The sequence below is a fragment of the Nothobranchius furzeri genome, chromosome 11 (genome assembly GCF_043380555.1).
Source record: "Nothobranchius furzeri strain GRZ-AD chromosome 11, NfurGRZ-RIMD1, whole genome shotgun sequence".
Taxonomy (NCBI): domain Eukaryota; kingdom Metazoa; phylum Chordata; class Actinopteri; order Cyprinodontiformes; family Nothobranchiidae; genus Nothobranchius; species Nothobranchius furzeri.
Genome location: NC_091751.1, coordinates 25,818,159 through 25,889,902, shown reverse-complemented (window position 1 = coordinate 25,889,902; position 71,744 = coordinate 25,818,159). Strand labels below are relative to the sequence as shown.

At 45.3% G+C, this 71,744-nt stretch overlaps 3 protein-coding genes across 5 annotated transcripts in view; all 3 read left to right on the top strand.

The window, feature by feature from the left end:
- The window catches only part of vars2 (valyl-tRNA synthetase 2, mitochondrial), a 25,682-nt gene extending 20,923 nt beyond the window's left edge, over positions 1-4,759 (top strand). For all 3 annotated transcript variants that reach the window (XM_070556043.1, XM_054745314.2, XM_054745308.2), the window contains 8 exons: positions 1-14; positions 1,220-1,350; positions 1,996-2,148; positions 2,229-2,468; positions 2,918-3,029; positions 3,106-3,305; positions 3,922-4,071; positions 4,500-4,759. The exon at positions 1-14 is cut by the window's left edge and continues 65 nt beyond it. In XM_070556043.1, the coding sequence (XP_070412144.1) occupies positions 1-14; positions 1,220-1,350; positions 1,996-2,148; positions 2,229-2,468; positions 2,918-3,029; positions 3,106-3,305; positions 3,922-4,071; positions 4,500-4,565 (1,066 nt within the window). In that variant the 3' untranslated portion in view covers positions 4,566-4,759. The remainder of the gene's footprint in view (positions 15-1,219; positions 1,351-1,995; positions 2,149-2,228; positions 2,469-2,917; positions 3,030-3,105; positions 3,306-3,921; positions 4,072-4,499) is intronic.
- A 13,289-nt stretch (positions 4,760-18,048) lies between these two features.
- mgat1b (alpha-1,3-mannosyl-glycoprotein 2-beta-N-acetylglucosaminyltransferase b) lies at positions 18,049-27,134 on the top strand. Its single transcript, XM_054745359.2, has 2 exons — positions 18,049-19,068; positions 25,746-27,134. The coding sequence occupies exons 1-2, from the start codon at positions 18,223-18,225 to the stop codon at positions 26,445-26,447; spliced, it is 1,548 nt and encodes a 515-aa protein (XP_054601334.1). The 5' UTR covers positions 18,049-18,222; the 3' UTR covers positions 26,448-27,134.
- Positions 27,135-43,559: 16,425 nt separating this feature from the next.
- On the top strand, positions 43,560-48,269 carry tmem200b (transmembrane protein 200B). The gene is made up of 2 exons (XM_015955794.3): positions 43,560-43,787; positions 46,866-48,269. The coding sequence occupies exon 2, from the start codon at positions 46,915-46,917 to the stop codon at positions 48,121-48,123; it is 1,209 nt and encodes a 402-aa protein (XP_015811280.1). The 5' UTR covers positions 43,560-43,787; positions 46,866-46,914; the 3' UTR covers positions 48,124-48,269.
- Positions 48,270-71,744: the final 23,475 nt, after the last annotated feature.

Below are 71,744 nucleotides of genomic sequence, written 5' to 3'. Positions count from 1 at the left end.
TCACAAGATCCAAGGTAAGGGTGATACCTACACTGAGGTCCCACAGGTATCAGTCTCACTTTGGCAGCAGGTTCCATGTCTGACGTTACTCTTTTTTTAGTTTTACAGCCTTTGTGAATTTTTATTAATGTTCTTAGTTGTTTATCCTAATCTCCAACGATTTATTTTACTTCCTTTTGAAACAGGATCGGTCGCTTGAGTTTCAGATGAAAATAGTCTTCTACCCCTATTTCCCGCATTAGCTTCTGATAGAAAATAGATGGGGAAACGCTGGGATTAGAGTGTACACGTCACACTGAAAAGTAGCATTCATGGACTCACCCCTCTTGGCTCAGTAAGCAGAAGGCTGCTGTTGGTTTAGCCTCCAGGAAACCGCAGAGAACGTCTCGGCGAGTAGAAGCTAGCCACTAGTATTAGCAACTCCACCACACAGCAGAACTCTTCCAGGCTCATGATATTTGTGGAGATAAAACATCAACATTCCAGAGCAAACAGAGTCAATGGTGAAATTGCGCTGCGGTTAGCCAATCAGAGGTAAGATTTTCGTCTATCAAGAAAGTAAAACTCCAAATTCTGCTGTTTTCTGCTCCGGCTCACTTCCGCTTCCTGGAACAGGAGCACCAGAGCTTTTATCCACAGAGATCTATTCACAACAAGGCATACATTCATCTAATTCATACTAGAGACTACCACAAATGTGTTGAATAAAAGAGAGAACTTGGTTTTTAACAAGTCTGACTTTAGGTGGTGCGGCAGCTCATCTGTGATACAACAGTTGTCTTATTTAATTTGTAAGATGAGTCTTGTTGTGTTTGCTAAAAGAGAACAGTCTGATACTGGGATCACTAAGCCATTCTTATCTGTACCGGGTCGGCCCGGGCCGGGTAGCCCCAGTCGGCCCCAGCCTGGCCCGGTTGTTTCCACACATCCTTGCCTTAAGCCCATGTGGGCTGATTCTACCCACCAATCAGAGGCTTGCTCTAATGGAAGGTGTGAATTTGCTGTCAGCAGTGGGTGTGTTGGCCCTGGTCGGCCTGAAGCAGACCCCCTCGAGAAGAGGGCTGAGAATGAGCCTTGGTTGGCCCGGAACAATACCAGGCCACCCAGATATGTAAACAACCTACGCTACCCGGCCCGGGCCGACCCGGTACAGATGGGAATGGCCCATAAAGTACATCTGGTTTAATGGTTTACTGCTTTTGTCCTGTTTGCTTCCCAGGTGAAGACATCAGCCTGTCAGTCTCTGAAGTCCTGAACTGCAGACACTTCTGTAATAAAATGTGGCAGACTCTAAGGTTTACCCTGGGGGTTCTGGAAAATAGTCCAGCTCCGATGGGAACTCCTGAAGAGGTACAGGTGTTACAGGAACACACTGATAAGTGGGTTTGTGTTCAGGTTTTAATCTAGAATTAAATCGTACACCTAAACTGTACCGACTGTGTGCTCTCATGCCATGGTGTCCAGCTGACTGGCTTTTATTGACTAAAGTCCTGAAAATCATTTCAGAAAAACCTTTTCCTGTTTTATTTTCTGTGGATAAATGATGGCTGATAATTGAATATAAATGTTAAAATGAAAGCACAGACGTGCGTGCGTGTGCTCACATACTCTTGCCGTCAGTGTGACACCGCTGTGAGAGCCAGTCTAAGAGGATTGTGGACAAACTCAGTAAAACATTTGTTATTAAATGTAATCGCAGCCTTCAAAAATCCCAGGAGGTCCGGTTGTGCTTTTAGGCTAACAGCAACGAACTCCGACAAAAGTCAGTTGTTCTGTATCCAAACACTCGGACATTCTCCTTGTTGTTTGTGTTTACCACCTTAGAGAACGTTCTCTTCACGCTGAAGTGTTTCTGTGTAAAAGTTATAAATCTTACCCTGAATGGCCTCTACTCAAAGGTTTCACCCCGCATGACTCGTAACTGCGAATCCAAGCTAATGCTCACCCAGTCATCCCAGTGTGAAGTGGGGATCTGATGTCTGCGTGTGCTTTCAGATGGTCACTGAAGGGAGCATGGAGAGATGGATCTGCTCCAGACTTTACAGCACCATCCTCCAGTGTGAACAGGCTCTGGAGGTCTATGAGGTCCACGCTGCCACCTTCGCGATGTACTCCTTCTGGGTCCACAGCCTGTGTGACGTTTACATAGTGAGAAACAGAACTTAAGACACAGGAGACGCCTTCACAGATCCAGACCAGTAACCCGTGTGTTTTTTCCCCCCCTGAAGGAATATGCAAAGCCAGTTCTGCTGAAGCAGGACAAGGGGACAGTAGTCCAGACGGACCCAGCTCACAGTGACATCACCAAGACTGTCCTCTTTCACTGCGTGTCTCTGTCTCTGGCCCTGCTGTCCCCGTTCATGCCCTTCATCACGGAAGAGTTGTGGCAGCGACTCCAGCCCTTCAGATCTGATCCTGGGACCCAGACCAGCCTGTGTCTGCAGCCGTACCCACGGTCCAGTCAACTGGTAGGAACAGAGACGGAAACCTCTCTGGATTTAGGTCCCAGTTTAAATATATTAAAACATTTTATTTTAGGGCGCCTTTCTAAAAACTCAAGGCCACCAAATGAAAACATGGAGGCTGGATGAACTCAAACAAGGATACAAGCAGGAACTCTTAATGATGCACTCAAGGAAATACAGAAAGTGAATTTGCTAAAGATAGAAAATAGTTCTATTTTCAATAGTTTGATTGCAGCTGAAGTATTGAATTTACAATTTTCTAAAGAAAAAAAATGCATCTGTATTCGTTCCTCTGTAGTTTTGTGTTCCCCAGCCAAGGCCGAACAGGGAGCCAGATTCAGATAACATTTATTGTTTTAGAGCGGGCAAGATATGATGTTTTTCTTACATGATCTTTTTACCTGCCTGTGGTTTATTCTGGGTCTTGGTGTGGCGTGTCCTTGTTTTGGCAGGTTCACTGGCATTTCCCTGAAGTGGAAAAAAATTTCCTGTTTGTCCAAGAAGTGGTCCGAGTGACCCGCTCCCTGAGAGCCCAGTGTGGTCTCACAAAGGAAAAACCCGACCGTAAGTTAGCATCATTTCTAAGCAAACCTCACAAAGATCTAGTGTCACACACAAAGCTGCTTACTTGTTGTTTCAGTGTGGGTCGAGTGTTCACCCAGTCAGGCTCGGATTCTGACTGACTTTGGGTCGGCGGTCTTGACTTTAGGCAGAATCTCCAACTTCCACATCTCCTGTCCTGATGGAGCAGATCTCCCATCCACACAGTCCATACCTCCACCTAAAGGAAGCCTCATTGGTGTGGTGGACCACACCTGTCGGCTTCACCTGCCTCCTCAGGTGAGTTTCAGCTTTTCAAGTAAACAGGATGGAGGGGGTGGAGCTTAAAATGTTTAACCTCACATATCTGTGGAAACTTAAAAAGCAAGTCACGCCCTATGAGAGTAACTCCACTCCCATTTCCTGTTTGAAAAATGTGCCACAAGGAGACACTGTCTGGCAGACCGAGAGAGCGGAGCTGCTAACAAATACACAGGCTCACAGTGGCATGGTGAGATCATAAGGTACCAGCTAACATCATAGGGTACCACTTAGCTAATAGCGATGGCAGATTTAAATAAAAATGTAGTGCAGAGTTTTTACCTGAAGAGGGCACTTCACTGGCATTTTTAGGCAGAATATATTAATTTTAACTAAGATGTACTAAAGTGCCAAATTATTGACTACACGTGTGTATATTAGACACTCGTTTATATAGTTTATCAGCAAAGAAAAGTTGATTTGGTGGTGACTTGCTCTTTAACTTAGTGGCGTTCTTTCTGTTGTTCAGAATAAAACTCGAAACCTAAATGATGGAGAAACGCTCCCAGTTTTACCATGTTGACTCAGATCAGGACACACCGGACCAGACTGGTCGGGACATAGGTCACGTCTAACTGAATGCTTCCTCTTTCAGAGCGGCGTGATCTTGGATCAACAACTCTTGCAGCTTTCCCAGCGGAGAAGCAAACTAACTCCAAAACTGGAACAACTCCTCGACAGACTTCGGTCCTCTGACTACCAAACAAAAGTTCCTGATCACATCCAGCAGCAGACAGCGAAAAAGGTTTGCTCTTCACAGGAAGTAATCATTTCCAGCTGCTCCTCACCCCCCTCAGGGTGAGACCAGTTACTCCCTCACCCATCCCTGTGTGTGAGGTCTGCCATTTCATCTGCTTTTATTCCTGATCTGCTTCATTCAGTCGCAGCTGATGGGTAGAGGTGAGGTTTGGGGTGTAGACTCAACAGATTCAGATCCTCTGTTTACCTGAGAGTATGAGAGATATGTAAAGCAACGCTGATTAGAGAATAGCTCTTAGCCTCGTTCACTTGCATGATTTTTTTTAAATGAATGTTCTGGTGACCCATGAGCTGACCGCAAGGGGAGGAAATTTTGACTCTATGTGGCCAAAAAGCTTCTCCTCTACTAATAACCACGTGCAAATAGCATTCATAAAGTGACTGTTAATGCTAGTGTTTTGTTTCTGTGGTCAGGTCTTGGCCTTGCAGCAGGAACTAAAAACCATTGAGGACCAGATGAAGGTCTTGGAGAAGATCTGATCAACAGGACTACAGCCTCCCGGGCAGAAATGGTTTACATCTAAAAACCAGAGATGAAGATCTCTACCCAGCTTAAAGCTAGACTGTAAAGACATGAACATGGAGACTCACCATCGTTACCTGGTTTGACCTGATCTGAACTGTGATTTATTTATTCTCCAGAACAATAAAAAAAAACTATTTTTCACTCTGAATGTGTGGGAGCAGGTTGTTGGAGTGTCAGCCACATAATGTTGTGTACAGGAATAATGTTATGTGAACATTTTAAACATTAAACAAAAAAATGATAATAGAACATTTTTATTACACAGACACTTATTTACAGTAAATAAACAAATGTTCATCAAATAGTTGGTACCGTTCTGTTAAAGACACAAAAACACACACTGGTCACTGAAATATCTCGAAACAGACAAAAGTAATACTTACTGAAATTCAGCTAATGAAAATCAGACATTGCTTTTGAATCGAATCTAGTCCATGCATGTATTACTTCCAGACTGCGTGATAGTAATTCCACCCCACTCACCATGTGAGAGTCCTTACCGCTTGGCAAGGAGTTTGGAGCTGGAAGTAGGCAGCTGGGCCCGCCATCATATAGCCGTGGGGTCTTGGGGAACCCATCGGACTGCAAACAGCAATCAATACTTTATTAATCCCAGAGGGAAATTAGAGCAGCAGGTCCAGCCACTTATCCCAATGATACGCTTTGTCACGCTGTGGCAACGGACTGTTCAAGTCCGTGCTGATGTGCTTTCTTAAGACGTTTAGCTTCTCATCTGAGGAGCAAAGCTAAATGTCTTCAAGAAACCAAAGAAGTCCAGTTGCCTTTATTCGAACCTCTTTCGACATCTAACATGTTTTTCTTTTGAAGGAGGTTGTGGTCAAAGAAAGAAGTCCACGTCCTCAATCTTCCAGTGGTTACACATCAAACATATTAGAAGCCTCTGGAAATCGAAAGAATACCATCTTTGTTGTTCCCTTACAAGAAAAGACAGAAACCAATTCAGTTCAGTGGTGGCTCTTGCGTAAAAGCTGTGGCATGTGTTTTTGTTGCCGTGTATCATTTGCCAGATGGAAGAAGTTTGAAGGGGAGGGTTAGCAGGGTGGGTTGAGCTGCGCCTCTCAGCACCTCATGAGCAAACTGCTCCAGTTGTCTCAGGTATAAAGGGCACCTTTTCCAGATGGCATGTTTCAGCTGCACCCAAAGATGCTCAATAGGACAGGTCAGGGCTCATAGAAGGCCACTTTAGAATAGTCCAATGTTTTCCTCTTCTCAGGTGTACTAGCTGTGTTTTAAGTCATTGTCCTGTTGTAAGACCCATGACCTGTGACTGAGACCAAGCTTTCCGACACTGGCCAGCACATTTCTCTCCAGGATACCTTGATAGTCTTGAGATTTCGTCGTACCCTGCACAGATTCAAGACACCCTGCAGATGCAGCAAAGCTGCCCAGAACACAACAAAGCCTCCTCCATGTTTCACAGTATTTCAGCAATGGTGTCCTCCTTGGTCATCTCCATCGACATAGGTCATCTCCCATGTAGTCTACTTTGGTTCAAACAGCAACAGATGATTCGATCTGATACTGATGTTCCTTGAGCTTCAAGTTCACCTTGGATCTCTTTAGAAATTTTCAGGGTTCTTTTGCTACCATTCAGATTATCCATCTCTTTGATTTGACATCAGTTTCCCTCATGCGCCCCATCCACGGAGGTTGCAGACCCATGGATCTGAAATTTCTGAATAATATGTGCAACTGTAGTCACAGAAACATCTAGCTGCTTGGAGAAGATATTATTGCCTTTACCTAGTGATGTTACGATGAGGTCCGAAGCTTCAAAGCGTGTGTCGAGGCTCGCTTCATCTGGGGGAGGAGCCAAAAATGATGACGCCCACTGCATGGCTGTACCACATGACTGCTTCAGGAAGCTGTTCAGATTTTTTGCGGGAGGTTTGACAGCTTTATAAACCGCTCAGGCTCCTATCCAAAATGTGGGTTTGTGTAGGCGAGCTGCGGCCAGTTTGGAGTTTGGATAGGAGAGTTTGGTTAGCATTTACATAGTTTAGAGATAGTTTGTTTAGGACTTTAGATTTAGTTTAGAGATGGTGAAAAAAAATTAAATTACATTGAAAAAGTTTAGAGATAGTTTTGAGAGTATAGAGATAGATAGTTTGAAGGTTTAGGACAGTGGTGTGATATAATGACTTATTCAGTTTTCTCCTTTAAAGGAAAAACTTGCACAAGTGCAGCATTGTCTGGGAATGAGCAACTTAAAGCTAATACAACAAGTGGAGACCAGATGGAACAGCACTCATTTGATGCTACAACATTTGGTGGAGCTAAGGGAGCCTGTAGGAGCAGCATTAGCTGGCTAACAAACATGACACTCCATTTTTAACATCAAATGAGTTCACTATTGTTGTAGGGTGCATGTCTTTGTTGTCTCTATTTTATGATGCGAGAGGAAAATGTGTCTATCTCTAAAGTGATCCCCCTAATGAAAATACTGGAGCAAGCACTTCAGGAGGAAGTAACAAAGCCAGCGCCTCCAGTCGCACTGGAAATGGGAGAGTGGCTCATCAGGCAACTCAGAGAGAAGCTTCACAATCTGCAGTCAATAAGCATCGTGTCACCTGCACCGCCGGTTTAAGGTGATAGGATTTTTCAGCCAAACAAAAGCATCTGAAGCAGTACAGCGAGTGATGTCTGAGTGTTCAACTAGCATCCGTTCAACGCAAAGCAGAGAGGAAATCCCACGTGCTTCCACTTCTAATGATGTGACAGGCGGTACTATACCATTTTGAAATCAATTATTCATATTAAAGCACTGAGTAACATCAAATGTGTTTTCCTTTTTAGGAAGCAAACTGTGGTATCGTTTAGACACCAGTGTCCAGGAGGCCAACAAGGTCAAATATGTGACAGCAAATGCCACTGTGGAGGTCCAGCGCTACCTGTCAGAGCCAAACATCAGCCGGCTGAAATACATTGAATTAACATGACCCTTTGGTCACATTATTTTCAGTCTTTTTTTAGGGTACCATCATTTTTGTCCAGACCTGTTCCAAGAGTTTATTTTTTAATATAATTACGTTGAAGCATGGTTGAAAAGCAATGTTTGAGTTTCATTTGTTACATTTTATATAAATTGTATTTATTACTTGTGTTTAAAAAAAAATAAATAAAATATTATATATATATATTTTTTTTTATTATATATATATATATATATATATATATATATATATATATATATATATATATATATATATATATATATATATATTGTATTTATTACTTGTGTTTAAAATATATATATATAAAATATTATATATATATATATACACACACACACACACACATATATATATATATATATATATATATATATATATATATATATATATATATATATATATATATATAATTATGATTTTTTTTAAACAGTCCTTATTGATGACTGAATTTATGCGGGTGCATTTATGGATTCGGCAGAGCTCGTGTGGATTCGGGTCATGATCGTGAACCCGGAAATGTGTCAGAAGTGTTAGAAGAAGAAGCCGTCACGTTAGTAGATCCGCCTGCAGTGAAGTTGCAACGCAGACTTATTAGCCGGAAGGCTATGGTACTCCGGGTGAGACGCTGCTAATTAAACAACTGTTTCCGTTGAGCGACCTGGTATGTGTCATACAGCTTCTAGCTAACAAAGCTGGACCTAGAGCGCAGAGGGGCTGGAGGTGACGGTACCAGACACCGGAGATGTGCTTCAGCAGGAGGCTCCGCTGTGAGAGCTAGCTACAAGCTAGCTGCTCGGTGTTGAATGAGTCTCGGTTCGTTTGGGTTTCGAGCAGCAGACCCGGCTGCAAACAACGGGATGTCAGGCTAGTCCGTCGGTTTCTACTGCTGCAACTTCTCGAGGACTGTTCTTACAGAGAAATCCTTCCGTGTTCGTTGTTAGCTATATGCTAACAGCTGTTGTCAAATGGTTATGGAATAGGTAACACACTGAAGCGTGTCAGGTGTAAACCAGCTCATAGATGGGTCAGCTGGATTACACGTGCGAGGAAAGATAATCTGGCTTCTTATTTACCACCGAGGGGTTGTTGGTTCTAATCTTACAGCGCAGCAGTCTGTACTGGATCTGATTAGCTGAGGGGCCAGAACTGGGTCCACATTGGAGCAGGTGGACAGGAACAACAGCTGATCCAGTTTTTGTTCAGAGCTCCACAACTCACAGCTTGATCAGCATCTTCTCCAGCTCATCGGTTCTGAACAGGATACCTGTTGGGGTCTCCAGGTCAGGTAGTTCGACTGGTTCCGTTGGACTTTGGCCCAGAAACGAACTGCAATGTCCTGACTTAGTTTTATTCTGAATAATCGGGTTATGTGTGTTTGAGGAAGAGGTTTGGATCGGTTCAACAGGTTATTATGACATCTGTTTAAATTAATGTACTTGTTCTAAACCACAGCTTGTGATTTAACACTAATAAAAATAATCATGTTAGTGGGTTTTCCACAGATGTTTGACATCTGAACCTCTGGATCAATATGTTTAATAACCCCTGAGGTTATCTGATAGAAACTGCACCAATTTGGGTTTGAAGACTTTTCACATGGATGCCTTGTGTATGTGTTGTTTACCTTCAGCCAACAGGTAAGAGTAGATCTGTCTGACTGCAGCCGGTGTTAATCTAGTCGTGTTTTTATATGTATCGGCTCTAATTGGTTTAAGTGTCTGAAGCTCCTGGAGAACTCAATTGGACCTTAATCCTTTCTTCATCTCCCATCGATGTTCTCACACACCTGTGAATTGGTTTACCTATCCTTGATCCCTGAGGTGGAGCTTCAGGTTTAAACTAAACCAAACTGAGGGTTGGTTTGACTCATTCATAGCAAAGTGTCTTCTACTCAGACCTTGTGTTTTTGGTGTGTGGGGAGCTGTTAACCTCTGGTTAAAGATTTTATCAGAACATTTACTACTTCAAATTAGGAAACAGAACAAAACTTCATTAAAACTCTTATTGTTCTGACAGAGCTGAAAGGTTTACCATAAGTAGTTTTATGAACTTTACAAAAACCAGATCTGTGGCTCTTGCCAGCTGCTCTAAACATTAAAACTGTTGGACTCAGCCTGAAGAGCTACAAACATCCAGATGTCTGTGTTCCTAAAACATTTCAAATGAGTTTAAAGTTGTCGTCGTCGTCTTCCTCTGCTTATCCGGGTCCGGGTCGCGGGGGCAGCATCCCAACTAGGGAGCTCCAGACCGTCCTCTCCCCGGCCACCTCCACCAGCTCCTCTGGCAGGACCCCAAGGCGTTCCCGGACCAGACTAGAGATGTAACCTCTCCAACGTGTCCTGGGTCGACCCAGGGGCCTCCTGCCAGCAGGACATGCCCGAAACACCTCCCCAGGGAGGCGTCCAGGAGGCATCCTTACCAGATGCCCAAACCACCTCAACTGGCTCCTTTCGATCCGGAGGAGCAGCGGTTCTACTCAGAGTCCCTCCCGAATGTCCGAGCTCCTCACCCTATCTCTAAGGCTGAGCCCGGCCACCCTACGGAGGAAACTCATTTCGACTGCTTGTATCCGTGATCTCGTTCTTTCGGTCATTACCCAAAGCTCATGACCATAGGTGAGGATTGGGACGTAGATCGACGGGTAAATCAAGAGCCTGGCTTTCTGGCTCAGCTCCCTCTTCACCGCGACAGATCGGCTCAGCGTCCGCATCACTGCGGACGGTGAACCAATCCGCCTGTCGATCTCCCGATCCCTCCTATCCTCACTTGTGAAAAAGGCCCCGAGATACTTAAACTCCTCCACTTGAGGTAGGACCTCTCCCCCGACCCGGAGTTGGCAAGCTACCTTTTCCGGTCGAGAACCATGGTCTCAGATTTGGAGGTGCTGATCCTCATCCCAGCCGCTTCACACTCGGCCACGCACCTACCCAGCAAGAGCTGAAGGTCAGAGCTGGATGAAGCTAGGAGGACCACATCATCCGCAAAAAGCAGAGATGAGATTCTCCTGCCACCAAACTCGACACACTCCACACCACGGCTGCACCTAGAAATTCTGTCCATAAAGGTAATGAACAGAACCGGTGACAAAGGGCAGCCCTGGCGGAGTCCAACCCTCACTGGGAAAAGGTCCGACTTACTACCAGCTATGCGGACCAAACTCACGCTCCTCCGGTAAAGGGACTGAATGGCCCTTAACAGAAAGCCACCCACCCCATACTCCTGGAGCGTCCCCCACAGAGTGCCCCTGGGGACACGGTCATAAGCCTTCTCCAAATCCACAAAACGCATGTGGATTGGTTGGGCAAACTCCCATGCCCCCTCCATCACCCTTGCAAGGGTATAGAGTAGGGCTGCTCAATTAATCGAATTTTAATCACGATTACGATCTGAGTTTTGAACGATTATAAAAAACAAAACAAGCCGATTATTTGCTCCTCCCGCTTGCGTTGCCCTGAGTTACAAATGAAGCGCTCCTCCCACAGTGTTGACAACTTAGTGACTGTGACGCTATTTCTAGCAGCTTTTCAGACCCCCTTCTTGAATTTTTAACTTAAAAGTACCTAGCGAACACCTCAGAAACATCTCTGGTAACCCTTAGCTACTTTCTGGATAACTGTCGTCGACGTTTCCTGCAGGTTAGCTAAACACTCCGCCTGCGCTCCGGACCGTTCTTCAGGACATTAGGAAAGGGAATGATGTAGTGATGTGTCAGTCGCTAAAGAAACAGCTCTCGGAGCCGGCTCCTTGTTGGATTAACCAGAGTGAGTGACACACACACACCGCACCTGCGGACTCCTGAGCCGCTAAAAATGGCTAAATGTGCGCGTGCGGCGTGCAGCTTGCCCCGATTGCTGTGAGACCGGTTTGGGGGGTGGGGGGTGCAGCTGTGGTTGGGACAATTATTACATTAACTGATGGACTTGTAAATAAATAGTTTATAAATAAGGTAGAAATAAGTTCCTCACGCTGATAAATAATAACTAATCTCTCTGAGGACACGGTGTTAGTGCACTCCTACAGCACCTTGACACGACTAAATACGTATTATGCAACATTTTGTGAACATCAATTAATTTGCATTTATTTGTTATAAATGCCACTGTATAATTCTTGCTGACAGTATTTGCAAGATATTGCTATTTGGGTCTGTACTAGTTAGACTTAAATGAGTTAAACCAAACCCTTGGGTCATAAACTATGAGCTATAAGTATATTGGTCTTTTTATACTGGGAATCAGGAGTTCTTTTAGTGATCATCTTGTTTCTTATTTTTGTCCTGATTGTGCCCTGAGCAATTTATGACTGAATAAAAACAAATAAAATCAACATAAATTGAAAAATCGTCCTAAATAATCGTGATCTCAATTTCAGTCACCATAATCGTGATTATTATTTTTGCCATAATCGAGCAGCCCTAGTATAGAGCTGGTCCACAGTTCCACGGCCAGGACGAAAACCACATTGCTCCTCCTCAATCTGAGATTCAACTATCGATCAGATCCTCCTCTCCAGTACCTTGGAGTAGACCTTTCCAGGGAGGCTGAGGAGTGTGATCCCCCTATAGTTGAAACACACCCTCAGGTCACCCTTCTTAAAGATGGGGACCACCACCCCAGTCTGCCACTCCCTAGGAACTGCCCCCGATGACCACGCAATGTTGCAGAGACGTGTCAACCACGACAGCCCTACAACATCCATAGCCTTGAGATACCCAGGACAAACCTCATCTGCCTCCGGTGCTCCGCCGGTGTGTAGTTGTTTGACTACCTCAGCAACTTCTGCCCCCGAGATTGGACAGTCCATCCCCAGGTCTCCCGGCTCTGGTTCCTCCTCGGAATGCGCATAGGTGGGATTGAGGAGCTCCTCAAAGTATTCCTTCCACCGTCCGACTATAGCCCCAGTTGACGTCAGCAGCTCCCCATCCCCACTGTAAACAGTGTGAGCGAGTTGCTGCCTTCCTCTCCTGAGGCGCCGGACAGTTTGCCAGAACCTCTTTGGAGCCGATCGATAGTCTTTCTCCATGGCCTCACCAAACTCCTCCCACGCTCGAGATTTTGCCTCGGCAACTGCCACTGTTGCACCCAGCTTGGCTATCCAGTACCTGTCTGCTGCCTCCGGAGACCCACAGACCAGCCACGCCCTGTAGGCCTCCTTCTTCAGCCTGACGGCTCCCCGAACCTCTGGTGTCCACCAGCGGGTACGGGGGTTGCCACCACGACTGGCACCGGCCACCTTGCGACCACAGCTAGCAACAGCCGCCTCAACAATCGCAGAGTGGAACAAGGCCCACTCGGAGTCAATGTCCCCCACTGCTCTCGGGACGCGGTCAATGCTCTGCCGGAGGTGGGAGTTGAAGACCTTCTTAACAGGTTCTTCTGCCAGGCGTTCGCAGCAGACCCTCACTATGCGTTTGGGTTTGCCAGGTCTACGCAGCATCTTCCCCTGCCATCTGATCCAACTCACCACCAGGTGGTGATCAGTTGACAGCTCCGCTCCTCTCTTCACTCGGGTGTCCAAAACATACGGCCGCAGGTCAGATGATACAACTACAAAGTCTATCATCGACCTGCGACCTAGGCTGCCCTGGTACCAAGTGTACCGATGGGCATCCTTGTGTTCGAACATGGTGTTCGTTATGGCTAAACTGCGGCTTGCACAGAAGTCTAATAACGAAACACTCGAGTTCAGATCAGGTGGGCCGTTCCTCCCAATCACACCCCTTCAGGTCATGCTGTCATTGCCCACGTGAGCATTGAAGTCCCCAGCAGGACAATGGAGTCCACTGATGGAGCACTATCTAGCACTCGTCCCAGCGACTCCAAAAAGGGTGGGTACTCTGAACTGATATTTGGCCCATAAGCACAAACAACAGTCATGTCCCATTCCCCGACCCGAAGGCGCAGGGAAGCTTCCCTCTCGTCCCCCGGGGTAAACCCCAACACACAGGCAGACTCTTGGGGCTAACAAAAAGCCCACGGGCCCCAACCCCAGGCCTGGCTCCAGGGTGGGACCCCGGTAACCCTCCGGGTCGGGTACTCCAACTCTTTGACTTTACTTCCATGAAAGATCCTATGAACCGTTCTTTGTCTCACCCTTCACCTAAGACCAATTTGTCATAGGAGACCCTACCAGGGGCACGAAGTGCCCCAAACAACATAGCTCCTAGGATCATTAGGGCACTCAAACTCCTCCACCACAAAAAGGTGACGGTTCAAGGAGGAGGAGTTTAAAGTTACTCTGAGAAATTAGTTCATTCAGGTTCAGCTAGATCGAGAGCTAATTTCCAGGAACAAGGAGCAGAACACTATCTCTTCCTGCCAGAAATCTCCGTTGATTCAAAGTGTGTTCAAAGATGTCTGGAGGCTTTGTTTGTGGATCACACCAGAAAAAGGCAGGAGGGAGCCGACTAGCCAACACCAAAGATGTCAGAGTTCAAAGGTCCCATTCAGTATTTTTTTTACAGATCTGCTGTTAAAAATCAGTTTTCTGTGGCTAAAAGCTCTTTTGCTCCTGTTTCAGGGGGTAGAAGTTAGTTGGAAACTGAAAATATAGTAAAACCATTTAGAAGAGTGAACTTTAATGTGAAATTAACTTTTTTAGTTGTTAGTTTGAAAACTAATATAATTAACCTCCTGAGACCCAAATTTGTATTTGGTGTGATTTAAAAGTACGGTAAACAATTCTAGCTATTATAGATTAATCGACTCTCAGCAATGTGATCAAAATGTTACATAGATTAAAAAAAATTAGATAAAAATGTTGACAAATTTCTTAATAAAGAAAATGAAAAAAATTTACTTTAGCCCTCAGGCTCAAATTAAGTTTTGATAAAATGACAAACCGCTACGTCCTTCAGGGGTACTTCTGAGTAAAAAAATGCTCATGAAATACGTATGTGGAGTAACCAGGTAGGTAGGTTTTAACATTGCTAATCTGCAGCGCCTGCCTCCAGAGGGTTAAGGCAAGGCAAGGCAGCTTTATTTATAGAGCACATTTCAAACACTGAGGCTGAAATTATGACAAGTCTCTAAATAAAGTAAAATTTTCCAGTGCAGATTGGAGACAACACATAGAAGCACTGATTTGATCTCATTTCAGAGAAAAATAGAACAGGTCAGATGCACCTAATAAATAAAATTACTAACAAACTCAAGAATCTTTCTTTGCTTCACTGTTCTGGTGCTGAGAATATCACTAATGCGGAACAAAGGAGATACACAGATGAATGCACCTCTTATTTATTATTTGGAGACTACATTTACTGCAGCTGGCAGAGGCAGAGATTTTTTCTATTGATACATGGAATTTACAGAATCATTTTAAATTTTAATAGGGGAAGACTGCAGGAGGGAGCGGTAAAATACAGGGGGTCCCCAGCAAAAACAAGAAATTCACGAGTCTGATGAAACCATCGACATATATACAGGATGAAACCCGCTGGTTTTCCATCAGGCGGTCACCGGGCAGCTCCAACGACCCAGTGGCTGTGCTGGGTCAATGTTATCGAGCTCAGTCCGGCTCGGCCGTGAACGAGCCGAGGCGACGTCGTGCTCTGCTTAAGAAGAAGTGTTATTTTCCCGCTTCAGAAGAAGCGTCCAACGTGATTTTTCTTGTATCTTGTTTAAAAAATTATATATTTTAAAAATATCTATATATCGTCCAGCCTTAGACGCTTTATTAATTGGGGACATTTGTGAAACACGCCTTTTGCACGGATCTCTGCTGCCTCTATAAACCCTCCAAACCTGGATAAAATCCATCTGTTTTCTGTTAGTGTTTGCTTTCAGAAATTGCCTAAAACAAGCCATTTTAAAATTCCCGTTTGACGTCACAATCAACCATCTCTCAACTTGCAATGTCGGAGGAGCAGTGGGTCTGCTCTAGCGCAGAGGGCATAGCACTTTTTAGGGATACCCTGCCATTGATGCAGTCACTTTGCTAATGTGTTTGTATAATTTATGTATTTTAGAGACTTAACATGGACAAATTTGTCCACTTCTCCATGCAGTTACCACATATAAACTGTTATATCCCATAATATCCTGACACAGTTTGCTGTGTATCTTTTGTACTCACTAGGTTTTATACCCTCTGACTTTTAAGCTTGCTGCACACGAGAGCAAACTGCTGAGCAAACTTCCTCGAATGACCATTTGTTGAGCAGATACCTTGCTGTGTGCGCCCAATTTTTACTGAGTTTTCTGCCTCACAAGAAGCTGAGGTGAAAATCAAACCAGTTTGATATTTTTTGTCTCACGGGGGTAGAAACTCACCGTGAGCTTCCAGCTGAGCTGAAATATTCTAGTGGCCAATCAAAGCGCATTCTCCGCTCACATGATTCCCTCTCGAAGGATTCAGGATCCATGCAGTTTTACTGTCGGAAGCATTCTGGGTCTTCAAGGTGCATCTCATGGGGTAGATTGGCATAAACTCCTTGCCTGGCCCTTCTTTGCAGCTACCGTACCCATACTTTCCTAACCTCTTAATGACGGTGGCAGCGATGCTTCATCAACAACAAAAAAAGTTGAAGCATTTCCTCAGTTTCCAGCTCTGCCTCCATTGTTTATTTTCTAACATGCTGACTGGGGGCTGCCATTTTGGAGTCATGTGAGTGGAGAACACGCTTTGTTTGGCCACTAGAATATTTCAGCTCAGCCAGCAGCTCATGTAGTGCACACACGGTGAGTTTTTTCCCCCCGGGAGGTGTAAAATATGGAACTGGTTTGATTTTCACCTCAGTGTCTTGTGAAAAATAGGAGCACACAGTGAGGTGTCGGTTATTCAAGACTGTTTGCTCTTGTGTGCGGCAGGCTTTACTTTGAAGCGTTTTTAATCTGCTCCACATCTGTTGCTAGAGATCTACGGCTCTTGCTTTATTTGTCTTCAGAGGGAATTGTGGTGCTTTTGACCAAGTTAAAGGAAGCGTGTCCTGACCAATCGCAGGCTTGCTATCTCCGTTGCTATTGACAGATCGTGAGAAAAGTGGATTCTACTGCGTCCATCCTTGTAAGCCTGTTGAACAACATGAACGATAATGACGTTGTATGTCTCCGCACCAATGCAGACAGGGTGTTTCTTCACTGTCAAGGCGCCTGGCCTTGCAAGGCCAGGTGCCTTGCTTACGAGGACACTGTTCTTCCTTGGTCAAAGAAAATGGTAAAATGGAACAGACTTGCATCACGTGACCGTGGCTTCCACGGCGGTCACATAACGTCATGTGACACTGGAGATGACGTTATATTTTATTTGTATACGTTTCAGTACAAATATACAACAAGCCTTTTATTTTTAAATTGTGTATGTATATGTTAAATATGTAAGCAAGTTACTACCAACTAGCCATCAAAGCTGCAAGTAACCAACCATAAATAACTTCTTTGGATCTAAAAAAAAAAAAAAAAGAAACCATTTTAAATGAGCTGACTTACTTTTGAACTTGAAATTTGACCCCGAAGTAGCTGCCGGCTTCTGATCCGCCATCCTTTTGAAAGTATTGCGGTGTATTCTGGGTAATTTTTGACCAAGGCTAGGCTACAAGACACCACCCGTGTATCCTTGCACAGCTAGCTAAACGGCTAACAGACGGAGAACACACACCTTGGTCGAACATGAACATTGGAACATGTCTTGGCGGCTCCTGATGACGTATCTCCTAGGCAACTGGGGCGGAGCCAAGACATCTAGGCGAGGTTCCTTGGCATTGAGAAACACCCACAGAAGTATAAACTAGCCTTTAGGGTCCCGTGTAGGGGGTGGGTGGGCGTGGCCCCCACTTGGGAGGTGAGTGGGAGTGGTCAGCAGCAGCTTGTTTTTTTAAGTGACAGAAACGACTCATTCTGGAAGGTACTGAAGCTGTCAAGGAAAAAACTGCTGAGATTGCTTTATGTGAGAAGGATTCATTGCAAAGAATTTCATGAACATGTTTTGTATAAATTAAAGAAATACGATTTTAAAAAGTCATGTCCTCTGTAAAACAAGCTTTGTGAGTTTATATTATAATGCCTGTTTTGTTCATTTGACATTAACAGAAAAACTTGTTCATTTTTGTTCTGTTCTGTAATGCTTGAAGATTTCATTTAAAAATAAACCTAAGATATTTATCTTAAACGATTATGTAATGTTTGACATATTCAGCTTTTGAAACATTAATCTTTAAATGGCCTGTTTTTGTATAGCGCCTTCTAGGATAATACAACCTCATTCAATCATTACTGATTGACAGAAATATTATTTCTTATATTGTAACGTACATGAATATCAACTGATAGGAAAATGTTATCTAAATAGTAAATTTGATTTAGATTGATCTTCCTTTTTGATTTCAGGATGATGGCTGACAGATGACCTCCATGGAGTCCGTGTCCTCGACCCCACCCTCCCTAGTTGTCTCCGAGCTATGAGGCCTGGAACTGAACCTCCAGCAGTATTTCATGGAATTCATGTATCATAGTGGATTGTTGGAAACTGGCTCTCTGTCACCCTCTTGATACACCTCTACCCCCTCCCTGCAACCAAACAGTAGGATGAAATCACAACCATGTGACTGGACCTGAACTCCATTACCATCGAAGACCATTGTCGTGGTGTCCTGTCACCGGTTCCCTACAAAACATCCATCCTGTATTGTCTTTAGGCCATGGTTCTCAAGAAAAGTTCTGTAATCCTATGCAGTGCTTTTCTTTTTGTAGCCTGGAATGCATTACTTTTGCTGTACCTTTGGGGCCGACCTCCCATCGGCCGCCTCGGAGAGGGCGGAGGAGCCGAACCAGGAGGGCAGGAGGAGTGGGGCCTCAGCAGGGACAGAGCAGGTCACAGCAATCTTGCCGAGGAGATGATCCGGCTGGCAGATGAAGTGGAAATCCAGCTTGATACCCAGAAGAAGCTCCTAAAGCAGATTGAAAGTCACCGGGCAGTTTGGGCTCAGCAGAAGTGGGCTGGGAAAAAGGAGGATTTTTTAAAAGAACTGAAGGAGGTGGTGATCCAGCAGCCATCTCCCAGAACCCCTGGTCCTAATCTGAACAGCGTGAATGTCCACACTGATGATGGAAACACACAGAAAATGGTTAGAACATCAGCTCCAAACTCATACTCCGAGGACTCCCCAGAGAAGGTTCTGAACCCTCAAGGGACAACACCGGTCCTCAGTCCAGAACCCACCATTCCCATTCTGGTCATCGCCTGTGACAGAGTCACAGTGAAGCGCAGCCTTGATAAGCTGATTCAGTATCGGCCCTCAGCAGAACTTTTTCCAATTATTGTTAGTCAGGACTGCGGCCACTCTGAGACAGCTCGCGTAATTGGCTCGTATGGCAATCAGGTGACTCACATCAGACAGCCAGACCTATCCGACATCCGAGTCCGACCAGAGCACAGAAAGTTCCAGGGTTACTACAAAATCTCCAGACATTATCGATGGGCACTGAACCAAGTGTTCAATACGTTCTCTCAGTCCACCGTGGTTATAGTGGAGGACGATCTGGAGGTTAGTGCATGCATGCACAGTTTTGTATTTTTAGTCATTAGAGGCTAGAATGTCCACCACCATAACTAACATTCACCAAGGCTCCTATAATACTGATAACACCAGAACCATGACATAGAAGAACCTAAAACTAGGAGCCGCATTTATAAAACTTTCTATAGAATCATTACTAAATATCCACGTAAACTCAGCAAAAGAACCACTTTGTTAATTGTTTTCATAGCTTTTTTAATCTCCACGATATATTTACAGCTATGCTATGTAAAAGCGTTGAGGCATGAAAAATAAATGTTTTAAGCTAATTTATTTTCCAAATTTGCAGTACCAGTTTTAATGCACCAATAAGTAATTTAAATATATACAGGTCCTTCTCAAATAATTAACATATTGTGATAAAGTTCATTATTGTCTGTAATGTACTGATAAACATTAGACTTTCATATATATTGGATTCATTACACGCAACTGAAGTAGATCAAGCCTTTTACTGTTTCTAATATTGATGATTGTGGCGTACAGCTCATGGAAACCCAAAATTCCCATCTCAAAAAATTTGCTTATTTAATCTGACCAAAAAAAGAAAAGTGTTTTTAATGCAAAGAAAGTCAACCTTCCAATAATTACATTCAGTTATGCACTCAATACTTGGTCGGGAATCCTTTTGCAGAAATGACTGCTTCAATGCGGCATGGCATGGAGGCAATCAGCCTGTGGCACTGCTGAGGTGTTATGGAGGCGCAGGATGCTTCGATAGAGGCCTTAAGCTCATCCAGAGTGTTCGGTCTTGCGTCTCTCAACTTTCTCTTGACAATATCCCACAGATTCTCTACGGGGTTCAGGTCAGGAGAGTTGGCAGGCCAACTGAGCACAGTAATACCATGGTCAGTAAAGCATTTAGCAGTGGTTTTGGCGCTGTGAGCAGGTGCCAGGTCGTGCTGAAAAATGAAATCTTCATCTCCATAAAACTTTTCAGTAGATGAAAGCATGAAGTGCTCCAAAATCTCCTGATAGCTAGCTGCATTGACCCTGCCCTTGATAAAACACAGTGGACCAACACCAGCAGCTGACATGGCACCCCAGACCATCACTGACTGTGGGTACTTGACACTGGACTTCAGGCATTTTGGTATTTCCCTCTGCCCAGTCTTCCCCCAGACTCTGGCACCTTGATTTCTGAATGACATGCAAAATTAGCTTTCATCTGAAAAAAGTACTTTGGACCACTGAGCAACGGTCCAGTGCTGCTTCTCTGTAGCCCAGGTCAGGCACTTCTGCCGCTGTTTCTGGTTCAAAAGTGGCTTGACCTGGGGAATGCGGCACCTGTAGCCCATTTCCTGCACACACCTGTACACGGTGGCTCTGGATGTTTCTACTCCAGACTCGGTCCACTACTTCTGCAGGTCCCCCAAGGTCTGGAATCTGTCCTTCTCCACAATCTTCGTCAGGGTCTGGTCACCGCTTCTCTTTGTGCAGCGTTTTCTGCCACACTTTTTCCTTCCCACAGACTTCCCACTGAGGTGCCTTGATACAGCACTCTGGGAACAGGCTATTTGTTCAGAAATTTCTTTCTGTGTCTTACCCTCTTGCTTGAGGGTGTCAATGATGGCCTTCTGGACAGTAGTCAGGTCGGCAGTCTTTCCCATGATGGCGGTTTTGAGTAATGAACCAGGCTGGGAGTTTTTAAAAGCCTCAGGAATCTTTTGCAGGTGTTTAGAGTTAATTAGTTGATTCAGATGATTAGGTTAATAGCTTGTTTAGAGAACCTTTTCATGATATGCTAATTTTTTGAGATAGGAATTTGGGGTTTTCATGAGCTGTATGCTAACATCATCAGTATTAGAAACAATAAAATACTTGAACTACTTCAGTTGTGTGTAATGAATCTAATATATATGAAAGTCTAATGTTTATCAGTACATTACAGAAAATAATGAACTTTATCGCAACTAAGCAAATTTTTTAGAAGGACCTGCAATATATTTTAAAAAGAATTCAATCACAGATGAGATTTTTATTCTCAGTTCAGAGAGGAGAGGAGGGGAGGGGCTGATTGTTGGTTTGTGTTGGTGAGCGTTTAAAAGTTTGTAAATGTGTCCTAAATTCACCGGCTGACCTGTCAGCTTTTCACTCTGTTTGCTCAAATTAACATTTTTCAATCAAGATGTTCTTTCTAAATTCCCGGAAATTCTCTTACAGTTTTCAGACCCTGTTTTGTGCGTAAGCAAGCATTATAAATGAGGCCCCCGCACCTGGACTTGGACGAACCTTATCATTCAATTGAATTAGTTTTATTGAGATGGTTACAATTCACAGCACAAGTCTTCACAAGGCACTCTGCAAAGCAAACATTCCAGCTGAACCTAAAACTGCGAGCAACTTTTTCACTCGTTGCATTCAGCTGAACCTAAAACTGCATCACGGGAGTTTGCCCAACCAAAAACCAGCCGTGGTGTTGAGGGTGTGGAGTTTAATGGCAGGAGAATCTCGTCTCATCTCTGCTTTAAGTGAATGATGTGGTCCTCCTAGCTTCGTCAGGCTTTAACCTACAGCTCTTGCTGGGGAGGTTTGCAGGCGAGTGTGAAGCGACTGGGATGAGGATCAGCACCTCCAAGTCTGAGACCATGGTTCTCGACTGGAGAAGGGTGACTTGTCAACTCCGGGTGGGGAGAGAGGTCCTGCCTCAAGTGGAGGAGTTCAAGTATCTTGGGATCTTGTTCACGAGTGAGGTAATGAGGAAGCGGGAGATCAACAGGTGGATTGGGGCAGCTTCTGCAGTGATGCGGATGCTGAACTGGTCTGTTGTGGTGAAGAAGGAGCTGAGCCAGAAAGCAAGGCTCTCGATTTACCAGTTACCGCCCAGTCCTCACCTATGGTCATGAACTTTGGGTAATAACTGAAAGAACAAGATTGCGGATACAAGCGGCCGAAATGAGTGGGTCTGCCTTAAGCCCCCCTCAGACAGGCCATGAAAAACGGAAATGTTCGGGACTCTGTCCTTATGACCTTTGTGTCTGAATACAAACATCCGGATAACCTTTTCCGTAATTAAACCGGACGAAGCCCCTAGTAACAGGACCGGACTTGTCACGGACAGGGTGGCTTCTTCAGACTGGTGAGTCAGAGTTCCGGACGGGGACAAGGGGGAGGAGGAGGGGACCGGTGGACGCTGTGCGCCCCTAGATAGCTCGCTCCTATAGCATACGGCGAATCATGGCAGCTCGCCTCCTATGGTACCATCTCCTAGATGTGCGACGGAGCGCTTCACACCGCTTCGGTGATTCTTTTATTAACCATTGAGCTTCGTCATCCAGGTCTCTTATTCGTCTTCGTGTGTGCAGAATTATGCTTAACATAAGTCCGATCAGTGAGAGGAATTCTATCTCTTCGTCGGCCATGTTTGACTGAATAGCTTTGTTTGGGTAAATGACGCATGTACGCCCGCCACACTATGTTTACGCAATATCCGGGTATAGCCTTCCCACCTCCTCCCCCTCAGACATCTGAAACTTTTCCCTGCTGTGTGAAGGCAGCAAAAAGGACAAGTTCAGGTACAAAACTGGTGTGTCTGAAAACACAGTTCTGGTTAAAAACCGGACTGAATTGTCCACACATATTCCAGAATGTCAATCTGGAAAGGGCTTTAGAGATAGGGTGAGGAGCGTAGATATTCGGAAGACACTCGGAGAGAGCCGCTGCTCCTTCATACCGAGAGGAGTCAATTGAGGTGGTTTGGGCATCTTATTGGGATGCCTCCTGGACGCCTCCCCAGGGAGGTGTTTTAGGCTTCTCCTGCTGGCAGGAGGCCCACTGGTCGACCCAGGACACGTTGGAGAAAGTACATCTCTGAACTGGACCGGGAGTGCCTTGGGGTCCTACTAGAGGAGCTGGTGGAGGTGGCCAGGGAGAGGACAGTCTGGAACTCCCTAGTTGGGATGCTGCCCCTGTGACCCTGACCTGGATAGGCGGAAGATGATGAGATTATTGTAAAAATTCCCAGAATCAAACTGAATGAATTCATAAGTCCAAAAATGTATTTAATTGTTAAACATAGTTTGCCCTTAATGGGAAGGAAAAGTCCCGGTGACCATTTTAAGGTTTACCCGAAAGGGTTAATAGTTTCCCCCCAGTGAACTAACCCAGTGTTGCGTCATTGAATTATGGGCAAATAATTAAGGCAACAGCTCAAACATGTATTTTTAATATCAATGGTCCATATTTATATCAAATTAAATCTGATTGTGATAATTGAGTGAAACCCTTGAGATTCGTAATCAAATTGATTCTTAAAGTTTGAATCGGTAGCAACACGTTGGACCTAAAATATGCTAAAATTACTTTTTACAGAACACATCAGACCTTTGAATTTAGAAACCCCAAAGAAAGGACTGTTATGCTGTATTGATGTATTTTGTCCTTGAGGCTTGCTGCAGTTTTAGGACACACTGGATCATGGTGGTTGGCGGTAGGAAAAGAATGAATGGCAGGCTGGAAGTAAACCAGGGTTTGGTGATTCATTTTTATTTTATATAAACAGGCAAACATGCTTTCTTGACAATGCTTGTCACCGTGTGCGGAGAAAAGTGTAAAAATAAAACGGGACAAATGTGTGGGCATTGAAATGGTTAGGCAGACATGCATGAGCGGCTCAGGTACATTTGGGTCGTAGCGCTGCTCAAACCGTGAGATGCCCTCACAAGGGTCAAGCAGAGTTTCAAACATGTTGGATTTTTTTTTTAAACATCTTTGGTATGTTCTCTGTCTTGCATTTCTAACTGCGTTGTTGGTTCTTTTTTTAAAACACAGAAAAGGTTTCTTTTTTACCTTGCTGCTGGCAGTTTCGTTCGCGGCTGCAAACTTCCTCAGAGCTGACGCGTTTATCCATGGGCAGCAGAGGACGTTGTCGCCCTCTGCTGCCCGCTCTCCCCTCTCCGATGATGCAGTCCCATGCACGATCCAATGTGTAAACCCCATTGTCTCTGTTCATAGTCTCACATCCACGTCTCCTTATCTCTAGGAGGATCTCCTAGAGATAAGGAGACGTGGATGTGGGACTGCATCATCAAAGAGGGGATAAACCATCGACATCTATACTGGACAATTCATTTCCATAGGCTCCAATAACACGTTTTTGAAGAAAAATGGGAGGTGACCACCACCGCCATTTTGACCGTGTCACAGGTTCTGTCAAGCCCACACAATTCCACAAAAGGGAAGAGAGGTGGAGCTGAGGGTGGGGCTGTAAGGCTGGGATCAACTGACGACACCCGGTCGAACTAGCTACAAGCTAACCTGAAGCTAACCCAAAGCTAATGCGGAGGTGGGAGCTAAGCTAACGGAGGGAGCAACCTAGCTACAACCGTCGTTAACTGTGCACAACAGCAGAGCTTCTGAGTCAGAGATACGCCGGGCTAACCGCTGGGTAAAACCGGGTGGAACACAGAGGTCTCCCGAAAGCTGCTGAAAGCCGGCAGCCCGCGCAGCAGACAGAAGCCGTGATCAGATAGAGATGTGCCGAGCTGCTGGGAGGGGAGAAACGGGTGGAAAACATCGGTCTCCCTAGAGCTCCACAAGCCGATAGTGGGAACCCAGCTCCACCAACATGTTATATTTCAACCCATTTTCTAAAGTGCAGCATTATGTTAAATGCACTGGGTTTTACCCTATTACATTTAAATTTCATGGTTAAACAGTACATGTTAAAATCTAAGCTCAGCTCGGCAGTGACCTAAAATACATGAATATAATTTTACTTACCGAAAAAAATGAAGTGGAGACTCCTTGGACGCTCTATTAGTGCAATTAATGCCACAGCAAGTCATTTTGTCCCACAATTGCACAAATGATATCCAAAAAAGAATACACAAACACAGAGACTCAAAATCCCGGAGCAGTTTCCAGGCCAGACCGAGGCTCTACTGAGGCTTTTCCACGGAGCTAGCTCTGCGGTCATGTGGGTCTGATGCTCACTAATTATACAGAATTTTAGGCTTTTAATACACTTAAACAGAAGAGTGAGAAAAAAAATTCACCCCCTCAGAGTTGTCATGAGTGTAAACTAGATCATTTAAACCTAAAACATGTTTTGGTACCAGGCTGTAAACATGTTTATTTCTGCTGTGAAATTGGTATTTTCAACATGAGAGTCGATGAGGATTTGCTCGCTTCTGACACCAGCCCCCAGTGGATGAGGGTGGAACTGCAATTTTTGGTACTTCCGGGTTGGCCTCAATTTTTGAGCTGCATTGTGGGGGCTTGGGATAAACGGAGTAGGAAGTGACGCCACCATCAGCATCAGCTCTAAGGAAGTTTGCAGCCGCGAACGAAACTGTCAGCAGCAAGGTAAAAAAGAAACCTTTTCTGTGTTTTAAACATAACCAACAATGTTGGATTTTTGTGCGACCACATGGCGGATGATTGGGATTTTTAGATTAAAGAAGATAAATATATGAGCAAAAACGGGACCAGTAAGCCAAGATCTGAAGGTGCTGGTTGGGTTCTGATGTTTCAAAGATAAGTTCTTGCTGAAAAAAGGAAGCAAAATTTAAACAAATTATTTTTTGAATGCAGTTTTGCATATTTTGCTCACACACACACACACACACACACACACACACACACCACACCAAGATGAGACATTTGAGGAAATGCGACTAATGCAGCTCTCTTTCCTGGTCCAGGTGGCTCCCGACTTCTTTGAGTACTTCCGGGCTCTGTATCCCATCCTGCGCTCTGATGCCAGCCTGTGGTGCGTTTCTGCTTGGAATGATAACGGTCGAGATGCTCTGGTGGACTCGTCCAGAGCCAAGCTCCTTTACAGAACAGACTTTTTTCCTGGGCTGGGCTGGATGCTGCTGAAGGAGCTGTGGGAGGAACTGGAACCAAAATGGCCGTCAGCCTTCTGGGATGACTGGATGCGCCAGCCTGAACAGAGAAAGGACCGTTCTTGCATACGGCCTGAAATCTCTCGAACTATCACCTTTGGCCGTAAAGGGGTCAGTCTAGGTCAGTTCTTTGATCAGTACCTCCGCTACATTAAGCTCAACACTGAGTTTGTGCCTTTTACCAAACAGAACCTGTCTTATTTACTGAAGGAGCACTATGACGAAACGTTTGTTAGAGAGGTTTACAGTGCCACGCTGGTGAAGATGGAAGACCTACAGAAAGGTGGCGCCTTAAGGAGTCCTGGACCCTACAGAGTGCAGTATTCCAGCAGGGACAGTTTTAAAGTTTTTGCTCGAAACTTGGGAGTGATGGACGATTTGAAATCGGGAGTTCCCCGTACGGGTTACAGAGGTGTAGTAAGCTTCCATCACCGAGGCCGAAGGGTGTTCCTGGCCCCGCCGGAGGGATGGACTCACTATGATGTAAGCTGGAGCTGAGAGTTGTCCAGAACAGAAAGAGGGAACCACCTCAGACCAAAGATAAGTACAGGAGAGGGTTATAGGTCACAGGGGCTGATTATAGGTTACAGAGACGGGTTGCTGTTTCTTTAGTTCTAATGAAGTCTGAAGAACCCAGCTAGATGACTTTTGATTCTCATCCAATGAGCATTCTTTGTTCTTCTCAGATGAGAACCCAGTCCAGTTTTCTCCCTCAGATCTAGAGCCAACATGGTCTGGCTGAGTGAGATTCACCCACAAACAAATCAAAAGCCCAACAATTTGTTTGTTTAACATATTTACTAAAAATAAAGTCTCATAATGAAATGTTCTAACAACTCCGATCTGGTACCAGACTGGTCGAACCTGGAATGAAGCTCCTGGAGCTCCTGGTCTAATCCCCTCACACTGTTGCTTTGCTAAAAAGCTAATCAGAGTGTTTCTTACATTGAGAAGAGCTGTGCTGAACCAGAATCAGGTTTGCATCAACTTTAAAGATAATCTGGGAAAGATTATTCCATAACATTTAGGAATACTTCAGACCAGCAGTAGATCTGAAATTGACCAGGAAACCAATAAATTTTAGACCACAATCTAGTCTAGAACCTTTGTGAAGCCCGTCGTAGCAGCTTTGTCCTAGTAAAGCCTCACACACCAGATGCTTTAGAGGCAGTACCTGTACAGACTCGTGAAGAAATCTCACAAGAACGCCAAATAATTAGAAATTTGACACAATACATTTAAATTCAAATACCTGTTGAGTAACGTGAACTGATATTGCTGTGATTGATGACAAAAGAAAACCGGCAAAAATATTGCAACGAGGGTTTCATTTTGAAATATATCAAAAGTATCACGTGGAAACACGTCTTACTTCCTGTCCATGTGCAGCGTTCTGAAAAAAAAGACTCCATGCCAAAGTTTTCCAGATCTCCGCACCACAGCTGGTGTGAATGCTCTGATTGGACTCTGATTTTTGTTTTTTAATATGTGTAACTCATATGGAGTCCGGACCACATCAGTTCTGCATTCAGTGTGAAAGAGGCTTTACACTTCATCAAAGGATAGCAGAGGCAGGCTGAGCCGGTTTGGTTTTGGTGATATCACTGTACTGTAATCTGCTCTGAGGGATCATCAACTGGTTCTTCTGTCTGGTGATGAACAACCACTGCCTGATCTGTTTATAACTTTATTACAAGAACAATAAAAGACCATATTTTGATATCTGTCTTCAGTCTTGTCTATTTTAATTCTAGCTCTACCCAGTCCTGACTGATTTCTCAGACTTTCCTTCTGAAAGATTGTGTCAGTGGATGATAACACCTCCTGGTTGTTTGTTTCTTCTCTCATGACCTTGTTAAAGAGCAAGTCACCCTCCTACCTGACTCTTAAGGGGCAGCAGTAAACAGTGTGACTCAGACTTTTCACCACCTGTTTAGTTGTGGTTCCTATCATGCTGACCTGGTCCAAAAACAAGATATCAGCAACTTTCAATCGCTTCTTGGCTAGGGGTGGAGTCACTGGATGTTCCAGTGTTCTGCCTGCTGCCAGCTGCCATTTCAAGGCTCTGAGTCCAATGAGAAAGCTAGAAAAACCCAGATTCTTCCTGACATAAGAAGTGAGTCTACTCTTTTTGTAGTTTTGGTGTTTTACATGATCATAAAGCACAATGTTCTGGGACTCTTCAAAAAACATTGGCAGTTAGGGTGTCTTTGGGGCTACCTTGCACCTTTCAGCGGAAGCTTACAGCTGTGCTTTGTCACAAAGTAGTCCTAAGTCTAACATAGCACCTGTGAATCCTTTGTTACTAAATATTAAATATTTTCACTTGACTAATAAGGTCACCAAGAACTGGGGTAACTACTGAGTGATTTTAAGGACTGTTTTACTCACAATGCTAGTTGGACGCATTAACTTAAAGCTAAAGGAGTACAGGTGGGTCAGGAGAATGACCAGGCTGGTTAGAAAAAATTTCCCACTTCTCCAACTCTGGGACATATGTCAACAGACAAAATTACATTTTTGGGTGGAATTTCCCTTTAATCCACACTTCCTGTTGTGTGGTTTTGTAATAGTGAAGTAGAGACAATTGGAGTGTACAGTGGGGAATCAGAAGGGTTTTATTGCCATTTTTGTGACAATCACAACATTAGGAAATGTTTGCGGTACTTGATGAAAGAAAACTGAATGATGAGCAAAATTAGAATTTGGAAGTACACACAATGAAATTATAATATTGACCCTTTGCACCTACGTCACCTAATCGCGTGGGTCCGCATACTGGACGGCAAAAGCATGTAAACAGTGAGCAACATGAGTACTAAACAAAGGGAAAAGCAAAGCCTGAAATTTGTTTTTGCAATCTTTAGCATTCCTTCTACTAGTTCAAGCTCATGTTCAGTTATCAGAAGAAGTAGCGCACATAGATGGGGCTCACAGACAGCGGTATTTACAAAAATTAAGTATTATTAACTAGCTTACGGACGTTAGCTCAAGTTCTCTCTGCAGCCATTTATCGAAGTTAATAAGTTGCTGACTTTGCCTAAATTCACCCGACTGGATTTATAACATTGTTATAAACAGCGTTTCACTTCACACCGAAGCCGATTTTTAAAAGTCTGGATCCCTACCAGTTTTTGTTTCTGGTGGTGTCACCGGGTTCAGCTGCTACTCTCACACCGGGATGAGAAGATCTCCGAACGGCGACGCTCGTACTAAACTTAATTTTAACATACGTAATCATACATTGGAGTAGTAATACTGTAAATAATTATCTCGCATTTCACTACAGTGGACGGTACCACCGTCTCCGGTACCATGCGTCCTCAATGGGGAAATATCCATCCTTCAGAACGCATCACATTTGCCCTTTTTCTTCCTCATGAAATCAATAAACGTTAATCTTACCCGGTAAAATCACGTTCGCTGTAAACCTGAGGGCTGCTAGTCCATTTGATTGATCGCTGCAGTTCATCTCCGTCCTCAGTCTCGATCAACGTTATTTGAAAAAAACAAAAAACGAATTGACTTTACATCCTTGTTTGTTAGTGCAGCCAACCACGCAGCAAGTTGTAACCATTTTACTGTGAAACCAACTAAATAAAAGCGATAAAAGGCTACAAACAGGCTTGTTTTGACTAGCTTCACCGGAGTTTCAACGTGCGTAAACGGTCTTTTTGCCGTCCATCATGGCGAACAGAGCGGTCCCATGAGTGGCGTGATGTCACATGCAAAGGCTCAGTAGGGAATCAGTAATTAGAGAAGCAGCTACTTTACACAAGTCAGTGTAGGTACTGGTCAGATCGGGCCAGTTCAGGTGCAAACACAACAAATGGTCATGTGACTGAAACAAAGCAGCTGGAGTGGGCAGTTCTATGATTGTCATTCACAGTCCGTCAGCAGAGGGGAATAAACTGTTTTTGTGGTGAGAGGTTCTGGTCTGAATGGATTGGAACCTCCTGCTTGATGGAAGCGAGTCAAAGAGACTGTGTCCAGAGTCAGACGGGTCAGCTTCTTCTTGTTCCTGGTGGTGGCTCCAGCATATCACACGGTGACTGAAGAGGTGAGGATGGACTCGATGACCGCGGTGGAAAACTGCCTCACTGACTGTACTAATGGGTTGAATTTCTTCAGCTGCCGCAGGAAGTTAATCCTCTGCTGGGCTTTTTTTATGATGGAGGTGACGGTGGTACCCAGGAAGAGACATGAGTCTACCATCGTGATGGGAGTGTCTGACAGGGTTATAGGAGGGAGTGGGGCTGTGTGCTTCCTAAAGTCCACAACAACCTCCGCTGTCTTCTGTGCATTTAGCACCAGGCTGTTCGACCTCCATTCTGTAGGAGGACTCATCTCCGTCAGAGATGAGTCCGATGACGGTGGTGTTGTCTGCAAAGTTGATCAGCTTGACAGACCCGTGGTTGGAGGTGCACCCGTTGGTGTACAGGGAGAAGGGCAGAGGGGAGTGAACACAGCCCTGAGGGGAACTGGTCTTGATGGTCCGCGGGCCTGAGACATTTTTCCCCAGCCTCACTTGCTGCTTCCTGTCCATCAGGAAGTCAGTGATCCACCTGCAGATTGGGTCAGGCACATTCATCTGGGACAGTTTGACTTGGAGGAGGTCTGGGAGGATTGTGTTGAAGGCAGAGCTGAAGTCCACGAGCAGGATCCTGGTGTATGTTCCTGGGGAGTCCAGATGCTGCAGGATGAAGTTAGAGCCATGTTGATTGTGTCATCTACAGACCTGTTGGCTTTGTAGGCAAACTGCAGGGGGTCAAGGAAGGGGACTGTGTGGGTCTTGAGGTGGGAGAGAATCAGGTGCTCAAATGACTTCATGACCACAGATGTCAGAGCCACGGGTCTGTAGTCATTGAGTCCAGTGATCCTTGGCTTCTTGAGGACAGGGACTATGGTGGAGGTCTTGAAGCAGGGGGCACAAGACATGCCTCCAGTAAGGAGTTGAAGATGCCCGTAAACACTGGGGCCAGCTCTTCAGCACAGTTTTTTAGAGTGGCAGGAGACTGACGGAATACAGTCGGTAAAGAGGGCTCTGTCTGGCCCCTTGCTCCCACCTTCCTCCAACTTAAAGGCTTCGTTATACCGAGTTATTTCCGTTGTTATTCTGCCAAAGGCTTAGATCCCTTAAGACAGAACATTTCAGCTACAAAATGTTTAGTAAGCATTCTGTTAACACGATTTCAGCCATCTGGAATTTCTTCAACACAGCCAAAGTCTACTTGGAGGAAGAAACCTGAAGGGCAAAGACAGGTAATTATCTGGGTAATCAAAGCAACCGAGCTACCAGTCTTGCTTTGATTAGCTTTTTCTGTGCTTTAGAGTTCAATAAACCTGACTTTTATGCGTGTGAGCTGGCCCCAGTCAAACCCCCTCCTGAACAGTGTCGGAGGACCTCGCGTCACCACTGACCACCAAACATATTCTACTTCTAACTAGCTGTCGTGACTGCACCCCCACACACAGCCCCACTAGCAACTGAAAGCCCGGCCAATCAGTGCCCAAGATCAGGGGGTGCAACAGGCATGGGCTAACTGCTGCCTGTAGTTTATGCTTTTGTCCACTGAAGTCTAGTTCAAGTGGAACCATGGGGTATTTGTGCATGTCCGTGTTATACATTTAATCAAAACACCCATCGAGCCCCCCACGCTCTCGGACCGCACCAGTCGTCTGGAAACAACCCGAAACCGCTAACGCCTGGCATGTGAACCCCCAACCTTACCAGCACCAGAAACAGGTCCCTGAGTGTGGCCCGGATCAGTCACACCACTCGGGATCCTCTGTCCATCTCCGTGTTTCGACTATCTGTGCTTGCTCGTCGAATATTCCTACCGCAGCATTTCGCTCTTGTTTACAGTATAGTAGCGCGCTTATTAAGCACGGTTTATTTCAAATAGGTGATATGACTCAAAAATACAGATTTGTAGTATTTTTTTAGCAAAAATTTACATTGTTGTGGTTTATTTATGAGAAAGACTGTCATGATTCCATGAATGACGGTAAACAATGGGAGAAATTTCTTGTTTACAGTATAATAATGATATTTTACAAGCCATTTACAAGCTAACTGTCAGGTAAACACACAACAAGCAGTAATATAACAACTTCCAGCTTACTCTTCAGGTAAACAGCCTGTGACACAGTAATCAGTCTGTGCATTTGCATTTGTCCAAAGTAGCACACATGGAGGAGTAGCACGGATAGTCAGAGCACTGACTGTCCGTAGCTCCAGCAGAGACTCGGAAAATCGCTAATCATCTGCGCTGGGCTCAATGCGGTCGACACTCAGGGTGGGGCCCCATCAGCCCCTGGGCCTGGAGGTGCCCGATGTTGGCGTCTTGGGTCGTAGCTTCTGTGGTGCGGGGATTAGTCTTATCACACTGTCTGGCCAAGGCGCTGCAGCTCCGTCCTCCTTCGCCTGGACACGCCGTGGGTGCGTGGCTAGGTGGTCTTCAGCCAAACTGATCGCCTTCTGGAGGCTGGTCGGACAGTGGCACGGGTCCCTGGGATGGGGTAGACCCATCCCTCCTGTTGAGGGGAACCCTGGCACCCACAGGCACACACCTGCATGCACATTCACGATCAGCCAGTAACCTTCCCGTTCCGTTTACACTACACAGCTGTTAAATCATCTAGACTCTTCCTTCCTTTTGCGCGGGACACGACAAGGGTGCACACTTGTGTGCGTCCCGCTGTCTAATGGTTAAACAAACATAACACACGGATGCGGTTTAGGGGGCGCTTATCTGTCTGGTGTACCTAGGCCGCACTTCCAAGTGAGGGAACAGAGCGCCCGAGTGCAGAAGACGTTTGTGATTAAATGGGAGCAAAGTCACAGGTTTTAAATGAAGGGAAAGTATGAGGGAATGTATAAGAAGGTGTTTATATTCCCCAAGTGAATCAAAGTATGTGTGTTTAATGTGATGAGGTTTTTCCTGTGGATGATTAAGGGGCGGGGCTACCTGTTTTTAATCGGCTTCGCTGCAGTTCAGATGGGGTTGTTTGTTTTGTTTGAGAAAGCCGCAGGAGCCAGTTAGTCCTGGCAGCTGTGCACATGACACTGAGAAGTGGCCAACGAGGTAAAGCCTATTACCAGCTGTCATGATTGTGGATCCTGCTTGCATAATGGGTCACCTGGTGTGTAAATACATTATGCGTGCACTTTACTCCGACAAACCTGCTGTGGTTCATTCACAGTCTTAGTGGGCTGGAATACGTTACATCTGAGGGCGAGGGGAGGCGCCATAGAGAAACCCGCATCACAGAGCCTCTCCCACGTTCCTGCTGGCAGTCCTACTTGAAATTGCCCCAGGACTACTAGCTCCAGCATGTCCCACTCTTTCTCCATCTCGCCGGGGCATAACCACCTACAACCACTGGGCAAAAGCAAATGAGTGGTCCAGTTTCCTCAGGATGATGGTCCAGAAGCACCGGCAGTAGTCTTTAGGAGTACCAGCTAGGTCCAAGGTGGCCTGTTTCAGGCCGGCGAAGGTCCTTGCCATGGCCAGAAACCCCATTGCTACCACCTGAACATCTCTGGTTAATAGCTGAAGCAGCCAAATCCCCCACTCCCCTTCAGGCCACCGACAGGCTGTCGCGGTGGCCTCAAAAGTCTCCAAAAACGCCTCTGGGTCATCCTCCGCCCATCATCTTGTGTAAGGGGATGGACAGCATCAAGCCACCTCCGGTGCGGCCCCACGGTCTGCAGCTCTGATTGCCGCTGGAGCAGCTCCATCTGCCTGAAGCAGCGTTCTGAGGTCTCTCGGTGGAATACGGCCACATCCGACAGAAGCTGTCCCAGTGCCGTGAGGGGTTGAGGTGGCTGAGGTACCGTTACCTCGGGTCACACACACACAAAGACGTCCCACACCGGTTGCACATTACACACTCCCTTTTATTTATGTGTTCTGCCCTCTCGCTGCACTGTGTCCTGCAGTCAGCTTCTCACAGCTCCTCACTCAGTCTCATAGGGATGCCCGCCGCTTCTGTGTCCTGTTAAGTAGAGCTTTGGGTTGTCATGCTGCGTCCTCTGCTGCCGGGGCTTCTCCTCTCCTGCAGGTGCGCTCCCCCTGCACAGCCACAGACCCAAACTTATGAGCGAGTGTATTTCCCAGAGCATAAAACATACGGCACTGCCTACACATGTCATCATCATCTATCATGTCCTCTGTGACAATATGGCCAAGATATTTGACTTTCTGGGTGACAGTAATCACAGAGTGTGACAGGTAAAATTCTGGAAACTTCGTTTGCTCATCCTCCTTGGCCCGGCAAATCAAAACCACACTTTTAGCTGCATTATACTCAATGTTGTAGTAAATGATGATAAATGACCCGCACTTGTATAGCACCTTTCAGAGTCTGAGGACTCCAAAGTGCTTTACACTGCAGTGTATCATTCACACACACATTCACACACGGATGGTGATGAGCTACAATGTAACCACAGCTGCCCTGGGGCGCACTGACAGAGGCAAGTAACTGCTGTAGACCAGCGGCGCTCGCACTTAGAACCACTGAGTCATCTGCATACACCAGATGATTTATGACAACACCACCAGTCCCGCTGGCTTTTAACCTCACTGGTAAGTCATCCATGTACAGGTTAAAAAGAAGAGGAGATAGAACGCTTCCTTGTCTGACTCCATTACTGACCTTAAATGGCTCTGAGATACTGTTACCCCAGTTTACCTGTAACATTTGTGGACTATACCAGTAAACTAGGATGCGTACAATATATCTTGGGACACCTCTTTGCAGCAGCTTTATGAAAAGTTTCTATGGTTAACCCTATCAAATGCCTTGGATATATCTATGAAGCACATAGAGGCTGAGGAGTTCTTGATTCTGTTGTGGCAGTGTGAGCGTCCTGTCAGTGTCCTGATTGCATAGGCGGAGATCCCAGGGGGGACGGGGGGGACGCGTCCCCCCCCCCTCACTCAAAATGGTCCCCCCCACAAAAGTTATTGTAAACACATAAATGCTATCAGTAAACCAGTATTGTCTTCTAAAACCACAACGTAAAAGTTAGTCTGCAAATACAAAACAATGTGTTTTTAACTGTTGAGAAATTATAGTCCACCCACCCCCCAAATTCCTCAAGTTGGTACGGTCGGTCCACACGCTCTGTTTCCAATGGGCGGGGCTGCCGGCTCTGCCCCGCTCACAGCTTCACAGCAGCCCGCAGGCTCACAGGAGGCAGGAGTCAAAAAGCCAGCGGTTTCCAGCAGTAAGTCATTTATCACACGCTTGTTCTACAAACTTAAATATGTGTGTCAGATGTGGTCATAAATGTCAAACATAGACACCGATTATCTTTAGATTTTGATCACCGGTGGGAGATCCCTTTATGACAGACCACCACCACCACAGTAAAAAAAAAAGTTGTCACTTCATGTTCTCTGGTCATTCCAGCATTATTCCGCTATTATTATTCCATTCACTAAGGTGACCAAAAGTTCCTTTTTCTGGACACGTACGATTTCACGGTCTGCCCCTGGAATCATTTATAGATCGATGAAAATGTCCGTGTTTCATTAGCAGATGAATATGGTAGAATCAAAACTAACTGGTCGGATGTATGGAAAACCACAGCGTTTAGCCGCTCTTATCGCGTCTTCCCCAGGCTCTGCAGTTGTTTACAATATGTCAAAGTGCAGATGCACCGTGCAGCTTAGGGATGAACTGGTTGCAGCAAATGTGTGGTGGAGGCACGTTGCTCAAAGCTCTCAGTGTAAAACATAGAGCCAAAGATGGCGTTGGCCACACAGACCCAAAACACTATGAAAACTGAGAAAAGTGAGAGATCGATTAAACTGAAAGATAAACTATAGAGTGTGTATATGTTTAGTGTATTTGTAAAGTAAATGTTTTTAATTTTATTATTAAAATGAAACAAATATTTCAAGAATATATTTTTAGATTTTGTGTAGCTTTTCATTCAGTAGGACTTAGATAAAGTTGTTAAATATTACAGAGTTATTCTCTAATAGCCTTCAAACATTTCTATGATTTATTAAAGAGATTTCAGTCATTTTGATACTTGACTTGTGAAAGCTGATTTGAAGTTTTTTATTTTTTCTAGACATATTTAGAAGGAAATTTTCAAATATATTAAAATCAATATGGAACTATTTGGATTTTAGTAGCTTTCATGTTATGTGATTTAATAAAATTTTAATTTGACACGTTCTCTCTCTTTGTTGTGAAAAAGTTAGATATGATTAATGCTTTGCATCCGTCCACACGTGTAGCTGCTGGTCAGCTAATAGCCGTGTCATTTCAGGACATGTTGCTTCAACTATTAACGATCTACTTTTAAATCTTTATTCTGAATTGCTTATTCCGTTTTAGGCCACAGTCTTGTTATTGAAATGAAAACAAAAAGAAAGGATGCTCATGAAGACGTCCAAAATTGGCAAGATATTATTGTTGATCAATATCCTCCAGCTCCGTTCTAATGACAACATCCCATCTGTGTGTGTGTTGCTGTCCAACTGTCAGCAGACCAGGTCAGTTGAAATGGCAGAGAAATGAAAAACGGCAGACATCAGGTCGTTTTTTAAAGCTTCAGAGCGTCAAGTAAGTAGAAACTTGCATTTTGATAAAGACATCTATAAGAAAGAAATTAAATTGTTTCTAAATGGTTTCATTAGGCAAAGTCCAGTCAATTAAGCACAGGCAGCCAGAGCCTGTCAGACACAGGCACAGAGTCACATGTCAGTCTCTTATAAGGACATACAGTGTTGTATGTAGAGAGCATTTTTTTTCATGTCCCCCCCCAAAAATTACTCTCTGAAGTTTTACTGTTTATTGTCCTCCCCCAAAATTGAAATGGGATTTCCGCCCTTGCCTGATTGATCATGCGCCCTGGCCACTCGGCCAAGGGGATGTGCCTTTGGCTGACGGGTTAACGCACGAGACTCTCACCCGGGAGTCTGGGGATCGAATCCCACCCGGGCCCTCGTTTCTCCACCTTGCCACACTGTATTTGGTCACCATCTCCTTTAGAGCATATTTGTGTGTACCAAGCTCAGACTTAAAAGACAAGCTGATCATCTGTGATTTTATGGTGTCGTTAATTCTGTCCAGCAGAATTCTATCCAAGACTTTTGAGAGAATGCTAGTTAGAGCAATAACAAAACTGCCATGACATTCTGATGAGGCAAACAAAATTTTTCTTTTCAACATTGTCGGGTTGTTGAACTGCAAATGCAGACTCAGTGCGCCATCGCTGCTGAGGTGGAATGCAATGAGTAAGTCATCTGGGAATTCTTAAATTATTCTGATGGTAATGAAACCAAAAAGACAAGTGAAAGACTCAAAAAATCCACCTGCACTAAACCGGAGGATCTAGTTGGCTGGCTGTGAAGAGCACAAGATGATCCTCAACCCAGGTTTTCCACGTGCCACAGTGGAGGTGGCGCCATTATGGTCTGGGGTGCATTTTCCTTCAGCGGACCAAGCTTCAAGTTGTGCATGGGCATCAAACAGCTGCAGGCAATGTCCAGATGTGGCAGAGATCAGCACTCATGACCGACGGTGTTGCCTGTGTGGTACCCACTGGGTTTGTCAGCAGGACAATGCCCACAGGACAAGAATTTCATCCAGGAGAAAAACAACACTCTTGTGGACAGTCCTGCATGTTCCCCTGATCTAAGTCCAATTGAGAACCCTGGAGTTGTGGAGCTAGTCATTCATGTTTAGAACTGATAATTCTGTTTTGGAGGGGGTTAAGGAGTCTTTGGAAGTGTGGTCTTACAGCGGCATCGATGCAGACTTGGGCATCAAAAGTGCAAAAGGGACGTGGTGTTATGATTCGCCCCTTTTTGTGCTTGTGTTTAACTTTTTCTCTGTTGTTTTTGTTCAGGTCAGCTGCAGCTCCTCTCAGGAATCCTCCCCTTCCCTGTGAGCCTCCTGGAGTGCTGCAGCTGAACCACATCATCTTGATTGCCCCTCATTCTATTTCAGGCCACTGCTGCCAGTCATCAGTGTGGAGTTGTCTTTGCTGAGTTGTACATGTATGGATTGAGTTTGGTTTTGGTTTTTGGTTCCCACAGTCAGTGGAGGAAGTTTTGTTTATTAAATCTTTTTGAACTCTGGATAAAGGATCTTTATTCCTGCAAATGGGTTACTGCAGAGGCAAACCGTGACATTACAACTCCACCAAGATGTCTGACCCAGCAGGAAGAACCCAGAGACAAGACCCTTCCTTACCTGCCTCTGGTGAGGGTGCTGCAGGAGAAGCCAGCCTTCCTGTTCTGACCCAGGAGCTCCGCAGCTGCATGTCAGGGTTGCAGCAGTTGCATGGACGTGTAGCCAGACTGGAGCAAGCGCCTGCTCCCCCTCGACAGATTCGTTTGGGTCGTCCTGAAACTTTTTCTGGTACCGCAGAGGATTGTCGACCATTCCTCACCTCCTGCCGGCTCCATTTTGACTTTAATCCAAGCGAATTCCCCTCGGAGCAGAGCAAGGTGGCTTTTGCCTTGAGTTTCCTGACGGGCAGAGCCAAGAGGTGGGGGCTGGCTGAGTGGGATCGTGGAGCGGAGGTGGTTCGTTCCTTCCGGGCCTTTTCCACTCAACTCCTCGTGGTGTTTGATCCCTCAACACCGCACCGCGCGGCTGCTTCTGAGCTGCTCCGGCTCAAACAAGGAGACGACAGCGTGGCGTCCTATGCAGTACAGTTCCGGACGCTGGCGGCAAGCTCCCGCTGGCCTGATGATGCACTGGTCGACGTCTTCCTTCAGGGGCTCTCCAGCGAGCTCAAGGACGAGCTAGCCGCGAGGGAGGTTCCTGAGGAGCTGGAGGATCTTATCGATCTGGCTGTACGCATCGATCGGCGGAGGATGGAGCGCCTTCATGATGAGCTCCGCCCACTGACTTCTTCACCTCGTCCTCACCCGATTTCTGTGAGTGTTTCTCACCTGGGCAGTGACGCCCCGCCCTCGGAGCCCATGCAGCTAGCGGGTCGGGTGTCATCCTTTTCTCCGCCCTCACGACCGCCCACCAGTGTGCGGTTGACATATGGGACGAAACACGGTGAATATGACACCCTTATTGACTCCGGCTCTGATGGGGATCTGATGTCCCAGGCAGTGGTAAGCGAACTTTTGATTCCAGTCGAGGAGGTGTTTCCTGCATTGTCCATCCATGCTGTAAACGGTTCCCTTATCCACAAGGTGACTGCACGCACTGTTCCTGTCACTGTGACGGTCTCTGGGAACCACACAGAGCGGATGTGTTTTTTTGTGGTTGACTCTTTAGTGCCTCCTGTGATCCTGGGTTACCCCTGGCTAAGCAAACACTGTCCCCATATTGACTGGGTTTCTGGCCGCGTGTTGACGTGGAGTCCTTTTTGTTTATTGAACTGTTTGTCTGCTGCTCCTGTTCGCCCTGTTTCTAGCCAGCCTCCCTTGGAACCACCTGACATCAGTAATGTTCCCCCCGAATATACAGACTTGGCTGCGGTGTTCAGTAAGGTTCGTGCTAAGAACCTGCCCCCTCACCGTCCTTACGACTGTGCTGTGGACCTCCTTCCTGGTGCTCAACCTCCTAAAGGCCGTCTCTATCCTCTGTCCATCCCTGAGACAACAGCCATGGAGGAATACATTCAGGAGGGCTTACAGGCAGGCATTATTCGGCCATCCTCATCACCTGCGGGGGCAGGGTTTTTCTTTGTGGGCAAGAAGGATGGGGGTTTACGGCCGTGTATTGACTACAGGGGTCTGAATAGCGTCACGGTTCGTAACACTTACCCCCTGCCTCTCTTGCAGTCTGCCTTTGACCAGATTAGAGGGGCTCGGGTGTTCACTAAGCTGGATCTACGGAACGCTTATCATCTGGTGCGCATACGGGAGGGGGATGAGTGGAAAACTGCCTTCAACACCCCGTGCGGCCATTTTGAATACCTGGTGATGCCTTTTGGACTGACAAACGCACCAGCTGTGTTTCAGTGTTTTATTAATGATGTGTTGAAGGACATGATTAACAGATTTGTGTACGTCTATCTGGATGACATTTTAATTTTCTCCCCAGACCGTAAAACACATGTGCAGCACGTCAGGGCCGTTCTGCAGCGCCTACTTGAGAACCAGCTTTTCTGTAAGGCTGAAAAGTGTGAGTTTCACACCACCAAGACTAAGTTCTTGGGGCATGTGATCACGCCTGGAGAGGTACAGATGGACAGTGACAAGGTCAAAGCGGTTCTCGAGTGGCCTACACCTACTGGTCGGAAGCAGCTTCAACGCTTCCTGGGGTTCGCCAACTTCTACAGGCGCTTCATCAGAGGTTTCAGTGGCGTGGCTGCACCCCTCCACAGACTCACCTCGGCTAAGGTACGTTTTGTCTGGGACACTGCTGCCGACATGGCCTTTGCCGAGCTCAAAAGACGGTTCTCTGCGGCCCCTATCCTGACCCAGCCTGACACCTCCAAGCAATTCATTGTGGAGGTTGATGCGTCTGAGTCAGGGGTGGGTGCTGTGCTGTCACAGAGAGCGTCTGATAATAAAGTACATCCCTGCGCGTATTTCTCCTGCAAGCTCACTCCTGCAGAGAGAAATTACGACATAGGGAACAGAGAGTTGCTAGCTGTTAAGCTAGCACTCGAAGAATGGCGCCACTGGTTGGAGGGTGCTGAGCAGCCGTTTTTGGTGTGGACCGACCATAAGAACTTGGAGTATGTACGGACTGCCAAGCGCCTTAACCCCCGCCAAGCACGGTGGGCTCTGTTTTTTGACAGGTTTAACTTCAACCTCTCCTTCCGTCCGGGCAGTAAGAACATTAAACCTGATGCCCTGTCCCGCCAGTACCAGCAGGAAGGTGAGGCTTTGGAGTCAGAGTCCACGTTTATCGTGCCGCCCAACTTGGTCCTTGGGGTCTCTCGTTGGTCCTTGGAGCGCAGAATCAATGCTGCAGTCCGAGACCCCACTACCATTCCGTCTGGATGCCCCCCGCACTGTTTGTTTGTTCCCCCAGGTTTTCGCCCGGCGGTGTTGAAATGGGGGCATTCATCACGCCTGGCCTGCCATCCTGGGGTAACCAGGACTGCCTTCCTGGTAGCGCAGCGGTTCTGGTGGCCTACGGTGTCGTCTGACGTTCGAGCTTTTGTCTCCTCTTGCCCAGTGTGTGCCAGCGTCAAGTCACCCAGAACTCCTCCGGCTGGACTCCTGCAACCTCTACCTGTTCCCTCCAGACCTTGGTCCCACATTGCAATGGACTTCATCACTGGACTATCCAACTCTAAGGGTAAGACTGTGATCCTGACTGTAGTGGACAGGTTTTCAAAGATGGTGCATGCTATACCCCTGCAGAGATTGCCATCGGCTCAGCAACTGGCGGAGGTGGTGGTGCGGCATGTTTTTCGGCTGCACGGACTTCCGGAGAACATCACCTCGGATCGAGGACCCCAGTTTGTTGCAGCTTTTTGGAAGGAGTTCTGCAGACTCCTTGGAATAACGGTCAGTCTGAGCTCTGGTTTCCACCCTCAGACAAATGGTCAAGTAGAGCGCTTTAACCAGGATCTGGAGACCACCCTGCGTGCTATGTGCCTGAAGAACCCCCAGACTTGGTCCTCTCAACTCCCCTGGGCTGAGTATTCGCACAACACCCTGGTTAATTCTACTGGCTTCTCCCCCTTCCAGGCTGCCTACGGGTACCAACCACCTCTCTTCCCCCATCAGGAGAGGTCGGCTTCCACCTCCGGTCCTGCAGCATTCGTGAGGCGCTGTCGTCGTACATGGACTGAGTACCGTTCCCGACTGGTTCGGAACCAGGAACGGTTCACCTCCGTGGCTAACCGCCGGAGGTCTGCTGCTCCGGAGTACAAGGTGGGTGACAGGGTTTGGCTCTCTTCGGCTGATCTGCCACTGAAGGGGGGTGCCAGGAAGATGCAGCCCCGATTCATCGGACCCTTCCCCATCACCAAGGTCATCAACCCAGTAGCCGTCAGGTTGGAGCTCCCTCGGGCACTGAGAGTCCACCCTGTGTTCCATGTGAGCAAGCTGAAGCCTGAGAGACTCTGTCCCCTGCAGACGCCACCTGCGGTCCCTCCAGCTCCCCGCATTGTGGATGGTGGACCTGTCTACAGCGTGAATAAGCTCTTGGCCTCGAGGAGAGTGGGCAGGGGCGTCCAATACCTCGTGGACTGGGTGGGTTATGGCCCGGCGGACAGGCAATGGGTCCCAGAACGCCACATCCTCAGCCGTGATCTGATCGATCAGTTTCACCGGGAACACCCCACCCAGCCGAGACGTCCGTCTGGGAGCCGGACTTTGTGAGGGGGGTTATGTTATGATTCGCCCCTTTTTGTGCTTGTGTTTAACTTTTTCTCTGTTGTTTTTGTTCAGGTCAGCTGCAGCTCCTCTCAGGAATCCTCCCCTTCCCTGTGAGCCTCCTGGAGTGCTGCAGCTGAACCACATCATCTTGATTGCCCCTCATTCTATTTCAGGCCACTGCTGCCAGTCATCAGTGTGGAGTTGTCTTTGCTGAGTTGTACATGTATGGATTGAGTTTGGTTTTGGTTTTTGGTTCCCACAGTCAGTGGAGGAAGTTTTGTTTATTAAATCTTTTTGAACTCTGGATAAAGGATCTTTATTCCTGCAAATGGGTTACTGCAGAGGCAAACCGTGACACGTGGTCCACTTCCGCACTTGTGGATCGGGACATTAACTGGAAGAGTGCAAGGGTAGAGGGAGAAGTTGGGTGGGTGTGGCCAGCAAGAGCTTGTTTTCTTAGCATTTTTTGTTTGTTTGTTTGTTTGTTTTGAAAATGCTGAGTTTTATTTTGGAAGAATGTTTTGTTTGGCCTTACAGAAATCCGTACAGATGTGCAAATAAGTCAAAGTTAAATATTCATAAGTGTAAATTTAGAGGCAGTAAACCAGGCATTATTGCTTTTGAAAACGATTTTAAACAATACATTCAACGTGTTGAATCTTCTGAAAACACTAAAGGAAATAAAACATTGTATAGTTTCAACCTCTTGAGTTGTCTTTTGTCGCCCCCTGGATTTAGAATCCAGAAAATCTAAATTGTTGCAAAATATATTTACTTTTGAGTCTTATTTAATTTAATTTATGTATTTTAAATTCATGTAACCTTTTTCCTAATGCTTCTGATTATTATCAAACATGAATATTGTTTTTCTTTTATTTTGCTTTTCATAATGTTCCTTATTAGGCTGTGTGAAAATTAGCTGTCTGTAAAGTCTTTTGTTTTAAATATAGATTCATAAAAAAAAAATCAACTAAACTTCCCGTTTCCGGTCAGAGCTTTTATTGAGAAGGTCACGTGTGTTGCTCGGCGGTCGTTTCCGGACGCTTGACGGATGGATCGTTGGCAGTGGCCGCCGCAGACTCAGAGCGGGACTGGAGGGCGGTCCGCTTCTCCAGCAGCTGGGTCCAACTTAGAACGGAGTGAGGTCGGTCCGGATCGGTTCGGATCCGGTGTTGGAAGAGGTTCTTTGTTCTGTTCGGTGTTGTTGGGCAACAGTTGGGTTAACTTCAGCTCAAACCGGACCGGAGGCGGCTCGTCTGGAACTGGATGTTTTATTTCTACAAACTAAAGCTCCCAACAGTTACACCAGAACTAGTTCTGATGAGTGACAGGCTGGATGTGGGTCCGAACCTCGGCTGCGGGGTTCTGGAGTGAAACTCTTCAGTTAAGTGCTGCAGTCGGAGGTTCTGGTGCTTTGGGTCTGAGTTCCGTGGCGTGCTGCCGAGTGTCTGGTGATGCTGCGGTTCGGTCTGTTTCTACCCGCCACACGGCAGTCTGGATAAGAGGGAGACAGCCCGGTTCGGTTCGGATCAGCAGCTCACAGCCTTTCGTCTTTAAGGTAAAGATCAGACGTGTTTTGTTGTGCATGGGGGGTCCAGTTTGTGACTCATTTTACGCATTACAGCATGACGGTGGTTCTGGTGAATCCTTGTCCTTCATCTGTTTGGGATCGGGTCTAAGAGCCTTAAGTAACAGAACAGAACAGAACCAGACGGATTTATGAGGTTCGGTAGACGCATTCCACACCCATCAAGGTCATCAAGACGCTGCTTCATGTTTTATTCCTCTCAAATGATGACAACTTGTGGCTCTGACTGGTCTGGATCCGAACCGAGCTTTAGTGGCTGAAATGCTGCAAGACGGTTCTGAATGTGAGTCAGTCTGGGTTCGGGTTCCTCTAAAATAGGATCAGGTGAGACTCGTTCATCTCTGAAAACTTGATTCAAATAGAACTGATTTACCTTGTATGGAGACCCACCTGGTGGTACCTCAGACCCACCTGGTGGTACCTCAGATGCATCTGTTGGTACCTCAGACCCACCTGGTGGTACCTCAGACCCACCTGGTGGTACCTCAGATGCATCTGTTGGTACCTCAGACCCACCTGGTGGTACCTCAAACCCACCTGGTGGTACCTCAGACCCACCTGGTGGTACCTCAAACCCACCTGGTGGTACCTCAGACCCACCTGGTGGTACCTCAAACCCACCTGGTGGTACCTCAGACCCACCTGGTGGTACCTCAGACCCACCTGGTGGTGCCTCAGACCCACCTGGTGGTACCTCAGACTTTCCTTGAACTGCGAATGACCGTGGTCACCAATTCTTGTCATGTGTCTTACCCAAGTATGTCTGATCTTTGAATTGTGTGCACTGAAACTCAATTTCATTTCTCTGTGTGTCCTGCACATGTGGTAGAAATGACAATAAATGACTTTGACTTGACTTTGACTTTGACTACCTGGTACCTCAGACGCACCTGGTGGTACCTCAGACGCACCTGGTGGTTCCTCAGACCCACCTGGTGGTACCTCGGACGCACCTGGTGGTGCCTCGGACCCACCTGGTGGTGCCTCGGACCCACCTGGTGGTACCTCGGACCCACCTGGTGGTACCTCAGACGCACCTGGTGGTACCTTGGTCCCACCTGGTGGTGCCTCAGACCCACCTGGTGGTGCCTCAGATGCACCTGGTGGTACCTCAGACGCACCTGGTGGTACCTCGGACCCACCCGGTGGTACCTCAGACGCACCTGGTGGTACCTCGGTCCCACCTGGTGGTGCCTCAGACCCACCTGGTGGTGCCTCAGATGCACCTGGTGGTGCCTCAGATGCACCTGGTGGTACCTCAGACCCACCTGGTGGTACCTCTGACCCACCTGGTGGTACCTCAGACGCACCTGGTGGTACCTCGGTCCCACCTGGTGGTGCCTCAGACCCACCTGGTGGTGCCTCAGATGCACCTGGTGGTACCTCAGACGCACCTGGTGGTACCTCAGACGCACCTGGTGGTACCTCGGACCCACCCGGTGGTACCTCAGACGCACCTGGTGGTACCTCGGACCCACCCGGTGGTACCTCAGACGCACCTGGTGGTACCTCAGATGCACCTGGTGGTACCTCAGACGCACCTGGTGGTACCTCGGACCCACCCGGTGGTACCTCAGACGCACCTGGTGGTACCTCAGACGCACCTGGTGGTACCTCAGACTCACCTGGTGATGCCTCAGATGCACCTGGTGGTACCTCAGATGCACCTGGTGGTACCTCAGACGCACCTGGTGGTACCTCGGACCCACCCGGTGGTACCTCAGACGCACCTGGTGGTACCTCGGTCCCACCTGGTGGTGCCTCAGACTCACCTGGTGGTACCTCAGACGCACCTGGTGGTACCTCAGACCCACCTGGTGGTACCTCAAACTTTCCTTGAACTTGTGTTCTGATGGTTTTTATACCATCCCAGGTTAAAGCTGATAGTGATATCGTGTCACACTAGGTTTACACGTGTCTAAAACATTCTACTGTGTTCCTAACAAACTGTTCCTACTCCCACAATGATGACAGCACAAACGTAATTCATACATCATAACTTTGGTATTTGAGTTTTCTCTCTGCTGTAGGATCGACGGTGTCCTCTCAGATCCTAAAGTTCTCTTTGGTTCCATCACATCAGAGCTTTAGACACAGGAGGTGAAGGTTGCTTTTGACTCTTAGAGCTGCCGGATGTTGTTTGAATCATCGACATTGCAATCTGTGTGCAGGATTGTCACATCACTGTGATGTCAGAGGCAAATGACCTTAGCCATTAGCTTGGACTAACAGTTAGCTCATCGGCACTGAAGGACAGAAACTGTATTTTCACTGAGGTTGTACACAGAAGCACACTTACAAATAAAAGAAACGCTCCTCTTACCCCGGTTTCACACGGGAAGCATCAGCAGCACGGAACGGCAGCGGAACGTCGCTGCTCCAAATACAATCCATTATAGATTAAGGGACTGATTCAAACCAGTTCAGACGTATCCCGGAAGCGGCTCACCGCACCACTAAAGATGGGATTGGGATCTATTTTTTCCATGTGCTGCTTAACATAGGGCTAGACAGGAAATCACACGCAGTTTCAGTGTAAAGCCCCTGGTAATTTTCAAAATAAGACTATTGCAGCAATGCAGTTTCATATCTATGTAAATTATGTCTATTTGTGTGACCTAATGGCTCATTTACTCTTAGCATTAGTCCAGAAGTGCAGCAGTGCGTTTTCCTGGCTTTAATCCTGGCAGTGGAGAGGAACAACATCATACATGACATCAAACAGCGATGTCGAACGTGATTCCTTCTTTTTGGTTTAACGGCAGATGGCGTAAACAAGCTATGAACTTTGAAGTCTCGAGGGATTTTGTGATGTCGTGAGTCTAGCGAGGAAGCCGTTTCGCGGCCAAGACTCTCCTGGTGTATAATGGAGCACATTGAAGCCGCTGATGCTTCCGGTGTGAAATAGGGGTTGGTCAGAGGAGCTGCAGTAATATCAGAACTCAACAGAAATGAAGATGATGTCTGTAAAGATGCTTAGTTCATCTGGTCCTTTGTCTCTGATGTAACGTTGCTGCAGGATTAAACCTTCTGTCCTTGTCTCCTCAGATCCCTGCACGGTGGGACCAGGATCAGAGGCTTTTGGGTTCCTGCCATCATGAAGGCTCAGAAGTCTCAGGGAGTGACGCCGGCGTCCCCCTCCTGCAGACGGAAGTACCGTTTTCACTTCAGAGGCAGGAAAAAGCAAGGAGTGATTCAAGGGAAGCTCCGGATCCGGTCGCTGCCCGGAGCCTTCCTGGTTCTTGGAGTGGCAGTGGTGGCTGTTGGTACTGCTCTAGCTGTGGTCCAGTACTGGCCTTACCGGTCCTCCCTTCATAGAGGGGTTCCAGAGGGGGGGCATCTGTCCGAGTCGCAGACCTCTGGATGGAATCTGAGCACCAGAAGATTCCTGTCCTCGTCTGGTCTGCTTCATGTGGAGAGGATGAAGCTCCTAGGTCCGGTCATCATGGGGGTTGGGCTCTTCATCCTCATATGTGCCAACACAGTTCTGTACGAGAACCGGGACAGAGAGACCCAAATGCTTTTGGCTCAGATGCGCAGTGTAATCTGCTCTGTCTCAGCAGCTGTCCCCTCAGCGGGTCTCAGAGACGCCGCTGCAGCCAACCTGATGAACCAACAGTACCAGTGGGTCAGTAGTCTGCCAGCTGCTCATCTCAACATCTTGTGTCCGCAGCAGATGGCTGATTCTGAGCCCCTGCGCCAATCCAGGTCCTTCAGAGACCTGGAGGACAGCTCAAGAGGAGTCTACCAGAAGGCTGTTCTCAAGACAGAAGCCCTCCACCACCACGGGTCAGAACCGCCCCTTTCCCCCCTCTCCTCTTCCTGTGATAACTGTCAGACACAGATGTTTTCTGAACAGAGAAGACAGAATATCCCCCTTCTGAAGCTCAGTGTCAGCCTGGTGTCTGCCAGCTCCATGTCCAACCTTGAGACAGAAGAACTGGACGTCCCTGCTGCACTACCAAGGCGCTGCCACAGTTTAAGCCACAGAATTCACCCTTCCATAGTTCAAACTGGTCTGGGTCCAGAAGCCGGACTTCACACTTCTGAGGAGGACCATGAGAGGGAGCAGCTGAAAACCCTCGGAGGACAGTGTGGGTCCCAGGTCTGCGTGACCATCCCGGGACAGCCCACTAACCCTATAGAGGAGCTAACCCATCATAGCTGGCCTCGGTTGGACCTGGGTGGGGTGAGACGCTACCTGAAACTGGAGAACAAAGAGGGCTCGGTGGACAAACTGCTGGACCAGTTGGAGTTGCAGAGTTGTTCCTGTGAGAGAGGTTTTGGTTCTGGTCCTTTCCAGTGATGAAAGCTGTCTCCAAACACTCGGACCAGTAGAGCAGAAAAAAACCCAAAGTCTGAGTCCTCCGGAGACCAACCTGGATCAGAGTTAGGTTCCAGTGAAGTCTGCAGTTTGACTTGTCCAGAACCCAGCTGGTACCTCGCTTCACTGACCCGCCTGCTCCCAGAACCACATGCTCAGCTCAGTGTAGGAGAGACCGGTGGACCAAGCTGTTTTCATTGTGTTAACAGCTCTGTGGCAAATTACCCAGAATCCTCGGCTCGGCTTACGAAGCGCTGACAGCTCGTAAAACGCGGGACATAAATTCAACTCCAAACTGCAAACATGACGCACGGCAACAGGTTCCCTTTAAAACTGCTTCGAAGTTCTTGTTCTGATGAGTTTCTGTCTGCAGAGGAAAAGTCCTTCTGGCTTATTAGAGCTGGGATCAGGTTTGCTCGTCTGCCTGTAACAGCGGTGCAGGCTGTCAGGGAATGACTCTTCATTAGTTCAAATTCCTCCTCTGTAGTTTTGTTTTTGAGGATTTTTATGTTCTTTTGCTGTGCCGACACCAGCTCCCTCTTTCTACCGGTTTATGTAACAAACAAGTTTATCTTTGACCACTTCCTACGGATCACCGTAAACATCTAAACCATATAAATGCAGCTATTAATGAAAACAAAAAAAAATGATTATGAAGTCAGTTTTAAACCATGTGTAATCAGGTTATTATGTGTGATTGTTTTGTTTAAAGTAGCAATCGGGAGATTTCCCCCTTCCAGAAAGTACATCTGATTTTTTTTTATAAATCAGTAAAAGTGACAGTCTTACCCTGTACTGTGATATAATCAGTGTTGGGAGTAATGCGGTACAGAAGTAATTCATTACTGTAATGCATTGCTTTTTGCTGTAATGTGGTAATGTAAGGCATTACAGGGAAAGAAAATGGTAATATTTACTCGGTACAATTGTCAGTAACGCGGTAATTACAATGCATTTTTAAACCCAGAATCAAGATGCGTTTCTTAAAAATTCAAATTGCGGGAAACCCGAAAAAAGTTCCAGTATCTGCATATATGACGTCATTTATGGACTCAGCTTTGCGGGCAGAGAGGACGTAGCGGTACCGGCTCACATACTCCAGCTGCGTCCTCCATGCGGCCGCTGTAACATTCACAAAATCGCTCCACTAAAACAAAATAATTCACCTGCGATCGTTCATATCAGCGCATGTTCTCTGGTATTCTGTACTTTTCTGACGTGCTTTGCCTCATCTGAATTAATCTGGGCCCCGGTGATTTTAACTCATTGCTGCTGGAGCGCCGCGCATGTGCAGATCCCTTTGGCTGATAGAAAGTAGGAAGTCTAGGAAACAGTTTTTTCTGGAAGACAGAGAAAACATGCAGCATGCAGGACGGTTAGAGAGAGAAAGGGCAGGAAATAATTCAAATAAAATCAAGAAAACAAAACAAAGGGCTTGAAAAGACAAAAAGTAGGTAGATTTATCCCCAATACTCATTTTTACCAGTGAAAAGCAATAATATGTAAGCATTCATTATTTATACATGTGATGGAATCAGATCACCCCAGATGTCAGTGCCACATCCAGGGCCGTATCAAGACATTTGGGGACCAAGGCTAAATAGACTTGGAGCCCCCACCACCCCACTCCCTGCTCAGTTAATCTAAGATGGCAGCGTGCTGGGAGTACAGATTGTTGTTGCTTTTATTTCTAAAGAACTGTTTTAACAGCAATCCTAGCTCAGACACCACATCACCTTCCACCGGATGTGTCATGAGTTCACCAGGCATCAGATTACCAAACTCATACTGAAGTTGTTTTGTTGAAAGTAACTTAGAGTAATGCAAAAGTAGTGTAATGCCTTACATTTTAAAATCAGTAATATTGTAATGTAATGAATTACTTTAAAATGAGGGTAACAAGTAATAAATAATGTATTACAGTTTTGAAGTAACTTGCCCAACACTGGATATAATATAGGCAATACATAATTAGATTTTCTGATGAGCCCATCCCATACAGCTCCATGCATTATGAGTCGAGCCCTGCTCAGTCTTAGCAACGGGGCAGGAGTGTAGCGCCCCGGCTAACAGGCTCGCTTTCCTCTGCGCGTCAACACCTGAGGCTCCAGCAGACTGTGAATCCTTTCTTTTTGCAGTCTGTCTATAAACTATTTTTGTTAAATGGCGTATCTTTCAGTTTCTGCTGGCTCCGTGTTTTTGTCCGAATTGCCGCAGTGAACTGGGAGTATTGGTTTAGAATTAGGACTTAAGCCTAATCTGTACTTCTCCAGCAGCTCTGCCAGGGAGAGGTGCACATGCATTGACATACATTTTTCACTCAGACTTCTCCGTCAGCTGGGGATCTTTGCAAACAAGTACCCGCCAGGTTGGATTAACGTTTATATTTTCATACTTTCATATATACGTATTCTGCTGCTAAATATCTTTATTTTTTTTAAGTGCCTCTTGCGCCGACACTTAATGGCGTTGCGTGTCTCCATCCTGACGCAGACGGAGAAGTATAAATTAAGCTAAACGGAGACAGCTGATTCTGAAGGGAGGAGCCAAAAGAGAAAGAAGTTTGTTTTGAAGGCGGCCAACCAGATTCGTAGTGTTGAACACCGCTCTACCTTTTCCACCATGTTAAATGCTCAGTTTGCACACATACAGTGCAAGTGTCCATTACTCTCCCGTTGCTATCCGTTTTGATATATATGCAAACCTCAGACATTTTCACTCCCCTGGGGAGAGACGTTAGCCTGCTAGCTTACAGCTGCGTGTATGAATCCCCGCCTGCTTTAAGTTGTGTGACATGGTGTTGTTGTCCAAGAAATAAAAACAATATTGATGTAGAGGAACTTGTCAAACGTGTGAATTTAAACAAATCCATTGTTGTTCCATTCGAATGAATTTCAAAAGTCACGGCTGTTCTTTTATAATGTTAAATCCGATCTTTTCCACCGATTCCCATCATTTAAAAATCACGTTATCTGGCCTGATTTCAGATAACATGAGCACACCTACATATTAATTGAACTTTATATTAGTACATTAAATTTTGAACATTTACTTTCAAAATATGAGTCGGACTATTTGAGATGCACTCAAAAATCAGCTGGTAGTATTGGCCATTATTCAGCGAGATATGGAAGTTAAATAAAAACCTAGTTTTAATTTCTCACCTGTGAACATACCATGACTAAGTGTTTATTCATGCTAGCAATACCGTGTTTAACATAGAGACGTAAGTTGCAAAACCAGAATTTTCATGTTAGTCAGGAAATGTAAAAATTAAGTATCTTGTTAATTATAGTTCAAGATGAACTGGTATTGTCCCTCACAACCAGAATTGGTGCATTTAGTTGTTCGTTTAAATTTTTGCTCCAAACCAAAGGACAAGGACCACGGTAGCAGAGGACTCAAGTGCCTGTATCGTAACCGCAGGGTTGCAAGATCGAGTCCCACTCAGTCTGTTGCAGTCGTTGTGCCCTTGGGTAAGACACTTTGTCTACGTAGCCTGTTGGTGGTGGTCGGAGAATCTACCACTGACTGTTTACTCTGTAATGTTGATGTTTTTTCCCCAAATAACACAAGTCTGTCGTGTTGTGGAGTGGCCAATGCTAACGGCTAGCTTCTACTAGCTGAGCGTGCTCTGCTCTCTCCTGGATACTGAATTAATATCAGCCTTCCCCGTCATGTGCCAAGATGGGTGAGTCCATAATGCTAATTTTCAGTGTGATGTAGATCTGTTAGGCTTTTTTTAATCCAAGCATTTTTCTGTCAATTTTCTATCAGTGGCTAATGCAGGAAACGGGTAGAAGATTATTTTCACAATTTCCCCGCATGTGAAACTCAGAGTTATCGACCATATTTAAAAAATAACAAGTAAAAAATGGTTTCTTATCATATGGTGACTAGCCTAACTAAAAATTTCTTCCAAAATGTTTTGAATTTCCCTGCTAACATAATAACACGATAATTAACCCTATGCTGTCCTGGTTTTCACTTCTTTTCTCTTATTAAAGCAACTCAACTAAACTAACAATTCAATAAAAAGGTGTGATATTGTGGAACATTACCGTAGAACCAATTCTGTCCCAAATTCAACCTCTTCTGAATTAGTTTTTATTAATTATATCGATGATCAGAACATTTCCAGCAAGAATCAAGAGTTTGTTCACTTTTTCTCTTGATGAAGGCTCATTGGATCTGTTCACCTTTGCTGACGAGGTGGGTTGACCCAAACACAGACCTCTTCTGATCAGCAAAGCTATGATTCCTTCATGTTTCCTATGATGCCTGTGTCGTGTTACTCTGTAAAAGATTCAAAGCAATATGCCAGAACTTCCAACTGTTCTCAAAAGCAGAGCCTGAGCTGCAAATAAAAGTAACAAATAAAATGTTGTTTGTCTCACTTATGTATGTTTATGTATTTGGCAGATGCTTTTATACAATGCAAATTACAAATGAGTCAAAGGAAATACTTCTAGATGTTTATTCGTATGAATCTGAGATTATTTCCTCTGATCACCAGGATCCTTGTGTCCACAGGGTCTAGACCAGTGGTACTCCTTTCCTGTTGGCTCATAGATCCCTGGAGAATATAAAATGAATGCAAGTCAGAAAGATAAAAGAGCTATGTTCTCATTTGTAATCAGCCTCATGCCCTGGATTGCATATATGTTGTACTTCTATTTAAATATACCGTAATAAAATAAATTTTGGGTGTTTTGACCACGCCTGTCACATTCTTTGAGATTTATCGGCTTGTAAAAGTTGGTAATTAGCATGCCTACAAACCAGACATCAGTACGTTGCCTGTGTGACATCACCAGAGAATCTCCTCTCCCCTAGCGTAGCTGCTACTCACCACATGGCCAGATTTATGGTGTCCCTCAGTTTTCTCCGTGTCTGGTTGATGACGTCACTTTCCAGAAGCGCATTTTGTAGTCCTGGACTTATTTTCACACAAAACCTAAAATAGCATTTCTTCCGTTCAAAAATGTGCGCGTTCTTGGTATCAAAACGCATCTTTAAATTTCACTGACATCATATGTGAAATCCATGGCACATAACAAGCGGAATTAGAAAATAGCATTTTTAGCCTCCTTGACTTGCATTCATGGACGTAGATTTGGGAGGGGAGGCAGGGGGGCATGTCCCTCCCACTTTTTTCCAAAGTAAATTTTTAACCCCTGCACTTTTTGCCATCCAAAAACAATATCAAGCCATATTAAATAGACACTGGTTGAGCAATAGAACCAAGCAAAAAACAACCGTTTGTGTTGAAGCCTGTTTCCCGTTAGAACTTACTGTAAAGATCCCCGCCCCGGTCCTCATGCCAGTTGTGCCCCTCCTGCTTCTTAAGTCAAAACTATGTCCATACTTGCATTCTTTTTTCATTCTTCCAGGAAACCATGGAGTAGATGGGTGTGACTTAGGCTCCCTATAGGCGGCGCCCCTCTTTGTGGCCCCCCTACCCCCCTCCCCCACCGGACTGGACCTTTAAATAGGATGGTACTGCCATACTGTGAGCCCCACTCTAACATCATAGACATGAGGCCCATGTTTGCTGGCTGAGTTCTTCAGTAGAACCTTGTGCACGCTCATAATTCTCTCTTCTTATTAGACTTTATGGTTCCCTCCAGGCAGGTATGCAGTTCCTCGTGATGACTTCTCATTTAATTGGTCGTTTACGAGATGGCTTTTGGATTTCTAACTGATCATAAAGAGAGCAGACCAGGCTTGCAACCATTTAGAGAAAAGGTATAAGAACTAATATTACAGCGGAGGGTGGAACCCATGGATGTCTTCATACTGGTCAGATGTTCACTAAAACAGCAAAACAGGATGTTTCTGTAACAAATGGCCCAACAAGCATCATTAGTGGCACATGGCTGTCCATTAGCTAACACATGCATTAGTGCAGCAGACAGAATGAGGTAAAAGCAGGATAATTATCACCACGTTACACCCTCCCTCTCTCTCACACATACTTAGGAATTTAAATGGACAGCAAATGCTTTCCTACAAACTGAGTTCAGCACATCTGAGAAATGACTCCAGAAAGGTTTTAGCTTTATTTATACATCAGAGATTACAGCAGTAAAATAAATAACAGACTAAACTTGGTAAAGTATTCTTCTGTGCCATTATGAATCAGATAGGTGTGTGATCTAACAAAATGAAGTATACTTGGAATAAGTAACATCCATCCATGATCTGGAGTCGGGTCACGGGGCATCAGCCTAAGCAGAGAGGCCCAGACTTCCTTCTCCCCAGCTACAAGGGCCAGTTCCTCCGGGAGAATCAGGCGTTCCCTGGCCAGCCGAGAGACATAGTCCCTCCAGCGTGTCTTGTTGTTTTCTCCCAGTTGGACGTGCCAGGAAAACCTCTCCAGGGAGGCATCTAGGAGACATCCTAATCAGATGCTCGAGCCACCTCAACTAGCTCCTTTGATGTGGAGGAGCAGCAGATCTACTCCGAGCCCCTCCCAGATGACCGAGCTTCTCACCCTATAAGGGAGAGCCCAGACACCCTGCCGAGAAAACCAATTTCAGCCACTTGTATTTGCAATCTCATTATTTTGGTCACTACCCAAAGCTCTTGCCCATAGTTGAGGGCAGGAACATAGCTTTGCTTTCTGGCTCAGCTCTCTCTTCACCACGACAGACCAGTACAATGCCTGCATCACTGCAGATGCGCCAATCCGCCTATCGATCTCATGCTTAATCTTTCCCTCACTCGTGAACAAGACCCAGAGATACTTAAACTCCTCCACTTGGGGCATGACGTCATCCCTGACCCAGAGAAGGCATTCTACCCTTTTCCGATTCATGACCATGATCTCGGAGCTGCTTCTCATCCCAGCTGCTTCAGACTGTATGTATTTCAGGAAAAGTTCCCTAATGAACAAACACCAGATCTGTGACATCTGACAGCAGATAATTCTATCAGAATCTTTTTGCTTCGGTATTTATTCATACACAGATTTTATAATCTGCTTCTTGAAGATTCAAACATCTGATAAATACTTTAAAAAACTGAATTCAAATGAACACACTGATGTTTCATTCATGAAGGATAGAATCAGTTTATTTATGTCCAAGTCAGATATTTGTTTCTAAAACCGTGTGTGTGTGAGTGTGTGTGAACAAATTGAAGAGCTCCCAGGATGTGTTGGCTTGCGTATCAGTAGATTTCAGTCAGCTAGAAGAGGGAGGGGATGATCTCAGAGCTCTCTCTCTCTCTCTCTCTCTCTCTCTCTCTCTCTCTCTCTCTCTCTCTCACTCACACACTCACACACACACACACACACACACACACACACACACACACACACACACACACACACTGCATTTTGAAGCATGTTTGTATGTCGCTCTGTAGGTTTATCTGAGAGGTTTTTGTCTCCAGTGTCCAGAGGAAGGAAGGACCTTCCCACGCCTTACAGCTCCCGTCAGTTTGAAACATTTATCTGATATGATGTGTTTGTAGCTGAAGGATTAGAACATAGCGATGGGATTAGAAAGCTTGATGATGACTGGTCTTGTAGATGGTGAGGGGGTCCCTTCGGGAATCACTGGATTTTTATTAGATGTGAAAAGTGGTGGCTGGTGGATTTCCCTTCCTGGTACAGTTTAAGCATTCAAATGAACAGTCCGAAAATCCCTACAACTCCACAATATTAATTAAACAAACCATTACTATTAGAACCATGTCTAGTGACACAAACATACAGTGGGGCAAAAAAGTATTTAGTCAGCCACCGATTGTGCAAGTTCTCCCACTTAAAATGTGAAAAAAATCCATGCATTCACATGGCAGGATTTTTAAAGAATTTATTTGTAAATCAGGGTGGAAAATAAGTATTTGGTCAATAACAAAAATTCAACTCAATACTTTGTAACATAACCTTTGTTGGCAATAACAGAGGTGAAACGATTACTATAGGTCTTTACCAGGTTTGCACACACAGTAGCTGATATTTTGGCCCATTCCTCCATGCAGATCTTCTCGAGAGCAGTGATGTTTTGGGGCTGTCGCCGAGCAACACGGACTTTCAACTCCCTCCACAGATTTTCTATGGGGTTGAGGTCTGGAGACTGGCTAGGCCACTCCAGGACTTTCAAATTCTTCTAACGGAGCCACTCCTTTTTTGCCCGGGCGGTGTGTTTGGGATCATTGTCGTGTTGGAAGACCCAGCCACGTTTCATCTTCAAAGCTCTCACTGATGGAAGGAGGTTTTGGCTCAGAATCTCACGATACATGGCCCCATTCATTCTGTCCTTAACACGGATCAGTCGTCCTGTCTCCTTAGCAGAAAAACAGCCCCAAAGCATGATGTTCCCACCCCCATGCTTCACAGTAGGTATGGTGTTCTTGGGATGCAACTCAGTATTCTTCTTCCTCCAAACACGACGAGTTGAGTTCCATCCATCCATCTATCATCCATCAATCAATCCGATCTATCCTTCTTTCCATCCGTCCATCCATCCATCCATCCATCCATCCATCCATCCATCCATCCATCCATATTTCCATTCATCCAATCTGTCCTTCTATGTATCCAATCAATCCATCCATCCATCCTTCCTTCCATCCCACCTATCCGTCCATACATCCAATCCATCCTTCTTTCCATCCATCCATCCATCCATCCATCCATCCACCCATCCATCCTTCCTTCCATCCAACCTATCCGTCCATACATCCAATCCATCCTTCTTTCTTTCCATCCATCCATCCATCCATACATCCAATCTATCCTTCTGTCTATCCATCCATCCAATCTATCCTTCTTTCCATCCATCCATCCAGTCAATCTATCCATCCATTCATCCAATCCAATCCATCCATCCATCCAATCTATCATTCTTTCTGTCCATCCATCCAGCCTTTCATCCGTTCATCCATCTGTCCATCCATCCATCCAATCTATCCTTCTTTCCAACCATCCAATCCAACTATCCATCCATCAATCCAATCTATCCTTCTTTCTGTCCATCCATCCATCCATCCATCCTAATCATCCATCCATCCATCCATCCATCCATCCACTCTATCATTTCCGTGTGGAATGTACACGCGTCAAGTATAAACTAAGCTTAAAGCTGTCAGTAAAATCTTCATAAGAAAGTTCTCTGAGGGGGTGAGTCGGGATATTGCTGCAGTCTGTTCAATTCAATGATGGAGGATCTCAGTAGGAAGTGATGTTCAGTTACTTTGTTATAATAATAGAACCATATAACAATAGTGTGATTATTTTATTGTAAGCGGTCCTGTTTGGGCACCACAGAGGTGTCAGCCTCACTCACTTTTAGATTCTCCACAAAGCCCACTTGACTGCCCAGGACTGGGAGGACCACCGTCCACTGGAAAAGTGTGAACTCAGAACAGAAACCCTCCATCTGACATCTGAGAAGTGACACCTCTCTGCCACTCCACACACACCACCCTGCAGCTCTGTTGTTGGGCTCACCACCACTGAGTGTTTGCAGCAAAATACAAACAAATAGCATCAAGCCCCCTCTCCCTCTCCCCACCACCACCACTACCCCTCCCATTAGCTAAAGCTTTGGGTAAATGTGACTGAAAGGAGAGAACAAAGTGTTTCTCTGCTGTTGTCTTCAGTGAGGGAGTGAGTCTCCTATTATTAGACTAGTATAAAATCACTGCTGATCATTTGATGTGACGTGCCAGGTCATCAGCCTTCATTAGAGATGACCTCGTCATCTCTTTGTGCTCTCTTGGTTCTGACTGCTGGACTCGTCCAGCCTCCAGTTAGACACGATGAACACACTTTAGAAGCTCAGATACCAGTTTGGTAAAATAATTAAATAAGGTTTTATTTTTCAGCAGGATGAATAACAGAGCCAAAACAAAGATATCCATAATAATATTTTGTTATTTGTCATTTTGTTATTTTCTGCTCTTTCTTTACAGTCCTTTTGTTTGTTTATCTGACTTCCATCTCTATTGCACTGATCAGAAGGAATAAAACAGAAAAACTGTTGGGGCGACGGTGGCACAGGAGTTAAGTGCTCGCCCCGTAATCGGAAGGTTGCAGGTTCGAGTTCCGCTCAGTCTGTCACTGTTGTTGTGTCCTTGGGCAAGACACTTAACCCACGTTGCCTGCTGGTGGTGGTCGGAGGGACCGGTGGCGCCAGTGCTCGGCAGCCTCGCCTCTGTCAGTGCGCCCCAGGTCAGCTGTGGCTACATTGTAGCTCATCCCCACCAGTGTGTGAATGGGTGAATGACTGATTGTGTTGTAAAGCGCCTTGGGGGTTCCAGGACTCTAGAAGGCGCTATATCAAATACAGGCCATTTACCATTTACCAAAACTGAAACTTTAAAGCCGTCAGATGGAGATGTTGAATCTTAATGAAACCATTTCATAAAACCTTAACAAATTAATTTTCTTTTTCACAAATCGGAAAGTAGAATTCTGACAGGTTTTTCTTATAAGGATCATTAAGTTTGAACAGAATAATCAGGCTGAAGCTTGGTGTCTCAGCTCGTAGACAGCTGAGCTGGAGATCAGTGAAACGTCTTTCTAGTTCCAGCTGAACCGCATGCCCTGGAGCTGAAGAGTCCTGCTCCGTAGATCCCCCCTGGGACTGCTACTCAGCTCCAGAAAACATGCTGACTGATGGAAATAAAAAGTTTCTATTCAATCTGTTTCTATTTTCAGAAAAACTGCAGAAAAAAATCTATCTATCTATCATCTATCTATCTATCTATCTATCTATCTATCTATCTATCTATCTATCTATCTATCTATCTATCTATCTATCTATCTATCTATCTATCTATCTATCTATCTATCTATCTATCTATCTATCTATCTATCTATCTATCTATCTATAATGGGAGTACAATTCTGATGGTGGTGCATACAGATGCATCTGCTCTTGGCTCTCGTTTGCAGTGCTGTCTTAGTCATGTACATGTTTGTCCAACTGAGTATCAATGCAATCTCTCCTACGCTCCAACTGTACTCAAATCCAGTTCCACCCTCATCCACTGGGGGCTGGTGTCAGAAGCGAGCAAATCCTCATTGACTCCCATGTTAAAAATACCAATTTCACAGCAGAAATAAACATGTTTACAGCCTGGTACCAAAACATGTTTTTTGTTTAAATGATCTAGTTTACACTCATGACAACTCTGAGGGGGTGAATTTTTTTCTAACTCTTCTGTTTAAGTGTATTAAAAGCCTAAAATTCTGTATAAGTAATGAGCATCCAACCCACGTGACCACAGAGCTAGCTCCGGGGAAAGGCCTCAGCCTGAGCCTCGGCCTCGCCTGAAAACTGTTCCGTCATTTTCAGTCTCTCAACTTAGACCATTAGTTGTAGTGTGTGTGTATTCTTTTTTGGATATTTTTGTGCAATTGTTGGACAGAATGACTTGCTGTGGCATTAATTGCACTAATAGAGCATCCAAGGAGTCTCCACTTCATTTTTTTCGGTAAGTAAAATTATATTTATGTATTTTAGGTCACTGCCGAGCTGAGCTTAGATTTTAACATGTACTGTTTAACCATGAAATTTAAATGTAATAGAATAAAACCCAGTGCATTTAACATAATGCTGCACTTTAGAAAATGGGTTGAAATATAACATGTTGGTGGAGCTGGGTTCTGACTATCGGCTTGTGGAGCTCTCGGGAGACCGATGTTTTCCACCCGGTTCTCCCCTCCCCACAGCTCGGTGCATCTCTGTCTGATCGCGGCTCCTGTGTGCAGGGCGGGCTGCTGGCTTGTGGAGCTCTCTGATGGAAACCGATGTTTTCCACCCGGTTCTCCCCAGTGGTAGCTCTGCGCATCTCAGATCGCAGCGGCGCTTGTCTGCTGCGTGGCTGCCGGCTTGTGAAGCTCTCGGGAAACCTCTGTGTTCCACCCGGTTCTCCCCTCCCTGCAGCTCGGCACATCTCTGTCTGATCGCAGCTCCTGTCTGCTGCGCGGCTGCCGGCTTGTGGAGCTCTGGGAGACCTCTGTGTTCCACCCGGTTTTACCCATCGGTTAGCCAGGCGTATCTTTGACTCAGAAGCTCTGGTGTTGTGCACAGTTAACTCCGGTTGTAGCTAGGTTGCTACCTTCGTTAGCTTAGCTCCCACCTCCGCATTAGCTTTGGGTTAGCTTCAGGTTAGCTTGTAGCTAGTTCGACCGGGTGTCGTCAGTTGATCCCAGCCTTACAGCCCCACCCTCAGCTCCTCCTCTCTTCCCTTTTGTGGAATTGTCTGGGCTTGACAGAACCTGTGACAAGGTCAAAATGGCGGTGGAGGCCACCTCCCATTTCTCTTCAAAAACGTGTTATTGGAGTCTATGGAAACCCATTGTCCATATATGTATATGTCGATGGTTCAGACCAACTTCCTGACTAATGCCAGATCTGTTATCAACTAAATGGACCAACTGCAGCTGGCACTGGCAAATAATCACAGGTATTACTTTGGGATGATCTCATTGGAGACTTGGTTACATCCACTTATCACTAATGCAGCAGTTCAGTTTCCGGGTCGTCACCTGCTCAGTCGCTCGTGTACGTCAAAGTTATCTTTCATGAGAAGATAATCAATAAAACGATTTATATAAAGTGGATCCAGAAGTTGTAGCCCGTCTCTGCCTACAATATTTTGATATTTTTCACCCTGTTGGTGGTTTTACTGAGCAGGTGCCACTTTTGTCATACATTTCTTTTTAAAACATGTTTAGACTGTTCAGAATACAAATCCAGGCTCTGTCACGTTTGATTGTAGTAATTAAACTTTGTAGGTGGGGAAGGTCAGAAAAGGATCCGATCATTTTGTTTTTCCCTCATTTACAGCAACAGAGATAACGGCACGGTGCAACTCTGGTGTTAATCAAGTAAAATTATATCTCCTTGCAACAATTTTCACAAGAAAACAGAACAGTTAAAAGCAGGGCTTGTGTTGACCGGACAGTTCCCGTATTTGATCGTTTATTTTGACGGAGAAAGAATAGAAAGAATTACCCCGACGCATGCAGACGAACTGACATTTTATTTTACGCACATCGCAGATGTAGCTAAATCACCCAAGAAAAGATTCCCATCTGAACATCTGAGCTGGACACTGCTCAGCGCAGCTCGCTGTCAGCGTGTACTACATAAGGTCCACAGCGAGCTGAAGATGTGGAGAGGGGCTTGGAGCGCGTCGCAGAACCAGAGCGCATGCAGGAAGATTCCTCCGACTGAAGCGAGACTTGTCACTTAGAAAATGTTCCCTAATTATGAAACTTTGGCTGAGTAGTGCTTGTTCCTGTCTCCAATGTGGCGACACATCCAGGAGCCGTCTGAGGAAAATCCCAGAATCTCACATCCTCGTCAGCTCAGAAAGCACATATGATTACGCACAAGCGTGATGCGTCAACCCGGTCTCACAGTAGACCGTGTTGGACCTGTTCAGGTTTACGCAGACAATCTTTACATTTAAAATTGACATACAGATGTAAAATTAATGCAGTAAAATATAAAGCATTTTATTTAAATATCCATTCATTATTTTACAAGCACAGACAGCCGCATCAGATGGATGGAAGAGCCGCATGCGGCTCCAGAGCCGCGGGTTGCCGACCCCCGGCCTAGAGCTTCAGTGCAGGGCTCTAGGGTGGATGGCTGGAGAATTTACTGGCAAAGGCTTTCAATAATCTGGCAGAGACTGGATAGCTGGATGGTTCTTATATAGTAGGGGAAGCAGGTGTGTGAGATGAGCTGACGAGTCAGGAGCAGGTGAAGTGAATGAAGCTGATGACAGGAACAGGTGAGAAGAATGGAGTTGATTATGGTTGCCAGGGGAAACAGGGCTTGTAAGGAGCTTGGTGAAGGGACCAGGTGAGCTGAATGAAGGTTTAATGAGGAGGGTGAAGGATGGGAGTCATGACAAATTATCATATTTTGGTTTACTGGCGAATCAGAATTTGACATGCAAAAAAGGGTTTATACAAACGCCACAGATAACCACGCCTCGTCAGAAACGAAGGTTCTGATTGGATCAGACAAAAGAAAATGTGTCGTGTGACTTTAGCATTACGTGTGTCTAGTGCAAATGTCCAAGATTATAATTACTTGTTAAGTACTACTGATCACAGGATTATAATATCAAGTAATAAACATTGTCATTTCACCGATTGATTGAACATTGGGCTCACATTATTACTGGTAACAACAAAGTTGTTGATTATGTATTTATCAAAAGAGAGTTCTTTGTCTTTGTCTTGAGCTGTAACAGAGGTGAAGCAGTTCAGATGAGCAGAGTGCATGAAAGACCTTGGCCACTATCTCATGTAGATTAGCCTGTCAGAGACTTCATGTCTCTGCTCGAGCAGACGCAGCAGATCATGACCTTTAGGTCAAAAACAGGACATTCATGACGCTACACCTGAAACAACCCACATTTGCAAGGCTGCTATTTGTGGACTACACAACATCCTCCCCAGCAGACTATTCCACAAGATGTCTGACCTTAGTCTCGAGTGCAACATCTGCCTCTGGATACAAGACTTTTTAACTAACAGACCAGTCTGTTAAGTTAGGCCCCACCATTCCTCTTCTCTGTTCCTCAGCACAGGAGCCCCACAAAGCTGCTTGCTAAGTCCCTTCCTGTACTCCCTGTGCACACATGACTGTAAGCCCACCCACAACGCCAACACTATCATTACATTTGCCAACGATACAACCATGGTGGGCCCAATCAGCCAGGGAAATGAGTCAGCGTACAGGGAAGAAGTGCAGCAGCTGGTGGTGTGGTGTACAGCTAGCAACCTGACCCTGAACACCAACAAAACCAAAGAAATCATCATTGACCCTCACTCACAATAAATGGATAGCAGGCGGAGAGGGTGTCACAGTTCAAGTTCCTGGGCACAACCATATCAGAAGATCTCACATGGACACACAACACCAAATATCTGACAAAGAAGACAGAACAATGGCTGTACTTCTGGAGGGCTCTCAGGAAGATCAACCTGCCACAAAACTGCTGGTGTGGTTTTATCACTGCTCTGTAGAGAGTGTCCTGACCAGCAGCATCCTGGTGTGGTACAGCAGCAGCTCTGCAGCTGACAGGAAGGCCCTGCTGAGAGTAATCAGAACTGCAGAGAAAATAACCAATGCACACCTGCCTGCCCTGGATGACATCTTCCCCACTAACGGACTTAATCCACCCTGATAACCATCTCATCGGACTTCCGTCTGGTCAACAATACAGGGCAGTAAGAACACGCACCACCAGGCTAACAGCTTTTATGCAAGAGCATCACTGAACTGAATGTTGCTGCTAGGAGGTCACATTAACGGTGATTCAGCTGGACCGTTGGTGCTCTGCAGCACCTTTACATTAAGCTAGCTAACCCTAACCCCGGCTTTCCACAGGAGCCGTCAGCAGCACGTTACTGAAGCAGCACGTCATAGCTGCTGATAGGAACCGCTGTGGCCAACAGAACCTTTTCCACTGGAGCCGTCAGCAGCCGTCAGCAGCGCGAGTCGGTCGCGTCTCAGGAGCAGCATGTCGCGGCCTTTACGAGCCGGTTCTATTTTCTACGCGCGACGCCTCTGAAACGGGTCAAGTTCGACATTTTTGGGGAAGGAAAGACAGGAAATCGGACGCGGAAATGGAGAGAAGCTCCCGAGATTTTCAGAATAAAGAACGTACTGCCTTCCGGTTGCTTTACTTTATAAAAGGTTACTAACTGTGCGGCCCCGTGAGAAGTTATCACCTAGCTAGCGGTCTTCTTTGTTTTTCAGGTCCGTATTGGTGATTATAAAACGGACAGAACATAAAACACAAACCATGTTGTAGTTTTCTCCTGCTTGTTGTTGTGTTTACGTGCTCGGTCGGTGACAGCTGCTCCCCTGCTGCTTCGCGTCTCGTGGGAAGGGCCAAGCAGCAGCTTACGCGAGCAAGACGTGCTGCTGACGGCTCCTGTGGAAACCCGGGGTAAGACCTCATGTGACTGTTTACATTTATAATTTTACACCTTAAACTGGCTGTGTGACAATAAAACAATCTTGAATCTTGAACATTTATTATTTAAAACTTACTGCTGGTTCTAATGGGGGCCAGGTGTGGTTACAGATGTTAAATAGCTGGAAGATGAGACTTCGGAACTGAAAACATGAGGGCATCTTCTGTTTGTGATAATAAATAGCTTTAACTCATAGATCACCAGATCCACAGACTATTAAAAACACACTAAACCAAAAATGAATCAAAAGACCCAACTATGCCAAACATAAATGTACTGACTAGTAAGCTCAGTGGCTACAGGGTGGTTTCTTCCAGATACCTTTACATGTTCAATTCTGATGTGCTCATTAACAGCTGAACTCATTCTCCTTACAGAAACCAGCATATGCACCAGTGCTGGTGTGTGAATGGTAGATCCAAACTCTGGCAGGAAATCCAGAAGACCTGACGCTTTTAAATGTGCTGAAGTGTAAAAATATGAGAGTCTTCCCAGTTCAGCTGTAGGTGGATCCAGAATCTGCTCATACAGGTTGAATAAAATGCTTCTCGGTGAGCTGTCATGCTGGAATCGTTTGATGAGTCTGTGATGGTTTGGACTATTTTCTGCTCTGCTTTCTGCTGACCGAGCTGCAGCTCTTTCACACGAGTCAGAGTCTGAAACAAGACACACGATGTCAAACAACAGAGGCCACAACGATCTGGTCTACCTAGGAAAGAGGCCTGTTAGCAGGAATTAGAATAAATGGGAAGCATTACAGCAGGAAGTGGTGGTGGGTGTGGTGATGGAGGTGGGTGTGGTGATGGAGGTGGGTGTGTGTGTGGGGGGGACATCGGCCTCCTTATGGGAGCTAACGAATCATTCAACTAAACCCAGCAGCTGCTGAATAAAACTGTAAAATTTATCACTTCCACAGAGTCATAGAATGAAAAATAACAACAGAAGCTCTGTTTCTTCTTACTGGGAGTGTTGTGGATTAAAATGTTGTTCCTCCATTTTGTTACTGATCTTAACCTTAAGTTAATTACTGTTAATATTAGCTGTTATCAGTAGCTGTTATCCACCTTCCCAGTTCTTAGAAATATCTGCACAAATAAGGAGAGGGAGCCAACTGTATCTTTAAATTTCCACCATCCTTTATTCACCGTGTACTACGGGGAGATTCTTCAGCTCCCGGCCCAGAAGAATCCAAGGCTGGTCCCTAGATCCATACAGTTTTATACTTTCTCTCTCTTGTGAAGTCAGATCTGGCACACCCACGACCCAGAAGGTCATAAAACCTTGATCTCTCACCATTTCCCTGGAAACCAGTAGCGGTTTTAGGCACGGGCAGACAGGGCAGTTGCCCGGGGCGGCATTTTTTCATGACACAAAAGGGGCGCACAAGCGCGGAGTAAAAAAAAAAAAAGGAAATCTGCGCCGCACAGAGGTTTTCTATTATCTGTCATATGACAGTGTCTGGATTGGAAACGGCAAGTTGGCGCCTCCTGCAGCTGCAGGCGCTCCTGCTGACTGAGAACGTTCACGTGCTCCGTGTGTCTATGAAGAACAGGAAGGGGAGGGGTGCGGCAGGGGAATTCACCTCTGCGTCTTTCCCAAATGAAATGAGCGTGCAGGGGCTGAATCAACTGTATTAACATGGCTAAAGTCAATCACATCTTAACGTTCTTCCATATTTCATTCATAATATCATAAACACAGGCCTATAATTCTTTCAGGTTTCTCTGAATTGTGTGAAATGGCCGAATAAAAAAAGGAAAAACAAAACGATTTTGTGGTCACCCCCCTATCAAGGTCAAATTGTTTAGTCCCGACTAAAGGAAACTTACTGAGTCAGGAGCCAAACAGAAGAGATGAACATAAAAAGGCTAAAACCACCAGGTGCCCCATTCAGGGGGAAAAAAAGAAAAAAGAGCAGAAAGATAAAGGTATGTAGCTCTCATGATGCATGTTTTCAATTTTTTGAACCAGTTAACTGGGATTTTAACGGTTAAATGCGGTCAACTAATTGCTAACAGAGCTAATAGGGCTGAAATATTTAAACAAATATTCAAATGGTTTGAAAAAAGTCCTTGAATCGTTTTTTACTGATTCAAACTAGGATTTGTTAAATGCTCACTGCAGCCTGTGGCCTGCCTGAAAAACAACAAACACATGTTGATCATGTTCACATAATAATAAATAAAACAATTCTACAAGCAGAAGAAAACACCCCAGTCACCACTAACTATCCTGTTTATTTATTGCAGATGGCTGCACTGATTATTTTTTACATGATTTGCTCTGTAAAAGTTGGCATTTTTGGTAGTCTACAGTTTTTTATGTCAGTTTAAATTACAATTTCAGAGGCAATTGTAAAATATTATGGATCATGAGATCTATTGGAGATCTACCCCAACTTTTGGACTGCTCTGCCAGTCACTGTGGCTCAAGCTGAGAGGAGCTTTTCAAAACTTGATCAAGTCATACCTGAGGTCATCTATGTTTCAGGGGCGGCTCACTAACCTGGCTCTGATTAGTACCAATCACTCAGTAGGGGAGCAGATTTCATGTGATGACATTATTGATGATGTTGCATAATGGATAGGTTTTAATTTTAGTTTGTGTTTTCTGTTCTAAGTGCAATGCTGTAGTGATTATCTTTAGTTTGTTACGTGTGAAATATTTTTGCTATTTAGAATATTTATTATCTATTATGTTCATATATTCTTAATATTTAGTTATTGTTTGTTTTTGTATATTTGATTCTATATATTTTGATACAGTATATAATGTATATTGCTTTACATTCTGACAACTTCATAGTAATTAATGTAAATATGTGCAACTTAGAAAAATGAATGTTCAATAGTCGTTCTAATAAAACATGCCTGTTTGTAGAAAACATGCGTGTGTTCATGCAGGTGGGGTGGTGTGGTGGTGGTGGTGGTGGTGGTGGTGGTGGTGGTGGGGGGGGGCGGTTGGGGGGGGGGGGGGCGCTCAAAGGGGGCCTCGCCCGGGGAGTAATTCGATGTAGAACCGCCACTGCTGGAAACCAACATTCTTTGGACATCTTACCTACAAATCAGAGTTGGGAGTTAACCCTGAGGCCCACATGGCTCTGGTCATACCTAGACTAAAACTGCAGCGACTGACCTCACACTCTATACACCATCAGAATCATGACTTTTACTCCATGCAGGCATCCATGTGGGTGAAGCTTTTCATAAGCATAGCTGAAACTGATGATAGCATGATGAATCACTTGTATCTGGAAATTAAAACAAAAGATCATAAATCATATGAGAATCACTTCAAGTTAGTCTCAGGATTACAATATAAGCACGACTACATCTAAGTTTTAGGATTACACGTGTGATTATATATTTCCTTCAGAAGCCTTAGACACGCCCATCCACTACTGGACCATGGATCCCCAACTGCCAAAACAAACAAATTAGAGTCTATGAGCAGATACAGACTTAGGTTACCTATTAGCTTAGCAGCACAACTAGCTGTTACAGGAAGTTAGAGACATAATAGTTCCAAACTCATAATATCTATAACACAGATCAGAGGAGAGTTCTCAACTATGTTCTTTCTCTCAAGGACTCCCCCTCCTGCAAAAAATCCAGGGTATCAGATCCAACTTCCTGTATACAGGTACAGTTGCCTGCAAGGAGCTTCCTTGTCTTCCATTATTTTCTGGTTTCAGTCATGTGTCACTCTCAGTTCTGCTTAACTTGATCACATCTATGAAGCCTTTGACTTCTTCAGAGGACTGCCTTCCCCCTAAAATACTGCGTGAGGTTCTCCCGGTGGTGACCACTGCAATATTAAATATTGTTAACTCTACCTTCTCCTCAGAAGTGTTTCCCTTGGCATTTAAAAATGTGGTTGTTCAGCCTCTGTTTAAGAAACCTAAATCCTCTAATACAGGCCCGGGCCTGTATCTGACTCAAGCTCATCAAGCTCCAGGCCTTTATTGGAAGGAGGACCAGAATTAGAGGCAGGCCTCTGTTTCAATTTGAGCAAAATGAACTAATGGTTCACTGGAGTTTTTGACAATTAAAATTGCGCCCACATTTTCAAAGTTAAACACATTTCTTTTAACAACGGTAGATAGCAGTGCAATAACTGTAAAAACTCATTTCAACACACATACTTATTATACATATTTAATCATGTAAATGTGTATTTCAAGTAAATTTGTACATACATCAATCTGATTCCATTTTACTTGTTACACTTCTGCTGCAGCAAACAAATTTCCCAGGTTTTGGGACAGTAAAACATTTCTGATTCTCAATTAGATGTTTTTACCTCAAATGCAAAAACATCTGATTGAGAATCAGAAATGTTTTATTGTCCCAATAACTGGGAAATATGACATTTGTAAGAGGATACTGATGACATTATTTCCTATGAAAGTGTTTCCACTTTCCATAAGTCCTAAGAGTGTAAATTTCTGGCGTTTTGTCTAAGTAGTGTTTACTACCATTACTGTAACAGTGACCTGCTCATAATTTTTCGTGTTCACTCAAATGTTGAAATTAAACAAAATGTTTTTGTTACTTGCCTCTTGCATTGCCTATTTACCATTTATGGTCATGTTAGTTTATGTGCAATTTAATGCAGTATTTTTCAACCTTGGTCTGCAAGGCAGCGTGCCAATAGTCAGACGCACCTGGATTAATCAGTTTGTCCAATGATGTAAGACAGGAAATAAAAGAGCTGTGCTTAATTCAGGAAATAGTGAAGTTGTGCACAAAGCTCAGAAAGTACAAGTTTGTTTAAAAAAATAAAAAAGCACAGCCCCACCAAAAATATTTTTCACCAGCCGCCACTGAGCACCCCGCTCCACAGCAGCGAAACGCATCAGGTGCAAATAAAAGACAGAAAACATTAAAGGAAATGAGCCGACATGAACGATCGCGTGTTAAATTAGTTTTTGAGGTGGCGACACTCGATTTGATAACGTTACTGTGGCTGTGCTCAGGACGCAGATGTCTGAAGCGCGTAAACAGTCAGAGCTTTGCATGCGCAAGCTGGTTAAGGTTAGGATGGAGGTGAGGGGAAGGTTAAATTGCAAGAGGGTAAAGGTCACAATTTGGTTAAATGTCTGTTTTACGGCGGGTGTCAGTACCGACGTTCTGGCACAGCGCGTTGCCCCCCCGAGCGCAGGAGCTTGTCACCTGCTGACAGCAGGCTGCTGTCTTTTCCGTGGACTGCATCTTGCCGGTCATTATCACGTGACAGCGACTAGTCGATGACAGGCATAAAAAGTCACTATAGTGAAGTCGACTAGTTCATACAACCCCTACTGCTCCCCAGTGTTCTGCAGCATAATCAGCACGTTCTCTTTGAACTTGATATCAAATTTTCGCCTCTTCTTCGTCACCGCACCTGCCAAATCGCGGTCTATCACTGGCAAATCAAAAGTGAGACGGATGACACAATCCCCCCCCCCCCCCCCCCCCCCCCCGTGGTACTTGCTTGTTACCACATTCCACCCGGCCGCAATAAAAAAACGGCCATTATTCACCTCCGCCGACTCCGACACCGGCCAAAATATGATACCCGGCCGTTAATTGAATACAGGCCAATATTAGAGGATTTACGGTAACTCTGTTTCCTACATCTTGCTGCTGTTACTCAATCTAACTGTGGCATTTGACACGGCACCATCTTACTTCATTTGCTTGGGCCATGGATGGGTGTAAATGGTACCACCCTCCCTGGTTCAGATCATACTTACCCGGTAGGCGTATTAATTGAGGACTGCTTCTCTACCAATGTGCCACTCCTGTGGGGAGCGCCTCAGAGTTCTGTCCGTGATTCTCTCATTGTTTTCAATCTACATGCTCTCACTCGAAAAGCTCTTAGCCAAACATGAGGTGACTTACCATTTCTACGTAGATGACTGCCATATTTACTCTCAACTGAATTTGTTCCATTTTCACAATTTGAACTTGCCAAAAGAGCTTTTGTCCGCTCAGCAACCTTGGCTTGGAACAAACAGCAGAATGAAATCTCACTTTGTGCTTTTAAATAAAAAATAAAGTTTTATTGAAATGACTGGAATTCTAATCAATTTTTATAGTAATATTTTCCCTGAGTTTGTGTAATTCTTTTAATTTTGTCTTGATTCTTGCTGCTTCCCATCTTGACCATGTTTCACTTGAAAAAGAGGTTTTTTAATCTCAATGGGATTGAGAATAAATAAAGATTAAATAAAATAAAATAAATAAATGTCACTCAAAATGTCCAAATTGACCCCAGCTCTTAAAACACTTTCCTGTATTTAACATTTCCTCTCCTCTTTTGTTCAGACTGCAGGACTGTGAGTCAACAGCCCACCTCACCCCACTGACTCACCCCGTTGTGAGGCGGTACAGAAACCAGCAGGACCCAATGTCTGACATATGTCTAACCTCCTATAACTGCCAACAACATGGAGCTCAGAACAATGATAAATGACCTGCAGTTGTGTAGTGCTTCTCTCAGTCAGAGGACTCCAAAGTGCTTTACAATACAGTGAATCATTGATTCATTCACACACTGGTGGTGATGAGCCGCAGTGTAGCCATAGCTACCCTGGGGCAAACTGACAGGAGAGGAGGCTGCCGTACTCAGGTGGCACTTAACTTTACTATTGACAACTGGACCATCTGGTTGTCGACTCACCGAGCCGCCGCACTTCCCTGGATACTCAGATCATTACGCACTCGCACATTTTGCAACAGAACATCGCTGGTGTGAGAGGTTCGTGGCTCAATAATATCAGAGAAGGCAAGGCAGCTTTATTTGTAGAGCACATTTCATACACAAAGGCAATTCAATGTGCTTTCCAAGAGCAGGAACAAAATAAATGTGACAGCATAATTAAAATGCACAAATAAATTTAGACCAAATTAAATAAACAAATTAAATTCTGATTTAAGAATCAGATAAAAGGCAAAGTAAAAGGATGAACAATATAGAAAATGCAGTATAAGAAACATTCAGTCAAAGGCTGATGAACACATGAAAGTTTTCCATTTTTATTTAAAAGTTTCTAGAGTTGGGGCACATTTGAGGTCATAAAGAAGCTTATTCCATCTGTGTGCACCATGGTAGCTAAAAGCAGCTTCACCCTGTTTGGTTCTGGCCCTGGGTTCTACCAGCTGACTGGTTCCTAATGATCTCAGAGCCTGATCCGACATGTATTCTGATCCCATCCTATTGAGTGATTTATAAACTAGTAGAAGCACGTTGAAAATGATTCTGTAGTTTACTGGTAACCAGTGTAGAGACTTAAGAACAGGAGTGATGTGTTCGGTTCTCTTGGTTCCTGTTGAGACTCTAGCAGCAGCGTTCGGAATAAGCTGCATGTGCTGCACATCTTTTTTGGGAAGACCAGTCAAAAGACTATTGCAATAGTCCAGCCTGCTGTAGATGAATGCATGAATGAGTTTAGGTCTGGTCTGGACATGAGACCTCTGAGTCTTGCTTTTTGATAAAACGCTGACATTCATTTGACCAGTGAAGTTCAAGTCTGAATTTATTGTGGCACCAATATTTCTAACCTGAATCTTTGTCTTTATTCCTCTGGGCCTTTGAATTGGTTTGAGCTGAGTGGAAAGGAAAAGGGTCAAAGCTGCTGCACCTGGTG

Coding starts and splice junctions, on each gene's coding strand:
- tmem200b (XM_015955794.3), top strand. CDS start 46,915: ATGAAGGCTCAGAAGTCTCAGGGAGTGACGCCGGCGTCCCCCTCCTGC.
- mgat1b (XM_054745359.2), top strand. CDS start 18,223: ATGGTTCTCAAGAAAAGTTCTGTAATCCTATGCAGTGCTTTTCTTTTT. Junction 19,069..25,745: donor TAGTGGAGGACGATCTGGAG/GTTAGTGCATGC, acceptor TTCCTGGTCCAG/GTGGCTCCCGACTTCTTTGA.